A 51,795-nucleotide genomic window follows, 5' to 3' on the forward strand; every position below is an offset into this window, starting at 1 on the left:
ACAAGGTGATGCTCTGCCTTGTTGTACAGCTCTCGTACTGTAAACAAGTGTTTCTTTCCCAGCCTATTTAATGTCACATTTTTTGCATTTTTGTGCTTTTTGTTGGTGATTGCACTGTTTAGAAGGGCCCCCAAGAATAGTGCTGTAGTGCCTTCTAGTGTTCCTCAGAGGAAGCAAGAAGGCTGTGACATGCCTTAGGGAGAAAATATGTTTGTTAGATAAGCTTCATTCAGTTCCATGAATTATAGCATTGTTGGCTATGAGTTCAATGCCAATGAATCAACAATATATATTAAATAAGCTGTCTTTAAGCATTAAAACACATAAAACAAAGTTACGTGTTGATCAGTTGATAAAAATGCTGTAACGAAAAGCTTGCGGGAACCTAACCTTGTATTGACACTGGGAGCAATGATTCAGTATTCACTAATGAGGTGTTTGTCACAGGTTCATAGAACATAATTACTGGAAATAAGAAGAATCGACAAAATATGTAAAGCCGTTACACAGTGCAGGAATATAGTGCTTAATAAATTTTAGCTTTTGTGATTTCAGTTTGACTAGTTACTCTTTAACAAAAGGAATTCGTCTTAAAAACCAGGGACAGCAGTTGAAAATGTTAAAACCTATTTGAAGCTTTAAGCAGTCTCACCAGTATCTAGACTGGAGGGATTCCTTCTGATATATATATATATATATATGAGTGTATACTGGCAAACTCCCGATATTTTTTTCCCAAGACACTTCTGAGTGCACTCCAGCATTTGATCTGGTCTTACTTGAGATCAAAGAACTTCACAGCACAAAACAGAGCCGAGATTACCGAAGCCTGATAACACAATTTGTGGAGATCATCCTCTCTCAGGAATTAGCTGTAGTGGTGCATTAAAAATCATTCAGTAGTGCATAAATTAGATAAGATATAATTCTATTCCAAACTTTTAAGTTGTCTGATTCTCTAGCTGGCTTGAAAACAAATATACTAAGTAAGATATCAGGGAGGAAATGCCCAATTTAATATTAACCTGCACAACAGGTCACAGAGTTAGAAATATGAATGAAGGTTTTCAATAATTTTATGTCATCGACCCCCATTTAGTTCGTACACTGATTAGATGTTTTTCCCATTAAGTCACACTCTCAAGGGGTAAAATCCATCCGAAATAGTTTGCAAGCAAAATTTGTCACATTCATTATCAGTCATGGCTTTAGTTCCCTTGAAATATCTGGGCCAGGATCAGATAGAGTCAAATTTATACTCAACACTGAAACATTCTATATAAAAATAATGTTAATACATGTCATTGCACTTTAATTAGGACTTTGAATGAAAACAGGAAGAAACAAACTGCAGGAAGTTTTGAAAAGCTATTTCCTTAATATGAGATGAGAATACTATAACATGCCCAATATTGGCAGAGCATGTGCCAGAAAGAAACAGGATGAGGATTTTAGAAAAGGAAAATTATCTTTATAAACCTTTGTTTCTTTCAGTCAATTAATATAATATTACCAGAAAAAAGGTTAATAGATCATTGTCTCATCTGAGGCATAATTTAGGGAGCCTTTTGGTAGTGGGAATTTGAAACACCAGGAAAGGTTGTGGCTAATAAATTTAGGGTTCTTATTTTTGTACATATTGATGATTTAACAGGAGCACTTTCCTTCTTTTACCAAAGCAATTATTTATGTAATAGAATGACAATTTATTTATTTAAAAATCTTTCACAACAATTATTGATAGATGTTACATACTGTGCTATGCACTGGTGACAGAGAGAGAGACAAGTCAGAAAGGGCCCCTGTTCCCTCTGAGCTTACAGACTACAAGAGGAGAAAGAAAAAAGCAAACAAGCAAAAATCAAGAAAAAAAATGATTACAAGTGTATAAAGGAAACAAACTGGGTTAGAGAGTGAGACAAGTTTAGATAAAAATTGTTGAAATGGGAGTTTAAAATCTGTCATCCTCTCCCCCGAATGACTTTAGTTCCCATGAAAAGAGCCCTCAGGATCTTGCGTACTGTCTATCCCACTGGAAGGAAACGATAAGTGACTTGAATGAATAAATGAACGAGTGGATGGCTTACAAAATATAACATTTATTGAATGTCTACAAATTTCACTGAACTGAGTTCTTTGTGTACATCATCTCACATTATACTCACAACAACTCTAAGCCATCCACATTTTATAGGTAATAGTAAGTATCTTGCACCAAATCAAAGAATTTGTCACATACTGGACCATCTGATTGAAGAATGGAGTTGTGTGACCAAGATAATTAAAAATTAGAGATAATAGCTCTATAAAATTAGACTTATTTAGCACATAATAATATTATTACTTCAATCCCATTCTATTTATTCTGTGCGTTGGCTTCTGTTCACTTAAATTTTACATTCAAAGGTATATAAATAATTGAATTTGTGTATGTATAATTTCCCGAAAATAAACATTTAAAAAACAATCTGCAAATTCAGTTACAGTTCGAATAAATGTTCTGTTATCCAAAGATTATATTGTGAGTTAACCTCTAACAACTTGTATATGAAATAAGGTGGGACGGAGAGAGAAGAAATTGTTAGTGTGTAGAAATAGCACATGCATGTGACAAGCATAGAGAAAATATCTAAGCTACTCTAGTCCTCATTTCTGTAGATTGGTCATGATGTCAGTGTTGATATGTATGGCTTCCTTCTTTAGCGTCCATCTCACACTTCCCTTGCCTTCAACCAGAAACTTCTCGGGGTTCTCTACCTGATGAAGTGACCCAAATCGTCATTCCTGAAAGGTCTGAGTCTTTAATCACCCTGCCTTTTTCTGGATACTGTTAGTGTTCCATTAACATTTAAAATTTGCATGGAAGTAAAAGAGGCATTCCAGAGAATCCCCTGGGTTCCAGACATGGTCCTACTTACCTCCATTCTATGACATCAACTAAACTTTGCCTTGGTGATCAGAATGAATCCCTCCATACAGTAGATTAACATAGATTAACTTTTTTTTTTTTTTTTGGTCTGTTGTTTCGGTGGCATTAAAAGCCCAAAATGACTATATGGTGGTTTTATCTTTCAATTCAATGGAACCATTATTGTATCCTCTGGTGGAAGCATTCCCCATTGAAGATTAAGATGAGTTGCTGGAACGGGAAGCAAAAGTTCTGCAGGTGTAACAGTGTAATCCCACTTCTACTTCTTGATTCCTGCACCCATGCATTCTGCCTATGGGAAGACAGCACTATATAATCATCTCTGAATCAAAGCATGGACTCCCTCCTATAAAACAGAAGCTCATCCTTTCAGGGTGTTGCCTCTTGCATGTTGCTGTAACTGAGTCATCAGTAAGCCATTCCACCTTTCAATTGGGCCAGGTACTTCTGGGTGACGGGGCATGTGATAAAACACACTGCAAACTTCTCTGTTCACTCTGTGCCTTGTCTATTCACTCTTTTCATGGTGTTTGTAATGAGTAGAAGTTCTTCTTTTTCATGTGCTTAAATTTACCATTGTTTGTTTTTTTACAATTAGCATTGTCACTGTCTTATTTTTAAATCCTTTTCCCTATGTCAAGATCATGGAAATGCTGTTCTATAATATGTTTTAAAAATAGTTGATGGATTTGCCTTTCCGATTTAGGTCTTCAGTACCTTGGGGTTGGTTTTTGTTTACACTGAGAGACAAGGAGCCAGTCTCTCTTGCTCTTTCTCTTTTTTTTTTTCCATAAAGATAAACAATTATCCCATTGCAATAGTATAGCCTTCGCCTGTGAGGTCTCTAACCATCTCTATCATGTAGCAAATACCCGTAAATGCATAAATGTTTTTCTGGGAACTCTATTAGGCTTTATTGCTCAATCTGCCTCTCTCTGCTCTGATACTATGTTCACCTAATTATTATAGTTTTCTAACATGTCTGCAATTGGGTCCACATACTACAGGCCTGTTACCAGGTGTTTGCATGAGCATTGCTCTCCCCAGCTCTCTGGGAGGACTCCCACCTTATGTTATGTTGCATACAACATAACTTATGTTGCATAAGTCTCTTTTGGTGTGTAGGCTTCCTGATTAGGAAGACTATATACAATCTGACCCGGTTATGAGGTTACATAAATAATTGCTTTGGTAAAAGAAGGAAAGTGCTCCTGTTAAATCATCAATATGTACAAAAATAAGAACCCTAAATTTATTAGCCACAACCTCATTAGTGAATACTGAATCATTGCTCCCAGTGTCAATACAAGGTTAGGTTCCCGCAAGCTTTTCGTTACAGCATTTTTATCAACTGATCAACACGTAACTTTGTTTTATGTGTTTTAATGCTTAAAGACAGCTTATTTAATATATATTGTTGATTCATTGGCATTGAACTCATAGCCAACAATGCTATAATTCATGGAACTGAATGAAGCTTATCTAACAAACATATTTTCTCCCTAAGGCATGTCACAGCCTTCTTGCTTCCTCTGAGGAACACTAGAAGGCACTACAGCACTATTCTTGGGGGCCCTTCTAAACAGTGCAATCACCAACAAAAAGCACAAAAATGCAAAAAATGTGACATTAAATAGGCTGGGAAAGAAACACTTGTTTACAGTACGAGAGCTGTACAACAAGGCAGAGCATCACCTTGTGTGACCTCAACTGGGAACACCCCTGTCAGGTGAATCAATTTTTTTGCTACTCTGTGCACAGTCCAAGATTATGAAAGCACTGCACGTATTGATTTTGGGGTTACAAATAAACCTTAGTGAGTAGGCAAATTCGAAAATACAGAATCTATAAATAATAAGGAATGACTCTATTGGAACTTTTTATTCTCACATCAATTCAACGAGATAAGGGAGTAAAATCTTTTCTTCCTGTTTTTCTTGTGTGTCTGTGTTTTATAAAAAAGATATTCCTGGCAGGATTGGGGCCTTTGTATATTTGCTGGCTATCACAATACCATGCATTAAAGCACCAGATCTCATACCCTTTGAATACTGGCACATATTTTCACTTTAATTATAACCTTGTCAGAATTTGATTCTTTTAAATATTTGATTGCAGTTTACTTGAATAAAACACAAGTGAAGAGCTCCCATACCACTCCAATCTTACTTATAATTTGTACTTTATTATAAATAATTGCACATACTTTTATAATTTATAATTTATAAATTTTTAACATTTATAATTTTTATGACCAACTAGTCTATAAGCTCCCCATGGCGGGGGGGGGCAACTGTGTCTTTCTCTTTCACCTCTTCTTCCTTCAGTGCAGAGCGAAGAATCTGGCATCTAGTAGACACAGAATACACATTCGTTGAAAAAATTGTCCTTTCTCATGTGTTGGACACTGAAAGAATGTTTTATAGTGACTATATGCACATGATCTGCATTTCTATCACCCTTGTAATGACTGTTATGTATCCCAGAATCTTCACTGATAATGAAACATAAAGTACATAAATGTGAGGGAATGGCATGAAGAAGTTTTATATATTGACCCATGTCTTTTCTATAAGACGATATCTGGATTGGGAAAGAAAAATCTTTTCAAGAGACCAAAGTTTTACCTTAGGCAAGGGTTTAACAAGTTTGCACTGGGGTGCTCCAGCAAATTCAAAATTTGGTAAGAGTGGATGAGGAAATTCAAAATCCCAATAGGTTCACATCAGCCATATATCAGCTTTCCCCATCAATTCACACAGTGGAGTGAGTCTTCCAGAAAAAGAAAATAGAAAAAGGAAAATATGTATATTTGTGAATTGCTATCCACTTTTTCTTAGAAAACATAGCAATAAATTTTCAGGTCTCTATAGGTCAAGATATTCAAAATACATCAGTGTTTTAAAATTTAAACAATACCACCAAAACAAATTGAAAAGAAAACCATGTAAGTGACTTAATAGTTAACAAAATACTCTGACCTCTGCAGCTTTTCTAAGTTCAAATATTCATTAAAGATTCATTCCTCTTTTCATGTATTACAAATTCAAGATAACTGATACATTATATTTCTAAGACTGTTTTTCTGTAATCATTGAAGTATATAGGATGAATATTACATTTTAAATGATCATCTTCTCATTTTCCATCTTCATATTATTAAGTTTGCATCTCTTTTATGATATTTGTGACAATTTAACTTAATCCTATGGCATTTTAAACATGTTTTATTTTCTTTGCTAACCGATGAACCTCAGTCTCTGGGAAAGGCCCATGTGACAGGGTTTCACATGGACACAGACCAGAATCAGAACCCACTTTGCTCTTCATTGAAATGAAGAAACTCCCCAAGATCGCTGTAAGCAGCTGAACAAGAAGTTGTTTCTAAATATCGTAATGATCTTCCACATTAAATATGGATCTGCAGTGTGAAGATTTGCATTGTTCACACTTATCTCAATGTGGTCTCCAGTTGCAACAGAGAATAAAGACGTTACTCACGGGAAGCTGAATATCCTTTAGGGGTATAGGGATGGGCAAGTAGAGAAACCCTAGTGGTTCAAGAGCCCTCCTTAATGATGCAGGTCTTACCAGGAAACAAGTCTTCCTTCCATAGCTTAAAGACTCACTCTCCCTTGTACATTTTACAGAAGAAAGCTTATTGCAGGACCAAAGTCCTGGACCATCTGTGATCAGGGAAGTGCATGATGAATAAGATGCACTAAAGGAAATGATGTCTTCTCTGTCTGGAGAAACTGAAACATTCTGACATGGATTGATTATTATGATTTAATGTAAAGGGAAGGCTACTTGATAATTGCCTGTAAAGAATGTGAGCATAAGGCACTATCCCATCGTTCAATCTATCAAGAATTTTCCCATACTTAATTTGTGTCTCTGGTATACAGAATAATTATAAATATTGAAAGCAATAAAGTAAATGTTACCAGGCATGGAGGAATGGGTGGTAAGGGAGTTTCACCTGCAAAAGCTGAAAATTCTCCTTTTTAAGTATTTATGACTTGGCCAAGGGATTTCCTTTGTCAGTTTCTATCTATAGAATAAATCAAAATTGCTGTGATGGGTGCCTGTTGAAGGAATGACATAAAACTTCTGGAAAGTCGGGATGGAAATCTGACTTTGTTGTAAAAGTCTATTTGCATCAATCTCTTGCACCTGTGTCCCCTTATTTACTTAAAATGTTCCCTAAGCTTCTTTGTGGTTTTGGATTGTTTGCTTGGTCTCACATTCCCACAAACCCTCCAACCCACTCGCCCGCCCCACTCAACATCCAACTTTCTACTTTGATTGTTTGCCATTTGATCCCTGTTTTCCTTCATATTACCGGGAGTGACCTTACTATTGAATCTCATCAAAGAGCTTATTTTCTGTGATCTATGATCCCTGATTAATTTGTAGCAGATGATTAATCTTGGAAACTTTGGCCTTGGATTATTTGTTTATTCTTTTATTGTGGGCAGACCGACCTGCTTTCACAACACACTTACTAACCAGTTTCCTTCTTTGATTGTTTGCCATTTGATGCCTTATTTTCCTTCACATTATGTTGCATACCCTTGCTCTGTAATCTCTTATCTAATAGCTTATTTCCTGTGATCTGTGTTTCTTGATATATTTTTAGCAGATTTGTCTTTGAGACTTTCATCTTGGTTTTATTCTGCAAGTTGCTGCCTCCTATACCCTTACACAATATATGTATAGTCAAAGGTTAGCATTTTTTATCACTCAGACCTTTATTTCCTCTGTAATCTTAAACTAACCTTACATACCTTCTTATCCATTGATAATAGTTATTACATTTATGCTAAGTGTAGTTAAGTATCATTTGTAAGGGATTTTTTTAAGGTTGCAAGTAGCCCCCACTGCTGGTGGAGCTAGTGTTGGGGGTGTTGTCTGGTGGCCCCACCTGTTCTGCTGTGGTTCCTGGTTCCATCTGCCACTGCTGGGGAGGAGCAGGGGCACCTGCCACCCCTGCTCCACAGGCAGTCATGCAGGGAGGGGTACTCACCACCTATGCTCCCTATGCAGTCACACAGACTGGAGTGCCCACCACCTCCATTCATAGCTTCACAAGCTGCTATGTGATGATCTGCACCCTGGATTGCTGCTGCCAGTGGTGGTTGAGGGGGCTGATCCTCTAGTTCCATTGACTCCTGGGGGTCTAATCACCCCCTCAAATGTGTAGACGCATTGATCTCTTACACATCCTGTTGTCTTGCATAGGGAATCATCTGTTGGTCAATGGATGTCCTATTGGTTGTCGGAGAGGGGAGAGACAAAGGGAACAACTCACTCTGCCGTGATGCTGATATCACTCCTGATTTCCTTCTTTTTCAAGGTTGAATAACATTCTTTTGTATGTACATACCACATTTTCTTATTTTATTCATCTCTTGATGGACATTTGGGTTGCTTTCCCCTCTTGGCTATTGTAAATAATGCTTCAAGGAACATGGGTCTGCAAATACCTCTTTGAGATCTTGCTTTCACTTCTTTTGGATATGTACCCATAAGTGGGATTTCCATATCATATGGTAATTCTATTTTAATTTTTTGGGGAACCTTCATGCAGTTTTCCATAGAGGCTGCACCATTTTACATTCTCACCAAAAGTGCACAGGTGTTCCTTTTTCTCCACATACACTCATCATTTTCTGTTTTTTAGCTAGTGGCTAAGGTGAACAGGGTCCAAAGTTTTCCCTATAACTTAGTGGTGTGGAATTTAGAATCTCTTTTTCTCGTAGAAACAACTTATCATATAAATATTTGCCTAAGTGATAACATACCAAAATTGCAATATGTAGATATTGAATGATTGTGGAAAATAGTGTAGCTGTGGATTTAAATAAAAGATTTAAACAAAATCATTAAGTAATGTACTATAAAATTATTTTTAGAGAAGATTATATTTGAAATTGATGCAGAATTACACAGTATGCAATGTAGAACACCTACTTTTGATGTCCAGGTATATGACATGTGTTCCTATATAATTCAATTCATGATTTATATGCTGATATGCTGATTGAAGGCCTAGAATAGCATGTTCCAAGGACATTTGAGCCTATTAATGTCATCTATAAAATGCAATAATACTATCAACAACATGGAATTACTAAGAATTACAAGGTACTGTATGAAAATCATATAATATGATTCTTGGTAAATTGCAGTATGTAGGAAATGGTAGATATTATTATATCACTAATGCAGTATTAGTAGTATATTAGTTGGTAATAAAATAGAAAATAAATAATAATATTAAAACTTAATAATAAGTTATTTTCTTTTGCAGAAAGCAGAAATGAGGGAAAACCAAAATAGATTTTAAAGAGAAGATGGCCACTTATGAATAAGATTTTTGAGATATAGATAAAAGAAAAACCAAGGGAATATAAGGGGGAAGTAGAGAGCAAAATGTTCATAATACAGGCTTCTTACCTCTGCTTCATCACAGATAACTGATTCTGAGAAAGAGACATTAAATAAACTCATTCCTGAACTGGACAATGGATGACATCATTGGACTAGACAAGATTAACAAAATAAGGGCCTGGAGAATGTGGAAACAGAGTGTGACTAAATTCATTTTCACCAGTTAATGACATGGAACCAAGGGATGCCACTCTTTTGCATAGTAGTAATACTTTGGAAGGAATCTTTTAAAATTTATTTATTTATTTATTTTGCACAAATTTAGTTGAACTTATAAGTAGATTTTCAAGACACAGATATTTGACATTTAATTTAGACAATAAATAACAGAATGTCTGATACTTAATTGACTAAACCACTCTCCAAATTTATCTGTAAATTATGGATCCCAAATAGAATAATAACCATGTTCTCTGCTCATCTAAACTTTAATCAGTGTTCCCCACACTCTAGGGCACATTGAATTCACATATGGATCTCTTTAAAATACTAAATTTTGGCCTCCACACCAGAAATTCTGCATTTGTTTGAATGAGAAATGGATATCAGCATTGTTAAAAGTTCCCAAGGTGGTTCTAGTATGCAGAAAAATTGGGAAACCACTCTCTTATCTCTCTCTCTCTATATATATATATATATACACGTATATACGTCTATGCACACACACACACACACACACACAAACACATATATTTATAAGCAGCACTTCTGCTGCTTCTGGGATTGCCTGGGCCTTGTGTGCCTCCACTGACTCTCTGCAGGTTCTCCATGGGCTCAGATGCTGCTGGCCCGTGTACCAACTCCACTGCTGCTCCTGGGCTGTCTGAGGGGACTATAAGATAGGAACTATATATATATCCTGTATATATATACTGTATATATATACTATATATATATACAGTATATATATATATCCTGTATATATATACAGGATATATATATCTCAGAAATGTAAGCCCTCCTGCTTTCCCATCTGATAACATGAAAACAATAATGTATCATTAAAAAGCCTCTCCCTCACTCTTTCCTTCTCTGTTTGCCATGGTATTTAGAACTCTATGCTGGGAGCTCAAGGTTAGGAGCTCCCTACAAGAAGGAGAGAACTAACATAGGCAGGGTTCTGGTATCACAGGAGGTGGTCAAGACAGAATATACTCCCAGGTCAGCTGGATTCTAATTCCAGCTGATTTCAAAATGCAGTACCAGATTGAAGGGGAAGGAGAAGCTATTGGACAACAGGTAGCTAGCCTCAGAGACCAGAGTGCCAGAGCATATGCAGGCTCAGACCCAGGGATGGCTGCCCACTTCTCACAGCACATTAGTTAATCACCGCATTCTAATTACAGAGAACAGACCGGGTTTAGACAGACAGTAAAAGTCAAAATACACACCAATATGAATAACTTAAAAATTTTTAAATACTTAGCTAATAAATCTATTTGCATTTTTAGGCACAAACACACACTGGAAGATATGCTTACATTTTCCCTGTATACAGTTATTTTTTAATTGAAAGTAATTTGTAAATGTACCATATTAAAATGTATAAGAATTTCAAAATTTTCAACGAGTCAATTGAGACCATTTATCAGTTTAATATATCAAATACAAAAATTAAAATTTTAAGTAGATATATTATTAAGATTACAAGAGAGTAAACAAACTGGAAAGTTGAATATATTTGTTAGCTTAATGTAAAGATGATGAAAATATGAATATTTACATTAAAGTAGAAATTTCCATTGATAGATATTTAATATACCATATTTTTGGTCAAGAGGTCTTCGAAAGTAATCATTTGATGAATCTACATTTCTAGAAGATAGGGACTAGAAAACAATATTATCATCTTACTTTCAGAGTAAATATTTCTTAATTTTCCCCATAGTAAGTTACACTTTTTATTATAAATAATGATTAGAGATTAGTAATTTTTAAATATAATGAATTGATATTTAAATACATGTTTATCCATTGTACTAACTAAAAGTTTCATAAATTAGTATAATAATTTTTTATATTTCTTATGGTTGTTTCTTTTAAAACAATCTGTTCCTCTTTAACATATTGTTGACATTTTCTCTCTCTGAGAAAAGATTGATTCCCTTCCTTGTTTGAAGGCAGTAGCAAGAAGTGTCCCTTGCGGGTAGAGGGCATACAAGAAATATTGGTAGCCTAACAGCAGAAATGTAGACCAAGATTATCTAGAAGAGCTCTGTGAAAATATAATAAACCTTTCCTAAAGTAAGGGCCTATCACTGTTATCAATTCATGCTCTAAGCTCAGTAATGTTGGGCATGTAGAAGGGCTCATTTTTATTGATAAAAGGAAATTGTTATGTTTCTCATAACAGGCTAATCTCCTTGGATACTTCTCTGATTTGTATGGTCTATTGCAACTTGTAAATTTGCTCATCTGGGTTCCTTACATCCATTGAGTTCAGCCCATATTTTGTGCACTCCCCAGGAATCAGCATGTCACTTAAGGTTAGAAGACAAAAATAATGATACCGTAAATAGATCATTTTATTTATGGTGCAGCTGTGGTAAAGACACGTGGAACTTTCAGATTTCTGACTTCCATGCAATTTTGACTCTACTTGAATAGGCTGTGGAAAGAGCTCTGCACTTCACCCACTTCTCGGATGTATTTATTGGTAACTTTACTGAACATTTCCAATGTTATTGTGAGAAGTCATGTAAACGATTGTGGGAGTGGGCTCCTGGTGAGTTTAGCATTGAAGATTACATCTCTTTTGTTCTTTTTTGTTGCGTCCAGAAGATAAAAGAGTTGATGTGCCTCTTTTACCTGAAGTAGATCCATTCAATGTAACAAAACATATATTGAGAGAGGGAGATACAGTATTTTACCATCAAATTGCTCAACTGCCATAGCTGCAAAATCAAACAGCTTCACCTCACTAACCAGAGATGAAAGAAGGAATCAGGGGTTCCATCCCTGCTTCTTGTGTAACATGTGGTACTTCTACTCCAAATGAGCAACTCCAAAGCAACATATAAAGACTTCTACTTTACAGTCTCTGATGTAGTGATATTTTTCATTCTATGGCCTGTGCAAGTACTCAACTGCTTTTCCAATGGCTAAGTAGTAGGAAACAGTGAGTTACAATCCAAGGAAAAACAAACAAAAATTCCAGGTATGGACTGCAGTTAGGAAAATGGAAAAGGACGGTGTTATGAAAGAGTTTTTAAAACGAAGAATTAATTTTTTTCTAAAGTTCTCAGGATTTTCATAAGGAGACATGGGATTGAACTGACATTTTAGGAAAGCGGTGGGAAAAATACAGGATTATGGGGTAAGGATTTCTTTTTTGTACTTTGATATGTCACTTGATACTCGTTTCTGGAGCTAGAAATCAAAAATAATTCTGCTGTTTCTTGGGGCCTCTCCTCATGTACTATGAGCAGTGACTGTTACTGAAACAAGCTTCTCTCGTCCCCAGTGAGGATGGCTGGATATGGAGAAAGAAGAGTGTGATCACAGATGGAGAAGAGGGAATATAGAGTGGTTCACAAAGCCTGAACACACTCTTAGTAAAACAGGAGAGGAGGTCACTGCCTAGAGCAGGGAAGGGACGTGGAGTTCACCATGAATGCTGGAAGATTTTTGAAGTGCTGCATATTGGAATTTGATAGAAGATGAATAAAGTGATTTCAGCATAGGTAAAAACATAGGTAGTGCATAGCTTGACTTTGAAAACATTTTTTATCTATGTAAAACTTGATGGAATATTGAAAGAAAAGAACTTTATAACCTGTCTTATTTTTGCAAGGAAACAAACTTTACTTTCTAACCTGAACAGTATAAACTATTCTACATATATAACCATCCTTTTCTCCTCCTCTCCATTTACATGAACTAAGTATCCTATTCCTCAGTCCTTTTAAGAACAGTCAACCTGAGGTCCTCAGTTTATCGCTTATCCTTTTCCTTTTCTATATCTTTAACCTTTCCTTTTTACTACTTCATTCATAGTAAGAGGTATACATCCATAAATGAGGTATATATTATGTAATTTTTAATAATGTTTACTCTGGGCTCTGTCTACTTATGGTAAAATCCTCCCCCAGTACTACTAGTGAGCCAGCAATATGGCATTGGGAAAATTATTTAATCTATTTGTACCTCCATTTTCTTATTTGTGAAATGTGTATAATAATATGCTTCTCATGATGGTTGTAATAATTGAGTTAATTTATTTAAAGTACTTGTATTTATGCCAGACACTTAACACTTAACAATGTTATGAAATAAAATAAATATATATGGAAATATATGGATCTTGATACCATATCTTCTTCAGGCTCCACGTTACCTCCCTTGCCCATTCATCATTGCCCATTCACCATCAAACTATTTACTTCCGAATCTGAATGCTGCTTTTTGAGAGTTGTCTACACATTTTGTCTTATTTCCTTATCTCCCATTTTGTAATCTAGTTTCTGCCTCCACCATTTCCCTGAAATAGCTCATACCAGGTTCAGCAACAAAATCTCAAATCAGATAAAAATGCATATGTTGTTTTGTTTACCTGATCTGGAATTTAATACTATTCTACTTCATCTACTGAAATTCTTACTACGGTTCCTGACTTAGCATACCTCATAGATTTTTCACCTATCTTCTATTTGGTCTGGTCAGTGTTTTGTTGTCTTTTTTTTTCTTCAGCTTTTGTTGGTCTAGTAAATGTGAGTATTCTTTATTTATTCACTAATTCAGTTAGTAATTACCAAGCACCTTTTATGTCTTTTGCTGCTGTTAGTCTCGGTATGCCTCATCATTTTTTTGTTCCCTTCACAATCCATACTTTTTGTAAGTATTCTCTTGGTTAAAATCTCCCTATTTGATTCATTTGGATGGAATTTTGTTATCCACAGGGAAACTGAGTTATTCTGAGTTGGAATAATCACTTTAGCATGATTAATGTTAAACTGACTAAAATATTAAAAGAAGGCTTAAAGCTTATTAGGCTCTTTTGGAATATTGGGGGCAACTATTCCACATATGGATATGTGAGCATAACCCATTTAAGAAGTAACCTTAAGTTACCAATTTTTAGTGCAGCTAGGGCATGAGTGCTCTCTACTGTGTATCCAGGCTGCATTACAAGCTGTTCTGTGACATTCCTTATGACTCAGAAAATATGACTTTATGTGCTCTATCTGTGGCAGATAGAAATACTAAATAAATCTTTGACAAACCCTAATAGAGGAATCTTATGATTTTGGAGCAAAACTGTGCCATATTCTCCTGGCTGGTCTTCTGCATTTGGGAAACAGCTCTTGGGTTTTCACTAAGCTCTAGTAGAGATTGAATGAATGATGACACAGATTACTAGAGTACATTTTGAATACTCTGATGTCCAATAATAAAAGTCTGTGTAAAGATACAATAAACTAGTAAAAACAGATCATCACATTGATTCTGAATGAATAAAATTTTGGATCATACCACCAATTAAAGAACCCTGAACAATGGAGGAGTTCCCAAGATAAAGGGCAAATGGAATTTTATGGACCTAAAAGAAGTTAAATTATTGGCTTCAGTCTGCTGAGCAATTCTAGGAGCTGGGACTGTAAAGGTTGCACAAAAGGAATGAAGCTAATGGGACCTGGTCTCCACTTTGTTAGACATGAGAATTTCCTCATCTGAACAACTATAAGAATGACTGTTAAGAGAAGTCCATTCTCAGCCTTTTTTATCCTGGTATATGCTCCAAGAACTCTGACTAATACAATTTGCATCACCCAGGAGTTTTACGAGCTGGGTTTGATGAGATTCAGCAAAATGTGAGACCTACAGATAATCAGGGCAGGAGGAAAGAAATCAGGTCATACCTTACCTGCTCCTTCTCTGCTTTGGCCTTGCTTCTCTGCAGTAACTGTGTCCTTCTACAACCCCATGTCTGTGATGTGACCCTGCATCCAAGCTCTAGATTTCCTGGGGTATAATATTAGTATTATTATTTCTCCTCTCCTTTCCACACTAGGATTAAGAGAGAGTTTCTTCTGGACACTCATCATTCCTTGTTTATAACCTTGGCTGTGCCAACATTTCTGGGAGTAGTCGCCTCCTAAAGTCTCTACAAGGTCTTGAATTATCTTGAGCAAATACTGTTTCCTGTTGGGATCATACTCGATGTGCAGACCTTCTTAATTTCTCTAAACATATGATCTCATCCAGTCCAATGGAAGAATACATCAAGGCTATATATATTAGGGATGTCCAATTTTAGATTTCTAGACCAGAGTGCTTCCCTGAGTTCCAAACTTGATCTATCTACTTGGACTTATAATAAGCATATAAAACAGCGCATAGCAAAAGGAGCTCTTAAATACCTTCAGTGGAAGACTGTTAATTTGCTAGAAAAGATATAAGGTACTACAAGGCTAAATCAAGTCTTCTTTTAATTGAATTCAAAAGGAGAGGAATATGAACAACAGCTATTGAGGAGCAGTAAATTTTCTATGCCATGACAGCCAGTCACAGAGTCCAACAGAGATGCCTGAGTATATGCAGGGTTCAGCTCCAGAGATGGAAGGCCACCTCTCACTGGATCTTAGCCATTCACTGGATTCAATTTGCGGAGAATGCACTGAGCTTAAAGCAAATATAAATAGCTTTCCCCTGGATACAATAAATTGTAAAGGTCAAAACCCACAAATATGAAGTACTTTAATTTTTTTAACATTAAGTAAATAATTTTCAGTATTCAAAAAATTTTGCAGCAATTTTTCAGCACTTTTAGTCACTGCACATTCAAGAAATAGTACTTACATTTTCTCATTATATAGTTATTTTATTTATTTATTTTTTGTGAGGAAGATCAGCCCTGAGCTAACATCCATGGCAATCGTCCTCTTTTTTTGCTGAGGAAGACTGGCCCTGGGCTAACATTTGTGCCCATCTTCCTCCACTTTATACGGGATGCCACCACAGCACAGCCTGACAAGAGGTGCGTCAGTGTGCGCCCGGGATCCGAACCCAGGCTGCTAGCAGCAGAGCGCACGCACTTAACCACTACGCCATGGCTGGCCCCTATATAGTTATTTTAAATTGGAAAGTATTTTTTAAATATACCATATTAAAATGTATAAGAGTTTCAAAATATTTAGTAAGTCTGTGGAGTTCATCTATCTTACCATAATGTATCAAATACCGAAAAGAAAACATTAAGTAGATACATCATTAAGATAACAGGAGGGTAAACACTGCAATGTTTAATATGTTTGTTAAATTAATGTATAGCTGAGTAGAATATGAATATTAATCTTTCACTAGAGCACTGCATTGATAAATATTTAATATATCATATCTTGATGAGGCAGGTCTTCTAATAGCTTATATTCTTAAATAACAATTAATTGATGAGTTTATATTTATAGAAAATGGAGACTGGAAAAAATTATAATGATTTACTTATAGAGAAAATATTTCCCTTTTCCCATAAGAAACTATTTCTTTGATTATATAGAATTATTACATTATGAATACTAGTGATTTTTAAATATAGTGAACTGTCATTTAAGGTTATCAATTGTACTGGTCTTTAAAAAATCTCATTAAGATTACTAAAATATTTTTTCTATTTTTCTTATATTTATTTCTCTTAAAATAATATGTTTACCTTTAAAATATTGCTGACATACTGACTAAAAAAAAGAAATCATTTCATTGATTCTGTTTATTGTTTTAAGGCAATGCTCAGAATTGCCCCTTGTACATAAAAGACACACAAGAAATATTTGTTGATTAAGGGCAGAAACATAAGCCATGATTGTCTGGAAGAGCTTGTTATGGACTGAGTTGTGTCCCCCCAAAGTTGTATGTTGACTATACTCCGACCCCCAATGTGTCTCTACTTGGAGACAGGACCTTTAACAAGGCAATTAAGATTAAATTGGGTCATAAGGGTGGAACTCTAATCCCACAGTACTCGTGCCCTTGTAAGAAGAGGAAGAGACACCAGACATCTTTTTCTCTCCATGAGCACATAGAGGAAAAGCCATGTGAGGACAAAGGGCAAAGGGCAAAGGTGGCCATCCACAATTCAGGAAGGAAGGCCTCACCAAAACCCAACTCTGCTGGCACTTTGATCTTGGACTTCTGGGCTGCAGATTTGTTAAAAAATAAGTTTCTGTTGTTTATACCACTGAATCTGCAGTATCTTATTATGGTGCTTGAGTAGACGAATGTCGAACTCTGTGGAAATTTTGTTCATCTTCCCAAGTGTGATGTCTCACCACCATTATTTTCAATTTTTGCCCTAACCCCAATAACATTGGGCAAGTAGAAGTGTTTATTTGTATTAAAAAAGGAAATCACATTTCTCATAGCAAACTAATATCTAAGGATACTTCCCTGATTCATATGGTTTATTACAACTTGTGAATTGTACTATTCTGAGCTCCCAATATCCATGAAATTTAGCTCATATTTTGTTCTCTCCAGCAATCACCATACTGTGAGTCAGCATATTGTGAGTCAACACGTAAGGTTATAAAACGAAAATAATGGTATCACGAATAGAACTTTTAGAGTTATTAGTGTCCCTGTGTCAGAAAATAGGTAAAGAGAAAGAGGATAAAGACATCTGGGACTATAAAAAGGAAGAATAGGACATGTTCACTAGTTAATGGTCTTGTTGAATTCTAGTCTTTCTCTAAGGCAGAGAAATGGGAAATTAGAAAAACAGCAAGGAGGTGCTGTGTTCTCATTAATCTCTTTGTGGCTAGAATGAACAGAATAGTCAAGACTTTGCCAAACTTAGATCTATTCCCTTTTTTTCTTATTTCCTGTTTTATCTAATTTTCGACAAAAAAACAAAAAGCATTTTGTGACTAAGAATACAGCAGTTGCTGCACAGGCCAGCAGGAACCCAATCACATCCAAAGAGTGGTACTGAAACCAGGTAAGGTTGTGGGCGGTTGGCCGAAGGTGTTTGGCTCCTTTGTGGCGCATGACAAACTCAATCCAGAAGACTGCTCGGTCCAGGGGCTTTACAGGTTGATCGTGGTGAATCCTTGATAACTTCATAGCATTCTCTTTATAACTGGATGGCAAACACAAAGAAATAAATTAATGAAATTTTGTTTTTGTTAAAGGTAGTTGTGTGATACATGTTATAAAAATTATACAGTCTAAGAGCCATAGAAATTGTTGTTATATGAACTCTGCTCTTTGCATAGCATTTTAACAGGTACAGTCAGGAGACTGAAAAAGAAATATATTTTTAAGAGAATGTGGTTAAATGCAGACATAGAAAAAATTGGAATAAACCAACAGTTACTTTAAGTCTAATTTTTCCAAGATGGAAGTTTGACACTGTATGAACTATAGTTTCCAGGAGATTTTCAGGACCAAGAAGGTGAATGACTCAAGATTGTGGAAAAAGATCTATTAATGGTCCACAAGCATGATCTCTAACATTCTCTCACATGGTACATAACACATCCAATGGTAATCCTTTAGAAAGCGGTAGTACTTACGAAGGATCATTAATGACTGTTCTCAAAGCGCTGAGCAAATCTGCACTTGTCATTGTGTTCATGTTCAACTCTACAGCTACTCCTTTGGCCTTCATGTGAATGATGTTATCATGCTGATCACCAAACATGGGAATTCCCACCATAGGGACTCCATGATAAATAGCTTCATAGATTCCATTTATTCCACCATGAGTGAGAAAAGCTTTGGTTTTGGGATGACCTAGTTGGGTGATAGAGTGAGAAATAGGGTGAAGATTTCATTTCATAATACTTTAACAGAATTTCAGAGACAGAAAGGGAAAATCTATGGGATAAGTAACTGAAGAAGGCAGTATTTTCTACAGAGAAACATGAGCACATGGGGCATTGTTACCACAGAAAATGGCTAGCCCAGAGAAAAGAGGGATTAATTCCTTCTGTGTTGCCTGAAACTCTTATCTGAATCATAGCAAGTATTAATCTATCATATTAATGGTCAAATCTTTAATGATATATTTTAAAATTGAGAGTAAAATGAGAAACATTTACAATTATTAAATATATGTTGAATTTATTAGCTGTTAAACAATTATTCTCCTTGTCCATCACCCAAATACACAGCTTTTCTTTTCCATAGTCTTACCAAGAAGATCATTCTGGGGTATCCAATCATAGAGCTGAGTATTGGCTCCTAATGTGGCTGGTTTCTTTCCTTTGTATCTCCATAAAACCTGTGAAAGACAGTACATATAGTTCATAAGTAAAACCACAGGATAATGGCATTATAAGGTTGTAGAGTTATTTATAAATCACATATCCACCTTAAATTTAGGTGATAGTTGAGAGGGGAGTACATTGGTGTACTCTGTAAATATTGACATAAATAGTAGGACTGTTTACAACCACCTTTTTAAAAGAGCTTGAACTAGTCGTCTACTAAGCATACTATTATCATTTTTTCTATTATCACTTAAAAGCTTCTGGGAGTGAGACTGTAAGTGAAGAATTAGAGTTAAAAATTATTACGGACACAGGACTTCTGCATAAATTTAAGTCACTGACCATCCTAGCTCTATCTTCAAATTAGTTTTTCTCACAAATGTAATTCGCTTTAAATTTTATCTAACTGTTTTTTGATGGTTGGATATCTTTCCTTTCTCTTTTTCTTCCTACCTCCTTCTTTCCTTCCTCAACTTCTATGTATTATGTTTTTCTTTTTTATTAAGTAATAATGAGGTAATGGGTTTGCTTATATGCCATTAGTCAATGAAGTGTCTTGTTTGGTTTTATTTTTATAATTAGCCTGTATATTTGTCTCTATAGAGTTTTATGGAATTTAACCAAAAGCAAAAAGAGCTCTTTAATATTTTATAAATAGCAATATACAAAATTGCTAGAATTTTTATATAAAATCTAGAATTGTGGTGACAAAGTTAAAATTAACTGAATATAAATTAGGACATGAAAATTGCTAGACTATCATATTAAAATTTCAATTGCCTTAATTCTAGAAAACTCTAATTAATTAGGAAGACTAAATGAATCTAGGATTCTACTTTTATGCTCAACTATAATGAATCGAATCCTAATACAACCAAAGATGTGAAGGATATTCTTTAGTATGATTCATCTCTATCTTTGGCATTCCACTTCTCCCTTTTCCTGGTTCTTGGCGTGAATGCACTTCAGAATTATTTTGGGAATAGTCAGCACAGGCCTTAAGATTTTGAAAACTAAAACATGAGCAATGGGCTTAATGTTTTCATGTCTATTTCATTAAAAACAACAAGTTCCAAAAAAGATGAGTTTCCATAGTAATGGCAAGGCTCGATAGGCAAATGATCAAATTGCCTAAACACACTATTGTAATTTTTCAAAAATTTTTACTTAAGACTGGTACCTGTTACATTAAGTGTAAAATGAGATTCAACTTTCAAATGGAAAGACATCAATAGCCATAATCTCTCTCCAATTGGTAAATAGCTGCCTAGCAAGGTCAAAGGTTGTGCAGTAGTCCTCCCATCTGCAGTTTCACTTTCTGCAGTTTCAATTACCCAAAGACAACTGCAGTCTGAAAATATGAAATGGAAAATTCCAGAAATAAACAATTCATAAGTTTTAAATTGCATGTTGTTCTGAGTAGCGTGACGAAATCTCACGCCATCTTGCTCCATCCTACCCGGGACGTGAATCATCCCTTTGTCCCTGGTTTCCATGCTGCATACACTACCCACCCATTAGTCACTTACAATAGCCCCCCTTTATCCATGGGGGATGCATTCTAAGACCCCTTGTAGATGTCTGAAAATGAAGATAGTACTGAATCCTGTATATACTGTTTTTTCCTATACATAAATACCTGTGATAAAGTTTAATTTTTAAATTAGGCACAATAAAAGATTAACAACAATAACAATAAAATAGAATTATACCAACGGCAATATACCATAATAAAAGTTTTATGAATGTGGTCTCTCTCTCTCTCAAAATCCTATTGCACTGTATTCACTGTTCTTCTTGTGATGATGTGAGAAGCTACAATGCCTACATAATGAGATGAAGTGAGATGAATGATGTAGGCATTGCAACAGTAGTGTTAGGCTACTATTGACCTGATGATTATGTGTCAAAAGGAGGATCATTGAGCCAAGGTGATATGGATGGTTGGATGTCAGGAGCAGATGATGTCAATGTTGTTTTTTTTTCTTTCCTTATTAAGTTGAGAACTTTCACCTTTTCACTTAAAGGAAGCACTTTACAGCTTCTCTTTGGCATATCTGAATTGCCAGCATCACTACTCTTGCACCTTGGAACCATTATTAAGTAAAATAAGGGTTACTCGAACACAAGCACTTGATACCATGACAGTCAATCTGATAATTGAGATGGTTACTAAGTGACTAATAGGTGGGTAACATACACAGTGTACATATGCTGGACAAAAAGATGATTCACATCCAGGGTTGGATGGAGCAGGAGGGCATGAGATTTCATCAGGGTACTAGGAACAGCTGCAATTTAAAACTTACAAATTGTTTATTTCTGGAATTTTTTATTTAATATTTTTGGATCGCAGTTGACTGCAGGTAATTGGAACAGCAAAAAGCAAAACTGAGGATAAGGGAGGACTACTGTAGCAGTTGTCACTAAGTAGACATACATAGGTATGTACGTATAGGAAAATACATACTATGTATAGGGTTCGATACTATCGGTGGTTCCAGGCATCTACTGGGGTCTTGGAATGTATCCTCTGCAAATAAGAGGGTCTACTGTACTTACCTTCTGTGGAATCTGGGCAAGGGCTGAGGCAATAAGATTGGCCTTTTCTTCTGTGAGATTTTGGATCATTGTACCCAGAGAAAACACTACAATACCATCTGAGTTTTGGACAAATTCTTCTATTTTCTGCAGAGAAAAATTTCATTGTATTACAAAGGTGCAGTATCACAGGAAATAAAATAAAATTTACTTACACTTCTAAAATGAAGATTCAAGGGAATTGTCAGAAGATAGTTAGACTGTTTTATCTTTTGACACCTAGAACCATCTAGTCTCTTTAGGAGAAAGTATGTGTCTAAAACTTATGGTTTAAATACATAATCATGTATTACTAAATAGTCATGGAACAAATCATTATACAAAAAGATTAGGTGATAAGAATATAGTGCTTTTCATGGTTGATGGACATTGTTTCCTACCAGGTTTAATTTTATTAATGACTGAGTGACCTGCAAACTCATAAAAATATTTCTTAAAAGAAAGTCCCAAAGTGGATCTTATTTATGCTTCTGAAATTATTATCATAGCAGTTTATATCTAATAAATCATTACTGTGTTGATTTGCCTTTTCTTTTAGATACGGTTTCCATGGTAATTTTCTTGTGTTTAGGTCTTCCCTTATTAACAGGGTTAAGAAGACATTTGTTAGAACTGTGATATATAGTAATGTATTGTAAAGTGAGATAACAACTGTCCATATCCCTTGTCTCATCATTTACCCTTTTGCAAGTTGGCCATGGCAAACTCTGGGGCTCGCCCAGTCACATCATATTCTAGGAGAATGACATCCTCTAGACATGTGTCATGTATTCCATGAAAAATGTTTTGTGGCACCTCTGGAATCACCATGTTCCCCAATTAAAGGTTGTTAAATAATCAGAGAAGAGATGATGTCAAAGTTGAAAGTAAACTTGCATTTTCAACTTCATTAATGTAAGGAGAATATCTCTGACATCTCAGAAATGATTGTCTTATTATTTTTAATTATCTCCCCAAACACATGGAGTTTGAAAGAAATTTACGCATATATGTATGTATATATTTAAATATGTATGCCTGTATTTATATATGTGTATATATATACATATATTTGTGACTGTCTGTATATACATGTATATAGAAACATATATATATATATACTAAATTCATTGAGTTCTTGATTGGAGGACCTCTCATTGCTTTTTAATCTGTGTGTCCAGTGACTGGAATAATTCTTACATAACAACCACAAGCTATGATTGATATTCATGCTGTGCAAACTTTTTATCAATAGGTAAGTTGAATTTAGAAGGGGATAATTTTCCCCTTCTTTCATCATTTTATCTGAGATGATTTTGTGAAATTATGTGACTTATTACTGTGTGTGTATGAGTGTGTGTGTGTGTGTAAAAGTGAGAATGCAAGGATAAAAAATAGCTTGGCATGGGAGATAATCTAAGGAGCCACAGAAATTGTCGCTTCTCTTTTGATATTTCTAGTTAGATATTCGTTCATTATGCCAAGTCTTAATAGAGCTTGGTTTGCATCTATAACTTGATTGGTAAGAAAAAGAATATTCATAATCCTGAAATAAGTATCATTCATCAATATACATCTTACTGTAAAGAGAAATCAAGAATTCTCCTGGGAACACCATTTACCCAGCAACGATCCTAAAGAGATTTTGTTAATATTTTCACAATACAAGTAAATGAGGTTTTTCCTTCTCACTCCTTATTGATAGTTAAAAGCCATATCTCTATAATGCTTATCTATTACTTTCTTTTACTTCTCAATACTGTTTCCTTCCAATACCCCTGGCACTCCACAGTTTTTCTTTGAAGACTTAGGAATGTGGTATACAATTTTCTTTTTCATTCCAAAAGAAACCTGTCAGCGGGTTGGTAAAGAAACAATCCAAGCCTGGGTCTCTCATTTTCATGAACTCTACTTTATGCTGGCTACTTTATGATGACTCCCAATATTTCTTTTGCTGTTTGCTGAGATCGAAACCTTGTATTACTCAAATGACTTCTAAGGAAAATTCTTTCTGAAAATCCTACTGACTCCTCTAAGTGAATAGTCACAAAATAAAACTCATTGTATTAATATCAAACAAATTTTACCTCTACATGTTTCCTATTTCAGTAGAAGCTATCACTATCAAATAAACATTCCAAATGGAAATCCAGGAGTCTTCCTTAATTTTTTCTTTTCCCTCAACTCTTACTTTCTCTCACTTACTAAATACTATGGAACTCACCCCAAAGTGTCTCATGAAAGCATGTTTATCTCTCTACCATCGTGATAAATGCCCTGTTCATAACTCCATCACGCTTGTAAAGAAGACTACAGCAGTCTTCTTAGTGATTTTTATGGCTCTAGTTTCCTGTCACTCCAATCCATTATTGACACTACAGAAATAATGATATTTTAAGATACACTTCAATCATGCCATTTTCAGACTAATTTCTCGATATCATGTCTAAAAGACACATATATTAGTCATAAAATCTCTCTTACGTGAAAAATGGAAATGGAGTGGCCAACCAAGGCATTCAGCATTATGTCTCTGTTATTAATACTGTAATCTTTAAAGGAAAATCAGATATCACATCATAAGGTACATATCCTTCAATGTAATAGTTCTACCTTAGGTAAAGTTTTGGCAGCTTTGCAGTGCAATCCTCCAACAAATTCAAAATTAGGTAAGTATGGACGAGGAAATTCAAAATCCCAATATGTTCGAATTAGCCAAATCTCAGCTCTCCCCAGAGTTTCACATAATGTAGTGGGTCTCCCTGGAGAAAACAACAAAGGGTTGGGTGGGGGGAATTAGTTTATAAGTTAAATGGGAAAATTGCACAGCTAATTTACTGATAAGCTATAAGGGAAAAATAAATTTAGATACTCTAGAATAATATGGCTTCTAGCTGTGAAATAAAAAGGGGCATTAATGCAGTAATATGGCTTAAAAGAAAGAAAGAGAAGGAGAGAAAGAAATAAAGATGAAAGAAAGAAAGAAAAGAAAAGAAAGAAAGAATAAAGAAATGAAGAGTTATGTATAAGGTTATTTTCACAACATAAAATGAACCAAAAATTTAACCACAATTCCAAACTACAAATAAATTTATTACTCATTTTTCTCTCCAACTGAATAGCAGATGACGGATAAGCCCCACAACACCTGCACCAAATCGCCTCTCAGTGGTGTCTAGTCTTCCGGTCAGGGATATACCCGTGCTCCCCAGCTGGTTATAATCTCAGGATCACTTGTGTTATTGCAGGATCTGTCAATATCAGTCCACTTTATCCTTCTAAGTTATATCTCATCACTTCAATTGATGGGCCATGATTTTATTAGTAAGAACTCCCTGAGTAATTTATACTCATGATGACTCTCTTTCTGGGACATGAGATACATAAGTACATACTGCGATTATCACATACTTCACTGCTGTCTTTAAATGATGTGTTTTAAAGGGGACACATTCTAGGTATTAATCTTAGAATCTTTATGCAGAAGAATGACTAATTACAAATAACCAAGTCAATCATTTTTATTTGTGAAAAAACATGTTTTTTATGTTTTAATGTTTACAATTATATCCATGGTCCAACAGTCCAATACTTATAACTTGATAACGAAGAAGATTTGCCCAAGGACACTCAGTTTGAAACTGCCAGAGATTAGATTTGAAATGAGTTTTTGCCTTCTAGCTGCCTACTTCCTTGTGGCTCATATCCTGCCTTGATTACAAACCCCTAGGTGATTTGTTTTTAAATTAGTCATTCTCTTGTTTCACTTAATTTTTTTCTCCCTAAGTGATTTAGTTTACATGACCTTAGGCATCATTTTAGAAAGACAGAGTTTAAAGCAACTAGAAAAATTATATATTTAAAGCAATGATTCACAATAACAAGCATACAGGGGATAAAAGGAAAGAGAATGAAAGTGAATTTAAGTATAAAAAGTAAATATTATATGTATTTTTTGAAATGTTACACATGAGGAATTATGGATATAAAACAGTGAAATAAAATTGACCAATACCTCTTTTCCTTTAGTTAAATTATTCACATATAATTGAGTTACAATCAGAATGGATAATTCTATAAAATATGTATAATTAATTGGTTATTAAATTTTAGCTAACAGGTAGATATTATTATTAAACGAATCTATTATTTTAAGCTACCCAGTGAGTCAGGTAAGATGTTTTTTAATTTTAAAGGATTCTTGGGGGTCGCCTGAATGCACAGTCTGTACAACTTTTGCTTAATAGAACGTGCCCTTTTCCCCCTTCTCCTGTGATAATGTTTCTATCCTCTTGTTCTGAACTTGAGTCTTTCCAGAGGTCTTTACTCATAATCCTATTACACCAAAGTGTGGCAGTGACCTATTATAGTTCTATCTCTTCAATTTATCTCTGAGGCTAGTCTTGAGGCCAAGATACTTGTATTTTTTTACCTAAATCTATAGAGCGTAGCATGTAGTCTGCATCCAGGTAACGCATACTGATTATTAAATTAATTAATTATAGCAAATCAATGCAGATAAACCAAATCATGTCTAAATAGAAGGATTTTTGAAGTGGATTCCTTTGAACATTAGTTCTGTGAAACCATCAGATATTCGGTGAACTAAATTAGATAATATTTTTAGTGTTTAACATGATCCTTTATTAATTCATGTCTCTGCATACTTCTCAAAGATAGTTGAAGTGGAAGCCTGTCTGAGTTGACTGATTCAGATCACAGCTGAGTGTGAAATTGCAAAGAAAAAGCATTTTTTTTTAGCAGAAAAGTCAAGGAATTAAAAAAAGGTGGAATAAGTGTATATCACTGAAGTAACAAAACATCTACTCTCCTTTACTGCTCAAGATACAAAGTCTTTTAGAGTTTTCTAATTACTTTTTCAGGTTTTTGTGTAGCACTCCCCCAAGAAGTATAAAGCATCTTAGTAATCTTTTCAGTGACCAGCCATGATGAACCTGGTTTCTGAAGTTTCATCTAAAATTTATGACAGGGATAAGAATGGTGGACATCCTGTTCCAACAGGAATGGTATAAGATTGAGAGTAATCACAATCAATTATAAAAATTTTTGAGCAGATTCAGATGAATTAAATAAAATTTCTTTGTTATTTCAGCTTATTACTGGTGTCAGGCAAGTAGCTTGTCTCAGAATGAACATTATCCTCTCTTTGTCAAGAATAGCTACAACTTCCTCTAATATGGAAACTCATTGTGCTGGACTTCTATATAATATCTAAATATGACAATCTTCCAGAGGACTAATATTTTTTATGTGTTTTGTATTATTTTTTGGCATGAATCTAACAAGTATCAAGATATATTATGGGAAATAGTTTGATGACTGTAAAGAAAAAGTGACTATGGCAAGATATTTCTTGTCCCCATTTCCACTTAGTTTTTGATAACTAGTTCATTGCTATCACTTATGAAGTTTAAATATAAGACAGATATTTTAAAATGTATTCCTTTCATTTACCTAGATCTCACTTAAATCTTTCTAAATTTCTTTTGATAACAAGTTTAAAATGAAAAGCAGAATCTCTTACCTAAAGCTTCACTATAAAACTGGTCCCAAATATCAGTATCATAATCCTGGATCCAGAAGTCAAAGAAAACTGAAAGCATTGTATTTTTCACTCTTTCCATAAAGGTCATTCTGTCTGTTAGTCCCACCATGTGAACAGGGACATAGGAAGATGGAGCCGGAAGTTTCCCACAGTGTTTCTCCCTCATGCCTCCTATGGAGTCTCTTAATGTGAGCACAAAAGGGACTGCAAGCAATTCAGCCACCAGCTCTCCACAGGGTATCACAGGCTCTATAATCATTACATTGTAGTTGCTTTCCTGGAGCTTCTTCATGAGTGTCTGATTGTAGACCACACTCTCACACATGATTTTTAAACTTTCAGTTATTTCAGCAAAGTAGTCTTTCAGTTTTATCGCTGATTGCCAGGGTGTTAAGTTTGGCAAGACATTAAAAATTAAGTCCAGAAATTTATTATTTAAATTCTCAGCTGATTCCTTGTCATATGGCAAATGGAATACCTCAAAGTTCAGTGGAGAAGACTTCTTGTAGTCAATGAGGTTAGTATATGGAGGAGTCAACACTGTTACCTCATGGCCTCTCTCTGTGAGTTCCTCCAGAATGGTCTTTACATTAAGCCAATGGCTCATGTCACAGGGCCACACCAGAACTTTCCCACAGTATCCACAGCCAGTGCAACAGAGCTGCAGCAGCAGAACTGCCAGAGCCCACTTCTCAGACACCATAATGGCAGCTCCCTCACACACTGCTCTGCAGAGGTTTCAGCTGAGCACAGAGGTGAAATGGCAATGTAGACACAGAGCAAGTTAAACATTAACTTTTAAAGATAAAAATGTATTCATTGCTAGCAAGTTGAATGTTTATTGAGAGAATAAAACAGAAATGCAAAAATATCTGGGAAAAATTATTCCAAACTTCTAGAACTTAAAAATAAAATACACGAATTGAGACATATTCATTCTCTAGATTGACATTGAAGGAAATAAGAAATAAAAATCTACTAATTTTCACACACACACACGCACACATACACACACACACTAACACTCATTCCACCCTATGTTCAAAGGTTCCAGGTGGTTTAGGTGAAAATGTATTCTACATTTTTTTCCCTATGTGGGATGGTAACTAATTTTCTTAAATACACTTGGGTACCTGTGGGGAATATTTTGATAAAAGTCATATGGATAGTAAAGGGTGTTCAGAATCCAGAGAAACAACACAAATACCCCTATATGGAATAGTCAGGAACAGCATTAGTAAGGCGGATAAGGTATGAAGGAGATGAAAGCTTTGGGAGGATCTAGGCAGAGTGTGGCAAGAAGACATACTTCACAATAAATAAAAGAATAAGAAAAGTTTGTGGGTATTTGGGAAATATTTCAGTGGGTACGAATCACAGAGAAGTTGTGGGCAGTAGGTTACAGAAGAAAGTTAGATTAAAATAGGAGACATTAGGGGCCGGCCCCGTGGCTTAGCAGTTGGGTGCGCGCCCTCTGCTGCGGGCGGCCGTGGTTCGGATCCCGGGCGTGCACAGACGCACCGCACTGCTTCTCCGGCCATGCTGAGGCCACGTCCCACATACAACAACTAGAAGGGTGTGCAACTATGACGTATAACCATCTACTGGGGCTTTGGGGGGGGGGGGAAGAGTAGAATAAAATTGTCCTTTAAAAATAAAAAAATAGGAGACATTAGGTAGTCTTCAATGGTATTATGGGCTTGGATTTTAATTTATAGGCAAAAATTATTAATCAAGTTTTAAAGAAGAACAGTCTAAAAGATTTTTCCTTTAGCAAACAATTCTGGCAGCTAACCATAGATTGGCATACAAAGACAAGAGTTTAAAAGAAGGGAAAATTATTAAAAATGTGTATTAGTAACTTAAACATGGGATCATAAGAGCCTGAAACAAGGACTGATAATAGTAAATGTGAAAAACGCAGTTGAAATTTGTGATTATTGATTAGATCTAAGACTGGAAAAAAATATATAAGAGTGAGAATACGTGGTTTTCTACAAAGATGTGAAAAAACGTGATTTTTGTGTGAATGATCAAAACGCTAATAATAATCATTAGGCAAAATATGATACTCAAAACTAGCAGCAGATTTAGGAATCAATATGATCTATCTGAAATTTTTTTTTCCTGCAGTGACTGATTGAATAAGACAACTCTATGTAAATGATTATACACCCCTTGGATATTCAGATTTAGGCAGCTAATAATGATTCAAGATATGAAGTTCAGAGGCCAGCCCGGTGGTGTAGCAGTTAAGTTCCCGTGTTCTGCTTCGGCAGTCTGGGGTTCGCCGGTTCGGATCCTGGGCGCAGACCTATGCACCGCTCATCAAGTCATGCTGAGGCAGGGTTGCACGTAGAGCAACCAGAAGGATGTGCAGCTATGACATACAACTATCTACTGGGGCTTTGGGGAGAAAAAAGGAAAAAAGGAGGAAGATTGGCAACAGATGTTAGCTCAGGGCCAATCATCTTCAAAAAAAGAAAAACAAAAAGATATAACATGGGTAATCATTCATCTATCTATCCCTCTGCATTAATAACTGATGTACATTAATGTAGTTCTTTTTACATTAATATGCTCAATAAACAATTTGTACCCCCTACTAAATCTAATTTTTTTCAGAAGAATTAAGTCATAATGGTACTCACACTGCACAAACTTTTATATTAATAAATGAATTTTTTTGGAAGACAACAGTTTTTCCCATCTTATGTCACTTATATGAGATGACTTTGTGAAGAATTGTGACTCATTGTGGTGTATGTACGTGTGCACATGCATGTGTGTGTGTGTTTATGTGTGAAAAGTGGGAGTTGAAGGATAAATATAATATTACAGAATGGGAGATTATCTGGAGAGCCACAAAAAATGTCATATCTCATCTGTATGTCTAATAAATACTGATTCATTATCCTCTATAGTTACAACTCTCAATAGAGGTTGCATTGCAGTTATTTCTAGACTAGGAAAAAATAGAGGATATTCAGAATCTTGAAATGAAATTTCAAACATCAACATGCATTTTACCATAAACAGAAATCAAGAGCTGTGCTGGAAAGCTATTTACCTTGTGACTTTCCTAAAGAGATCTTGTTCATATTCCTACAATTCAAGTAAAAGATAGCCTCTCTCCTCAGTCCCTAATGATACCTAAATACAGTATTGTTACCATATTTATCTATTACTATCTATTCCTTCTCATTACTATTTCCATCCAAAATCCCTAATATTCCACATTTCTTCTTTGAAGAATTGAAATGTGTTATACAATTTTCTTTTTTACTTGAAAAAAATCTACCATCATGCTGGTAAATAACCAACCCAATGTTTGAGTCTCTCGCTTCTGTAAACTCTCCTTTATGCTGTTGACCTTCAATCCATCTCTTTTGCTGTTTGCTGAGACTGAGAACTTGTGTTATCCAAATGACTTCTAAACATCTCCACTTAAATATTGCTTTGGCCTCTCAAAGTGAATAAATCCAAAAGAGAACACAACATATTAACCTCAAAGAAGTTGTTCCTCCAATTGTTTATTATTTCACTGAAAACCATCACTATCCAAACAAACACAAAAGATAGAAATACAGGATTCCACCCTAATTCTCTCTCTTCTCTGAACACTTAACTCCTTTCGCTGTTCAGTGAAACATTGACCAAACCTTTGAATTTACCCCAAAGTGTCTCATGAAAGTATCTTTATCTCTCTACGATAATGGTAAATACCTTTGTTCTGATCTCAATCACACTTGTTAGGATTACTAAAGCAGTATCCCTAGTGATCTATATGGTTCTACTTTCCTATGCCTACAACCCATTATCTACTTTAATTCCACTGGCATTTTAAGATGCCACTTCATTCATGTCATACTTCAGCTAAAATTCTCGATACCATGTCTAAAAGAGCTCATATCACTTACAAAATCCCCTGTGATGTGGAAAATGGATTTGGAATGCAAACCAGAATGTCCAGTAGCATGTCACTGTTATGGAGGCTGTAAGCTTTAAAAGAATGTCAAGTGTTACATCATGATGTATATAAAAACTCCACTGTAATATGCCTACCATAAGTAAAATTTTGGTGGTCTTGCAGTGCAATTCTCCAATAAACTCAAAAGTAGGTAAGTATGGATGAGGAATTCAAAATCCCAATATGTTCAGATTAGCCAAATTTCAACTTTCTCCAAGTGTTACATAACATAGTGGATCTTCCTGAAGAAAATGAAGGGTTAGGTTGACCCACTTAACATATAAGTTAAAATGGGAAAATTGCATCACCAATTTACTGATAAAGCTATTAAGGAAAAAATAAGTTTAGGTCCTCTGGAATAATTATGGTTTATAGATACAAAAAGAAAGGGGACATTAAATCCACAATATGAAGAAAGGAAGGAGAGAGAGAGAGAAAGAAAGAGAGAAGAAGAGAAAGGAAGAAAGAGAAAAGGGAAGATGGAGTAAGGTAGAGAGGAGAATGGTAGAGAAAGAATAGTTATATGGTAGAGTACTTTCACTGTAATAAAATCAACCAAAAATTTAACCACAACTTCAAGTTATTGATGAATTTATGACTCATTTTGTTCATCTAATTAAATTGAAAATGATAAATTAGTCCCACCATATCTGCAACAAATCACTATCAACGATTTTCTAGTTTGAAGTCAGGGAAGTATCCCTGTCCTCAATTTGTTATAATTTCTGGTTCACTCATATGCTTGAACTGTCTTTTGACTATCAGTCCACCTCATCCTCCTGAGTCTAATCTCACCACTTCTCTTGACGGGCCACTGTATTCACAGCAAGAATTCCGGGAGTATTTTATACCCTTGGCTACCACCCTTTTGGGATGTGAGGAACGCATGTATGTGCTGCAACTGCTGCACACTCACTTTAATGTTGTCTTTAATTGATGTTTTTTGAAGGAGGACACAACCTAGGTATTAATTTTAGGATTAACTATTCACAAATTACTGGGTCAATCTTTTATATGCACAAAAAAATGCCTTTCAACTGAACTAAAGAGGAAAACTCAAATGAGAATTCTTTTCTCTTTAAGATTCTAATCAAAGTTGGTGATATACACCCCAGGGTGGAAAGTGTCCTTTTAGAGGCTCACGTTTTAGTGTTCGAAGTTATATCTGAGGTCATACAGTTTGATACCTTTAATTTGATGGTGAAGAAATTTTGCCTGAGGACACTCATCATGAAATTGCCAGAGGTTGATGAGAACTGCATCTCACAGCTCCTGAGCCAACGTGTTTATGTCCTCTAGATGCCTTGTTCCACTTGCCTCGCATTCTGCCTTGACTACCAACTCCATTGGTGATTTTGGTTTGCAAGACTTCTAGGCCACATTTTAAGAATGACAGAGCTCATAGCATTTACCAAAATGCTATATTTAAAGGAGTGATTCACAATTATAAATATAGTATCTAATAAAAGAATGAAATTGAGTGAAAGTATGCAAAAGCTAGTTAATTATTTCATAAGGCTTATTTGAAATGTTACATATGAGGTATTGTTGATCAAAAGAGTGAATTATACGTGACCAATAGTCCTTTCCCTTTAGTTATATTATCCACAGTCAGTTGAGTTATAAACACAATGTACTAATCTGTAAAAATATTTAATAATCAGTAGTTTATTAAATTTGAGCTACCAAGTATACACTTTAATTAAGGACTATATTTTCCAAACCCAGATAGTCAGTCAAATGAGAAGGTTTTAATTTCAAACAGTTCTTGGACATAGCCTGAGCACAAGGCCAAAAGCCCTACTATAGATGAGGCAAAAGGGAGGGGTCGTCAGTGGTTAGCAACTACCAATACTTCAGATACAAGTCGTATTAGGTAGGTAGATAGATATCTAGAGACAACTTTTACTAGGCTATTTACGTGGGGCCATTTTACTAAGTTCTTGCTAAAGGCAAGTGAGCATCCTGTATACAATTTCTTGATTACATGATTTAAACAGGAAAATATTTGAAAATATTCACTTCCTTAATATCCTGAGTTCGGAATTCAGGTGTCCTTACTTAAGCATACGTGCAAGAACAGCATCCAAAGTGATGAAGAGATGCCAAAGCAGTGAGATAATCAGTGCCTTCATGCCTGGATGAATCCCTCAGTACAGCCTCCTTCCTTCCTTAAGATATTTATAGTAGAGAGAAGTAAACTTCTATGCAACATGAAGCATGATATTTTACCTCTTGTTTTGCTGAAGCTTATACTGCTGGGTCTATTATTTTAATCCAGGTGAGAGACGGTGGTAGTTTGAACCAGGGAAAGCACATGAAGGTGATGAGTATGGTGCAAATTCTAGATATATTGTGAGGTAATGCTGACAGATATTCCTGGCCAACTGTGAAAGAAAAAGAGAGAGATAATTAATGAGCCCAGTATTTTTCACCTGAGTACCTGGAGAAACTGAGTTGATTTTAATTGAAATAGAAAAGATTTCAGGACAACTTGTTTAAAAGTAGGAGCTCAGTTTTAAATAGCAAATATTTAAAATACATGTGAACATCCAAATGTAGATGTACAGATGACAGCTGGCCTTATAAGTCTACAGTACAGGGTAAATAAACCATAAGAAATGTAAATTTCGTAGTCATTGACATACAAATGATAATTAAAACCAGTTAATTGGATGAGATCATCAAAGGAGTTAGTAAGATTGAAAACATAAAGGATCTAAAACAAAAAAGAAAACTGGGCCAATTCAAACATAAGAGACATGTAAGCTTGAAATGTCACATGGTCCTAATACATGCTAACTTTCTTATATTATTAAGCAATACGGTAAAGAAATTAATTATCTTCTTGATATTTAAAAATATGTCACTAAAATAATATGTATTGAATGCCTTACAATTAGAAGAAAACTAAATGAAATAAAAGAACTTCTTGGAAAATAATAAAAACTTCAACTACTCCTTAAGAACGTAATAAAAAAGAAAAAAGAATTGAAAAAATCAGAGAAATAGAAACATATAAAATAATCGTAAAAATGAAATATATCAGTTATCCTAGCAAATGTAACTGGATAAAAGTTCCCAAGTAAGGGCCAGCCCCAGTGGCCTAGTGGTTAAGTTCAACACGCTCCACTTTGGCGGCCCACGTTTAGTTCCCAGGTGCAGACCTACGCCACTTGTCTGTCAGCGGCCATGCTGTGGCAGCAGCTCACATACAAAAAGAGGAAGATTAGCAGCAGATGTTAGCTCAGGTCAAATCTTCCTCGGCAAAAAAAAAAAATTCCAAGTAAAATTTAGGTTATAAAAATTCAGTTATGTACTGGTTCAAAGAGGCAACCTAAACATTAGTACAGTGTGTAACTGCCAAATACGTAGAAGAAAAAATTGGAAAAGCACAACAAAACAAAAAACAGTCCATCAGTTATGAAGACCAAAAGAAATATGGGGAAATATAAACAGAAAAATAGAAAATCCATGAAAAGATATTGAAAAGGAAACATAGTGGTTTTCAGATAAATAAAAGTAGATAAAAATTTGCGTTTAGAAAATACACATAAACAGTAGATTTTAAAAAGTCTAGTTATATTCTGGCTAAAAAGACAGAATCTAAAACATTAAAACATATAAACATTTAAAGTAAATATATTAAAAATATATCACATACATATGTGACAAAATAATGCAGATGTTGTTATATTGATATTAGAAAATAATTGGTTTTAAGTTAAAAGGCATTACCATAATTAAAAGTCACTTAAAAATAATGACAAAATTTTCAATTCACCAGGAAGCTATAAATAATTCTATGTGAATGAATCGACTATCACCACCTTAAACTCTATAAAGCAAGCATTGACAGAACTATAAGGAGAATTTAAACCCACCATCGCAGGGAGAGATTTTATCACAGATCCTTCAGAAACTGATATACCAAATGATATATCAGCTGTAGAATATGATAGATCTAAGCAACAAAGCTAACAAACTTGATCTAATAGATATATATGACATTTTGAATCTGACAACTAGAGATGACACATTCTTAAGGAAAATATTATTGATTGGTTGCAAGTTTAACTAATTTTATTGGGGAATGAAAAAAATGCAAAAATATTTCAGCAAAATTGTTCCAGCCTTCTAGAACTTAAAAATTAAAATACATAAAGTAGAGGTGCATTCAACATCTAGATTGGTAATGAGGAAAATTAGAAATTAGAAATTGTTAAAGTTCATTTCCTTCACGAACACTCACACATGCACTCACACACGTATTCTACACAACCTAAGTTGGAATGTGCCAGGTGGTTAGGAGAATACAAATCCCCAAATATTTCTCCCATGTGAGCAACTAGCTAGTTTGGGGATAACATGCCTGAACAACGTATTCTAAGCAGTATTGTGATGAGTCATATGAATGGTGCAGTATGCTCAGAAACCCAGAGAAAAACACTATTACTCCCGTAAGAAGCAATAAGGAAAAGCTAGGATGACAGTATTAGATCATAAAGGCTGAGGCTTGGCTTGATACCAGTAAATATGAAGAACAAAGTTGAAATTTGTGATTTCTGACTACATCTGAGCCTGGAAAAATACATAAGAGCAGAGGCACTGATGTGATTTCTGCTTGAATGAGCAAGAGGCTGATAATATCATTAGGTAAAGTGTGATACACAAAATTAGCAGCAAGTTTGGAAAAAATGTGCTCTATCTGTGATGTTTATTCCTGCAGGGGTTGATATAATGTTAAGACTTCTCTACGGAAACGTTTATATGTTTATGGAGACTCATTCTTAGGCAAAGTGATAGAGTTTCAAGATATAGATTGGATAATCATAAATCAGCAAGGTTATAATAGGTTTTCTTTTGGAATTGGTAGGGAGCATGGCACTTCACAGAGAAAGGGAAACGTTGCCAAAAAAGGTGATGAGAGAAAAAATTTCTTAGGGGAGTGTGAAGTAATTTTTCATAATTTGGATAGGAAACATTCTTTCCAAGTTGGGTACAGCCTAGGAATGATAGGAATATAGACTACATCACTACTGGGAAAAATATAAATTGGTCGAAAACACCATTAATAACACCAAAAGACTGAAGTCAGGCTGGAAGATTATATCTGGAACATATATGACAGATAAAGGGTTAATTTGTGTAAGAAACTTGATCCTATTCAGAGAGGCCAAGCAGGCACTCACATATGATTTAGTGAAAGAATACATTTTTTTCAAACTTTCTTGAGACTAAGTTGCCAATATGTACCGAATTTGAGAATATGTTCTTTGTTAGGAAGTTCCTGGAATACATAAGAGAAAAAAAAACAAGAGGGAAACACTGGACACCAAAAATTGTGTACCCAACCAAGAACAGTGACAAACGGATGTTGCAGATGTAGAAATGTGAAAAATGGCTAGGAAGTGAAAACCCCAGATTGGAGATTGTACTTTGAAAACTCTAAGAACAATAACTCTGGAAAACAGAGAATCTTATTGAATTGATACAAGTGCTGCCTGAAATAAAGTAAAATTAAGGTGTAGTGTATAAGTAAAAATATAGGCAATAAGAAATTCAATGAAGAACAAGCAAAAAGTAGTTAAAATTGTGTGACGGAATTGTAACCAAAATGAAATATTTGACTCTGCAGTGAAAAAAATTTACAATGAATTTAGGCTATAATCATTGATTGCTGAAATTAGTGATTTAAGAAAATTAAAGGAATAAGTGGAAAGTAGATGGAGAGATTTAAGGTAAGTAAAAATTAGGAATGGAAATACAATGTAATTGGTAATATGTAAACTTAAAAAATCAAGAAAAACTGCTTGCAATATGATAGGTTATGGAAAATGGATATGACTATTTTAAAAGTCTGGGATATTTAATAGTGTTTGTCTCTGTAGATGAGCCCTTCAATATTTTTTGGTTAATTAACAATCAACATGTATCTCTATGTTAAACCTTAAGAATAAATTCTTAAAATATTTAAACCTTTCAACTAGAAACCCCACTGTCAGAAATGTACTCTAGAATTTACTTATACAATATGTTCACCAAGTATGTTCACTGAACCATTATCATGATAATACCAATGTGAAATAATTAATATTATTATTTATAAATTGTCTCTGATTAAGAATATTATGATACAACTACATGGTGAAACGTGCTTATTCATTCAATCATAATGGGGGAAGCTTGCTTATGCTCATACGGTAGAGGAGTTCATACATAGTATTAAGAGAAAAATTGAGATAGATATTTTGATTACATCTATTGTGGTAAAGAAAACATGGTATTGAAATCTAGTTTAGATTTACTGTGTAGGTATATGCACAAATTTGGGTAAATTATTGTGGTATATTGATGTAACGGGATACTACAATGGTGAAAATGAACAAACTACAGTTTTATATGCAAAAATGTAAACAAATCAGAAAACATATTGAAGAAGTTAGAAATGGGATATTCCATAGCCAAATTGCTTTAGGACACAATTGCAAAACCACACAGACCTTGCCTCACTAGCCAGAGATGGGGAGAAAGGATCAGGGTTCACATCTGATGAGTATGATGTGGCTACTTATTCTCTAAATGAGTAACTCCAAAGTGAGATATAAAGACTTCCACTTTATAGTCTCTGATGTAGTGGTATTTGTCGTTCTAAGGCCTGTGCAACACTCTATTTGCTTTTCCAAAAGCTGATTGGTAGGACAGCAGTTATATCCAAGAAAACAAACAGGATAGACAGCAGATGGACAGCTAAGGTGTTAATGAAAGAGTTTTGAAAAGGTAGTGTTAATTTTAACAAAATTTCCCAGGATTATCACTGAAGTAGGTATGGAATTACATTGATATTTTAGAAAAATTGTGGGAAAGAGATAAGGTTATGTGAGAAAGACTCTCTTTACTTTGATAAGTGTTTGGTACTTATCTCTGGAGCTAGAAATCAAGAATAATTGTCCTGTTGCACAGGGTCCCTGATCATTTACCTTGAGTGGTGACTGCAACTGAAACAAGGCTCTCCCACCACCATATGAGGATGGCTGAACATGGAGAAAGAGAAGTGTGACCACAGATGGAGAAGAAGGAATATGAAGTGGTTCACAAAACCTGGACACACTCCTATTAAAACAGGAGGGGAGGTCACTGCCTAGAGCAAAGAAGGGACATGGAGTTCACCAGGAACGCTGGAAGATTTTTGAAGTGCTGCCAGGTGTAATTTGATGGCAGGTAAGATGAATAAAGTGTTTCTCAGTATATGGAAGAACATAAGCAGTGCATAGCTTGAATCTAAAACACTTAAGTGGACATAGAACTTGAGGAAAACGTGAAAAAAACACACACTTTATCTTATCTTTGCAAGAAATCAAACCGTTTACTTCCTAACTTGAATACTACAAACTTGCCTACAAGTATAACTTCTTTTCCTTCTCCCCTTTTACATTGAATGAATTTCTACAGTGAGACTCACTCCTGTGAAGGTTAGTCTTCCTAAGGTCCTCACCTTATCTATATTATTCCTCTCCTTTCCTGTATCTTCAACTTGTCCTCCATAATGGCTTTTCTCCATTAAAGAGCTATATATTCATAAATCACAAATATGTAATGTAATTTTTAACAGTATTGACTCTGGTCTCTGTGTGTTTATGGTGAATCCTTCCCAAACACTAACCAGCAATACGACGCTGGAAAAATTACTTAATCTTTGTGCCTTTATTTCCTCATCTGTAAAATGTGTCTAAAAAAAAAACCCTCTTCCTATAATGTTGTAAGAATTAATGGAGTAATACACTTAAAGCACTTAGAATAATACCAAGCGTTTTCATGTTACCGCTTTTTTTTTCCCATTCCTAGCTAAATTTTATGAAATCTGTCTATACATTTCCTCTTATTTCCTTACCTTCTATCTTGTAATCCATTTCTGTTTCAATTATTTCATGGAAATAGCTTATGCCAGGATGAGCAAAAAAATCCTTAAGTCAGATTAAAAAAACTTTGGTCTTTTTGTTTACATGAACTAGAATTTATTACTATTTAACTTTGTCTACTGAAATTCTTATTTTGGTTTCTGATTCACTAACTCTGAAGGTTTTCTTTTATCTTCTATTTACCCTATCTCAATCTCTTTTTCTGATATGATAGCCTCTGTCTATCAATAAATGGGAATGTCCTTTATTCATTCACTAAATCAGTTAATATTTACCAGCTATCTTATATGTTCCCAGGTAACCACTAGACACTGGGAATGTGGTGACAAACAAGACAGATGAAGGTACTTGCCTTTCTTTATCTATATTTTATTGGTCAATACATATTTAAGAAAAAAATGCACAAGATAGAGTAGTTTTGGAAGGGAATTATATGGGATGGGAAAAGACTACTTTAGGTAAGAGGAAATTTAAACTGTAATTTGAAGGATTAGACAAGAGCTGGGAAAGGTATTCAAGGGAAAGAGGACAAAATGTGAAAAGAACTTGAGCATGAGCTTTTTTCTGGCTGGTGGTACAGGAAGGGTCCATATATCAGGAGCATGGTGTGCCGGTGGAAGAGTGGTGGGGCAAATGCGTGAGGTTGACCAGAGTTTCCCCATTCAGGAGGGTGCTTAAGGGACATGGTATTGAAGTGGACTTTGTGACTGAAGAGTTTGGAATTGAACAGCGACAAATTTGATTTAAGGTTTAAAAGATCACTCTGCTTGCTGGTCGAAGAACTGCTTGTGGAAAAAGGAGGGCAAATGTGATAGTAAGAAGTGTAGTTAGGAGACTCTGCAGACATCCACTTGATAGTTGCTGATGGATTCAAAGAATGCTTTTGAGAAGGAATCAAAAGGACTTGAGGCTGCTGGCATCCAGGTGCAAGTTTGAAGGAATGACTAGAAACCAGAGCCATCATAAAGTTTTAGTGTTAACCACTAACAGAAAATATCAACATTTGGTATGAGAAATTCAAAGAATGGAGATGTTGATGACACGACTAGTGGAGACGTGAGAACTAGGGATCATATTCTTATTTCCATTATTGAATAAGTTAAAATCTCCAAAAAATGAAATATAAACCCATCTCCTTATGCCTATACTTGTAATCACTGCCTGCTAATCTTGCATAAACTGCATGGGTAAACTTACTCATCCTTAAAGATTTTAGTCAGGCATCATGACTCTGGAATGTCCTCCTTGAGTTCTCTTTCCTACTTCTCATCTCCATTCAACCTACCTATCCTCCCATAGGGAAAAAAGTTTTAGAAGCTTCCATAATATCACTTGCTTAACTATATAGTCGTTGTAGTTGTCCTTGGTATGAGCAAGTAAGACAGTAAAATCTAAAGTCATATTTGTGGATTCTGAGAGCATTTCATGTATGCTGTTTGACTGAGTGTCTTCAAAACAGGAAATTAACACACTACAGGCAGCTTTTCCTTAGGGAAATGATTTCTTAAAATTTAAATCAATTTTATAAGAAAATATCCAAATATATTTTGAGTGTCTTTGTTTCAATAGCTCCAAAGAGAGCTGTTGCAAAAGTTAATTTGTATAAGTATTTTTAGGTTGTAAACTATTATTCAAAGTTTAATTCAGCTACTTCTCAGATACAGCCACTGTATGACATTATGCTTATTATTGACTCTTTTCATGCTCAAGATCACATCAATGAAGGCATAAAAGTCTGTAAATTTGGTGAGTGATGGTTTATTATATCTAAATGTGCCATCCAACTGAATATATGCATAAAGACATTGTAAACTTGAGTTGAAGAGATGGAAAGGAAATTTCCTCCTCATCTTCTCAATATTGAGACATCTCATACTTTAGCCTTTTGTTTTTGATATCTGGGCTCCGGGAAACTTAAAGCCCAAGAGTTCGTTATAGGCTAGTGGTCAGACACTGGGCAAGTCCACACTGCTTCACCTGGCTTACATGACTTGCATAATTTGGTCCTGCTAATATTTATTTATTCTGGCTCATTTCAAAGGTTCTATAAATAATAGACTTATCAACAATATTTTTGTATCCATGTTTTCTTAAAATTCTGGTCTTTTCTTTGTCCTTTTTCTGGAAAATTATCGAGTCTTTCTGTATTTGTCTACCATAAACATGGTATTCTTATTCATTTATCAACGATAGAGACTATGCTATGTGACTTTGAAGAGCTCTTCCTAGATTTTAATTTTTCATAAAGAAAATTATAGTGTTTATCTTATTAACTATCATATCCCCTGCAATAACACAATGATTCTCCAAAATTTCTCCATATTGTCTAAAAATATTTGTTGAATAAATGAGTGATTGAAATAATGATTGAATTGTTTCATATTTCTTTCTAGTCATTGTTCATTAGCATACATAATTTTATACAAATATCAAGATATAAGTGTAATTACCTGTATACACATATATAAACATTGGTTTTTTCACTTATGATTTTATATATCCCCACAAAATTCCTTTAAATGCCTATGGCTTTCTTACTCATTCTACTAAAATGAACATGTCTGCATCATGGAGTAGTTCTAAGTATTAGAAAAATGTATATAAATCACCCAACAAAATAGCTGGTGAAAGTTTACATTCAATAAATTCTACCAATCATAGAATTTTCAATATCTACTCCTTTTATTGAGCTTCAATTAATTCTTATAATTATTCAATTAATAACCTTGGGTTTTTAAGTAAATAATTATATCTGTAAAACTGATTACATTGATCTCTTTCTCAGTGATAATTCACGTGTTTTATAACTTAGTGTTGTGTAATAGATTCCTTGGTTTTACATGTTGTATCACTTAGAATGCTTAAATTATTTCACAATTGCTCATTCCCTCCTTCTTGAAATATCATCCTCTCCTGGTTTCCCTAACAAAATCCCTAGATTTGCTCCTAATAACTAGCTGCTCTTTCTTATTCTCATTTGCTATCACTTGTTCTTCTGTCTCTGCTCTCAATGGTGACCCCAGAATGCTCTGATTGTTCTTCATTTATCTTCCCAGATCTATTATCTTCAATTTTCTTTTCTAGTTTTGGTTCTCAGGAAGCTCACCTCTGTGCACTATATTGACTGAATTCCTCTGCCACGTGCCTTCTGGTTGGATTCAGACAACGGGGGAAAAGAGTAATTGTATTTCATCACTGTTCCCTTCCTGACTTGGGACTTTGTCTTACGCAATAGTTTTGTCCTTCCAATACTACATCTCTTGCCATTTGTTTCTTTCTTCATAGTTGCAATTCTCACTAACCTCTGGGAATATTACTGCTTTCCTTTATATCTTAGCCTAATGGGTTAGTAATGGCTTCCACTTTTGCTAATCTCTGGGTGCCTAACCATTTCTTTCTGTTCCCTTCATACTGTCCAGATATTTGCTAAGTACTCTTCTCATTAAAGTTTTCCCATTTGAAACATCTGAGGTGAATTTTGTTATCTGCATGGAAACTGAGCAATTCTCAGTTTGGTACAATCATGGCCCTGAGGAAGAGACTATATAGTTAGAGTCTGAGGTTATTATCATATTTGACTAATATGGATGCCTTCTTGACAGAATAAAATAAGACAATTGTAATGTTTTCATACAGTCATGTATTAGACTGCTCAGGCTGCCATAACAAAATACCATAGACTTGATGGATTAAACAGCAGGAATTTCTATTTTCTCACAGTTCTGGAAGCTGGGATATCCAAGATCAAGGTGCCGGCTGGTTCTGTTTCTGGTGAGAGCTTTCTTTCTGTCCTAAAGACAGCCACATTTTTGATATGTCCTCACATGGCATTGAGAGAGAGAGAGCTCTGTGGTGTCTCTGCTTGTAAGAACACTAATCCTATTGGATGAAGGCTCCTCCTTTATGACCTCATTTAACCTTAATTACCTCCTTATAGTCTTTGTCTCTAAATACAGTCACATAGTGGATTAGCACTTCAACATATGAAGTTTAAGAGGACACCATTCAGTCCGTAGCAAGTGGTATCATGACTCCTCAAATCATCTTGGATTGATATGTTTATAGTGGGCAAGCTTTGTAACATTATGATATTAATGGAAGTTTCAGATGTAGATGAGTGCTTCTGACTAAATTGGAAAGCAAAAATAGGAAAAAAAGGATTAGGTTAGGACCTTGAACTCCCAACTCATGGGCGGAGAAACAATAGCCTGTATGGAATTTATAAAATGATACCTTATGTTATGTAGCTGAATTGAAATCATGACTATCAGGCCCCAAATCTAATTGCGGTGGTGAATTACAATGCCCATTGTATGTATGTTGTGAATTACAATGCCCATTGTATTAGTTTTCTAGGACTGCCATACAAAATGCCACAGATTGGGTGGTTTGAACTACAGAAATTATTTTTTCAGAGTTCTGAAGTCTAGAAATCTGAGATCAAAGTGTTGCCAGTGTTGATTTCTTCTGAAGTTTCTCTTCTTCGCATTTAGATGGCTGTCTTCCTGTTTACACGGTGTTCTTACTCTATGTATGTCTGTATCAACTACATTTTCTTATTTTCTGTATACTTGATGCCCTGGTATTTGGGGCCTTGATCATGAAGGGATCCTGGAGATAGCCCCTCCAAGGTCTAGCTAACTCCTAGAGATAGGAAATGACTGTCCTGTGTGTGCATCTTAGATATACAAACCAATAATTCCAGAGCCCACGTAAGCAAACATCTCTTTTATCAAGCTTTCATACACTAATCCAATATCTTTTCTCCCTTCTGTTACTCCAGGGCCAGATACCAGACAAGTAAGGACCACTTCTATAGCCCAGAGCCTGCTGAAATTATTCAAACTATCCAATCCTACGCTTACACAAGGTACCTACCTTGCCTCAACCATTCCTTCCCCAAAAAACTCCAATAAAGGATCTGGGCCGTGCTCTGCCCTATCCCTTTTCTGCCTTCTGATCAATCCTGATCCCTTCTTATGTGATCCTGCATGGTATGGCATACTTCTTGTTTCTAGAGATCTGTAAGTGTAACTACTTCCTTAGTAGCAATCCTTTCTGTGACTGCTCTCTTACCGAATCTGATTAAAACAAATCCTGGGTACATTTTAACACAAAGTCTGTCTTCAAATTTCTCCTTCTTAAAAGGAAACAAGTCATATTGTCAGTCCATAAAATCTGTTAAAAGCATAGCCTCACAAATTTCCCTGATCTCATATCAGGATAGTGACTAGGAATGAATGAGATCCTGAGTTTTTTTTATTATTTTATTTATTTATTTTTCCCCCAAAGCCCCAATAGATAGTTGTATGTCATAGTTGCACATCCTTCTAGTTGCTGTATGTGGGACGCGGCTCCAGCATGGCCAGAGAAGCGGCGCGCCCGTGCACACCCGGGATCTGAACCTGGGCCACCAGCAGCGGAGCGCACGCACTCAACCGCTAAGTCACGGGGCCGACCCAGATCCTGAGTTTCAAGAAGTGATATTTCAGCAGTCACAGATATAGCTGAGAAACTTGTTTTTCTAAAACACCTTGAGCTTTCCTTAATGGCACAAGTTTACCCTCCTTCCCTAGCTGAAGAAACTAACTTTGTCTTGTATAAAAACTTTTTAGTTACTTGTCTTAGAATAGTGGCCCAACAAGAACATCTATATTTTTCTCATGACCCAACTCTACCCTTCCTTATTGCTTCAGTCCAGGAGGAGAATTGCAAAGTTTGATTTGAGAGAAGCTCACATACAAAACCAATAGAGAACCAATATTTTATCAATTTGATGGAATGAACTAGAGGCCCATTTTTCATGGTGTTAAATCAAAACAATAAAAAAATTTAAGATTGAATCATGCCAACTTCATATAAGGTTACACTTATACAAGAGTTTGAAGCTAATATGTTGATCCATATCATAATCATGCCGTATCAGTCTGTTGGGTTGAATATTTGAAGCTGGGACTCAATTGTGGCTTATAGTTAATAAAGTTGAAATGCCTGAACCTCTTTGATATACTATGAGAAAGATTCAATAGGCTGAGGGAGATGGGAATGTTAGAGAGGTTCTATTATGTGCAACCTGCTCAGATGTAGTTTCACTATACCATGGACATTAAAAATGCATTGGTGAGAGGTACATCAGCATCCTTGAAAATCTCTGTGGTGATTTTCTTTTGTAGAAGACAAAGATGAGAAATGCTGTAATGTAATTGGAGTCCCCAATTTCATTGGGGGTAGCTGGAACTCGTAATGGTGGAAGCAGAATGGATTTCTTTAACCATCAAAGACGTGATTCAGAAAAATTACCAAGTCTAGCCACAGGACCCAAAATGTAGAGTGATTTAACCTGAAGGTAACTGTGATATTGACTAATAATCACATTATCTTTGGGACAAATTATATAAAGAGACTACTATGGTATTGCTTCATCCTTTATTAATATATAGGATGATGGATATATATAGGATAGGATATACCCTGTATATAATGATATATATATATTAAATAAGAAATGGTTATATGTAAGAAATAATAAATATGTATATAGCTAATATAACTTTAGATCAGGTTGCCCATGGGTACCATGTGATATTCATCTTATAACTCAGAAAATTGAGAGGAGGGTGACCTCAGAAAGATGATGGGATAGGAATTTCTGGACCCTCCTTCTCCTTATAGACATATTGATTCAACAACAACACATGGACCAATTCGCTTGTGAGAAATCCAGAGACTGATTAAGAAATTCCTACACTCTGGGTAATCCTGAGACCATACACATTGAAGCTGGTAGAAAAGTATGTGGCATCCTCTTGCCATAATCTCTCCCTCTTGCTTGGGAAGGAAGGGGAGGACTGAATCATATGTCCAATGTTCTCAATTATTGGGAGGCTGTCCAAAGACTGGTTTTTGTCTTGCCTGAGTCTGAGCACCACAGAAAAAAGCCCCAGGTTGGGAGCTGCTAAGAACAAAGGCAATAGTTTGGACTAATGTGCACTCACTGACCATAGCCCTTACCCCATCTCTGTGCAGACTGTGTGGACAAAACCCTCTACATAACATCTTCTCTCTGGGGAGGGAAAGAATTGAAGTATTTGTCCAAAGTTCCAGCTTTTTGGGTGGCTGCATGAGGGACAGGCTTCTGTATCACCTACCTTAGAACACTGACAGGACCCAGTATACTCTAGATGTCTGGAAGTGACTGAGAACAAAGCAATAGTTTAAACTAGTACACATTCATCCACCAGAGCCCCTCCCCCCAGCTCACTGCAATATCATAAGGAAAACTCAAAGCCCATGGCTTCTCTCTGGGGAAGAAAAGATATGAATAAAACATAGATCTAACGTTCAGATTTTTGAGGGCTGTCCGAGGGACTTGTAGCTGTCTCTTCTATCTTAGAGTATGGATGGGACCTAGCATACTCTATATGACTAGGGCTGTTGAGAATAAAAAATAAAAAAGAGAGGTGGTGTGCTGGTGCTACAGGTGACCTGCAGTACTATAGTCATACACAAGAGTAAGCAAGAGAAAAAAGAAGACAGCATATCTATCTAATTAGGAATTTACATGTATAAGTCCAGAGAAAACACATCCAGAGAAAAGGTTTGAGAGACCTCCCCAGAATCTCTAATTGGGCTGATTGGTGAAGGTCTTTCCCTGTATGAAGCCAGTCTGTAAGATTTGGAAAGGTGACTGTTTTCTCCAATGCACAGACACCAACAAAAAAGTGTTAAGAAACACAAAGAAATAAGGAAACATTGCTCAAAGAAGAAGAGTTCAAAATAACCATCCTAAAGATGCTCACTGACCTCGGGAAACAATGCATTAACAAAACGAGTATTTCAACAGAGGACATGAATATATATATATATAAAGAGAGACAGAGAGAGAGATATTACCCTATTTTATTCTTGAGGAGATATATATATATATATATATATATATATATATATATATATATGTATTTGGTACCTATGTATATACATTTGTATACATTTAGTGTATATATATATATATATACCAAACACAAATTTTGGAGCTGAAAAATGAAATAACCAAGCCAAAAAATTTACTAGAGGGGTTCAATAGCAGGTTTGATCAAGAAGAAAAAATATTGTTATGGACTGAATGTTTGTGTCACCTCAAAAATGTATATGTTAAAGCCATTACCCCCAAAGTGATGGTATTTGGAGGTGAGAGTTTTGGAGGTAATTAGGTTTAGATGAGGTCATAAGGGTGAGGCTCCCATGAGAGAATTAGTTTCCTTATAGGAAGAGGAGGAGAGACCGGAGCTCTCTATCTCTCCACCATGTGAGGACAAAACAAGAAGGTGCTGTCTGCAAGCCAGGAAGAGGGCTCTCACCAGGAGCCAAATCTGCCAGTACCTGGATCTTCATCATCTCAGGCTCTGGAACTGTGAAAAACAAATGTTTATTGTTTAAGCCACCAAGTCTATGGTATTATGCTATAACAAACTGAACAGGCTAACACAAAGAATCTGTGAACTCAAAGACATATTATTTGAAATTATCCCATCAGAGGATCTAAAAGAAAAAGAAAATGACAAAGAGCAAAGAAAGCTTCAGGGAATTAGGGGACATCATTAAGTAGACCATAAATGTACTATGGGAATCTCAGAAAGAGAAGAGGAAGACAAAGGAGCAAAAGTTTATTTAAAGAAATAATTGCCAAAATCTGGGGAAGGAAATGGATGTTCAAGGAACATAAAAGTCTCCAAATAAGAAGAATTCAAAGAAATCCACACCAAAACACATAAAATCAATTATCAAAAGTCAAGACAAAGAGAGAAATTTGAAAGCAGCAAGAGAAAAAAGACTTGTCACATACAAAAGAACCCCAATAAGACCATAAGCAGATTTCTCAGTGTAAAATTTGCAAGCCAGAAGGGAGTAGGATAATATATCCAAAGTCTTGAAAGAAAAAAATGCCAACCAAGACTACTGTATCTAACAAAACTGTCATTTAAGGATTAACGAAGAAATACTTTCCCAGATAAACCAATCCTGAGGGAGTTCATTACCACTGGACCTGCCTTCCAGGAAAAACTAAAGGGAGTCCTTCAGGTTAAAAAGAAAAGATGCTAGCCATTAACACAAAAGCACATGAAAATATAAAACTCACTTGTAAAGGTAAATATACAGATAAATACAGGATACTTTAATATTGAAATGCAGTATGTAAAGCATTGTTAATTCTGGTATAGAAGATAAAAGTAAAAGTATAAAAATAACTGTAACCATAAAAATATGTTAATGGATACACAATATATAAAGATGTAATTTGTGACATCAAAAACGTATAGTGTGTCAAGGAGAGAAGTAAAAATGAAGAGTTTTTGTATACAATTGAAATTGATATCAACTTAAAATAAATTGTTATAACTAGAAGATGCTTTATGTAAGCCTCATGGTAACCAAAAACAAAATACTGATAGAATATACACAAAAAAGAGAATGAAAAAGGAATCAAAACCTGTAACTCCAAAAACAAAATAAAATACAAAGAAGGACAGCAAGAGAGGAAAAGAGAGACAAAAAATGTAATAAGACAGAGAGAAAACAACTAACAAAAATGGTGATAGTAAATCTTGCCATAACAACAATTACTTTAAATGTAAATGAGTTAAACTCACCAATCAAAAGACATAGAGTGGCTGAATGGGTGAAAAACAATACCCAACTATATGCTGCCCACAAGAGACTCACTTTGGCTATAAGGACACATATAGGTTGAAAGTGAAGGGATGGGAAAAGATATTCCATGTAAATGGTACTAAAAGAGAACAGCCATAATGATATTAGAAGAAAGAGATTTTAGACCAAAAACATTTTAAAAGGCAAATAAGGACATTATATGATAAAAGTGTCAATACATCAAGAAGATATAAAAATTATAACTATATACACAGAGCTAGACACAAGGTTGCAGGATGCAAAATCAATATACAAAAATCAGTTGCTTTCTAATGAAACCAGAATCAAGATGAACAAACAACCAACCAGCTGGGAGAGAATATTTGCAAAACATACATCTGACAAGGGGTTGATCTCCATAATATATAAAGAACTCACACAATTGAACAACAAAAAAACAAACAACCCGATCAAAAAATGGGCAGAGGAAATGAACAGACACTTCTCCAAGGAAGATATCAGATGGCCAATAGGCACATGAAAAGATGCTCAACATCACTAATCATCAGGGAAATGCAAATCAAAACAACACTAAGATACCACCTCACGTCTGTTAGAATGGCTATAATCACCAAGACAAAAAACAACAAATGTTGGAGAGGATGTGGAGAAACAGGAACCCTCATACACAGCTGGTGGGAATGCAAATTGGTGCAGCCTCTATGGAAAACGGTATGGAGATTCCTCAAAGAATTAAAAATAGAGATGCCCTATGATCCAGCCATCCCACTACTGGGAATCTATCCAACGCACCTGAAATCAACAATCCAAAGAGGCTTATGCACCCCTATGTTCATTGCAGCATTATTCACCATAGCCAAGAAGTGGAAGCAACCTAAGTGTCCCTCAACTGACGATTGGATCAAGAAAATGTGGTATATATATACAATGGAATACTACTCAGCCATAAAAAAAGACAAAATCGTCCCATTTGCAACAACATGGATGGGCCTGGAGCGTATTATGTTAAGTGAAATAAGCCAGAAAGAGAAAGACAAACACTGTATGATCTCACTCATATGTGGAATATAAACCAACACATGGACAGAGAAAACTGGACTGTGGTTACCAGGACAGTGGGGGTGGGGGTGGGCACAAGGGGTGAAAGGAGTCATATATGTGGTGATGGACAAAGAAAAATGTACAACCCAAAATTTCACAATGTTAGAAACCATTAAAACATCCATAAAAAAAAAAATCAGTTGCTTTCTACACACTAACAACGAAAAATCTGAAAAGGAAATTAAGAAAACAGTTCTGCTTATAACAGCACCAAAAGGAAGAATATACTTAGGAATAAACTTAACCAAAGAAGTAAAAGACTTGAACACTTAAAACTACAAAACATTGGTGAAAGAAATTAAAGAGGACACAAATAAATGGAAAAATATCCTGTGTTCATACATTGGAAATCCTAATATTATTAAAATGTCCATACTACGCAAAGCAATCTATGGATTCAATGAAATCCTTATCAAAATCCCAATGGCAATTTTTACAGAAATAGATAAAAACAATTCTAAAATTTGTATGGAACCACAAAGGACCCAAATATCCAAAACAGTCTCAAGAAAGAAGAACAAAGCTGAAGACCTCTCACTTCCTGGTTTCAAACGTATTACAAAGCCACAACGATTAAAATAGTATGGTCCTTGCTTAAAGACAGTCATATAGACCAATGAAACAGAACAGAGAGCCCCCCAGTAAACTCACGCATGTATGGTCAAGTGATCTTTGACAAGGCACCAAGAATACACAATGGGGAAAGGAGCGTTTCTTCAACAAATGATGTTGAGAAAACTGGAAAATATTCACATGCAAAAAAATGAAACTGGACTTTCTTACATCCTATACAAAAATTAACCCAAATGCATTAAAGACTTAAAGATAAGACCTGCCGGGCCGGCCCAGTGCCATCACAATTAAGTTCATGTGCTCCACTTCCACGGCCCAGGGTTTGCTGGTTAGGATCCTGGGCACAGAGGAATGCACCACTCATCATGCCGTGCTGAGGCAGTGTCCCACATAGAGCAACTAGAAGGATGTACAGCTATGACATACAACTATCTACTGGGGCTTTGGGAAGGAAAAAAGGAGGAAGATGGGCAACAGATGTTAGCTCAGGGCCAATCTTCCTCAAAACAAACAAACAATCAAAAACAACAACAAAAGATCTGGAACAACAAAAAAAGATCTGGAATTGTGCAATTCCAAGAGAAAAACATAGCGGAAAACTTCATGACATTGGTCTTGGCAATGACTTATTGGATATAACACCAAAAGCACAGGCAAAAAAAGCAAAAATAAAGTGAGAGTACATCTCACTAAAAGAGTTTGGCACAGCAAAGGAAACAATCAATAAATTGAAAAGGCAACCTATGAAATGGGAAAAATATTTGCAAACCACACATCTGATAAAAGGTTAATATCCAAAATATACAAAGAACTCCTACAACTCA

At 35.3% G+C, this 51,795-nt stretch overlaps 1 protein-coding gene across 1 annotated transcript; it reads right to left on the minus strand.

Moving 5' to 3' along the window:
* Positions 1 to 17,962: 17,962 nt before the first annotated feature.
* Positions 17,963 to 28,457, minus strand: LOC101407652 (UDP-glucuronosyltransferase 2A3). Its single transcript, XM_004419134.3, has 6 exons — positions 27,719 to 28,457; positions 24,787 to 24,935; positions 22,156 to 22,281; positions 19,517 to 19,604; positions 18,895 to 19,114; positions 17,963 to 18,458 (listed from the first exon to the last, which is right to left on the minus strand). Exons 1-6 carry the CDS (start codon positions 28,440 to 28,442, stop codon positions 18,179 to 18,181), a joined length of 1,587 nt encoding a protein of 528 aa, XP_004419191.1. The 5' UTR covers positions 28,443 to 28,457; the 3' UTR covers positions 17,963 to 18,178.
* Between the last annotated feature and the right edge of the window lie 23,338 nt (positions 28,458 to 51,795).

This window comes from Ceratotherium simum, chromosome 8 (assembly GCF_057802395.1).
Source record: "Ceratotherium simum simum isolate JZ-2026a chromosome 8, ASM5780239v1, whole genome shotgun sequence".
NCBI lineage: Eukaryota > Metazoa > Chordata > Mammalia > Perissodactyla > Rhinocerotidae > Ceratotherium > Ceratotherium simum.

Bases quoted from the DNA above. Each gene is read 5' to 3' on its own strand.
- LOC101407652 (XM_004419134.3), bottom strand. From the start codon at position 28,442: ATGGTGTCTGAGAAGTGGGCTCTGGCAGTTCTGCTGCTGCAGCTCTGT. The intron at 24,936-27,718 runs GTAAGAGATTCT...TGTTTTCTCCAG, and splicing joins GTTTTATAGTGAAGCTTTAG to GGAGACCCACTACATTATGT. The intron at 22,282-24,786 runs GTAGAACTATTA...TTTTCTCTGCAG, and splicing joins CTGCCAAAACTTTACCTAAG to AAAATAGAAGAATTTGTCCA.